Source organism: Trichoplusia ni, chromosome 2 (genome assembly GCF_003590095.1).
Source record: "Trichoplusia ni isolate ovarian cell line Hi5 chromosome 2, tn1, whole genome shotgun sequence".
NCBI lineage: Eukaryota > Metazoa > Arthropoda > Insecta > Lepidoptera > Noctuidae > Trichoplusia > Trichoplusia ni.
The window spans coordinates 9748212-9818159 of NC_039479.1; the positions used below are offsets into that span (position 1 = coordinate 9748212).

The 69948-nt window shown below is 34.7% G+C and overlaps 4 protein-coding genes across 5 annotated transcripts; 3 read left to right on the forward strand and 1 right to left on the reverse strand.

Moving 5' to 3' along the window:
• Positions 1-1289: 1289 nt before the first annotated feature.
• LOC113506774 (solute carrier family 22 member 3-like) lies at positions 1290-6930 on the reverse strand. Its single transcript, XM_026889610.1, has 7 exons — positions 6207-6930; positions 5362-5461; positions 4016-4116; positions 3229-3380; positions 2387-3001; positions 1865-2046; positions 1290-1589 (listed from the first exon to the last, which is right to left on the reverse strand). The coding sequence occupies exons 1-7, from the start codon at positions 6374-6376 to the stop codon at positions 1374-1376; spliced, it is 1536 nt and encodes a 511-aa protein (XP_026745411.1). The 5' UTR covers positions 6377-6930; the 3' UTR covers positions 1290-1373.
• A 32733-nt stretch (positions 6931-39663) lies between these two features.
• Positions 39664-45654, forward strand: LOC113506781 (organic cation transporter protein-like). 2 transcript variants are annotated; one of them, XM_026889628.1, is made up of 8 exons: positions 39664-39701; positions 40027-40222; positions 41626-41815; positions 42001-42101; positions 42399-42550; positions 43552-44172; positions 44256-44437; positions 44772-45654. In XM_026889628.1, exons 1-8 carry the CDS (start codon positions 39698-39700, stop codon positions 44949-44951), a joined length of 1626 nt encoding a protein of 541 aa, XP_026745429.1. In that variant the 5' UTR covers positions 39664-39697; the 3' UTR covers positions 44952-45654. The 2 variants fall into 2 exon arrangements, with proteins under 2 accessions (XP_026745429.1, XP_026745424.1); XM_026889623.1 differs by lacking the exon at positions 39664-39701 and having other exon boundaries at positions 39953-40222.
• A 206-nt stretch (positions 45655-45860) lies between these two features.
• Positions 45861-49003, forward strand: LOC113501619 (organic cation transporter protein-like). The gene is made up of 7 exons (XM_026882804.1): positions 45861-46169; positions 46592-46781; positions 46927-47027; positions 47430-47581; positions 47682-48320; positions 48415-48596; positions 48776-49003. The coding sequence occupies exons 1-7, from the start codon at positions 45904-45906 to the stop codon at positions 48941-48943; spliced, it is 1698 nt and encodes a 565-aa protein (XP_026738605.1). The 5' UTR covers positions 45861-45903; the 3' UTR covers positions 48944-49003.
• A 192-nt stretch (positions 49004-49195) lies between these two features.
• On the forward strand, positions 49196-55558 carry LOC113506794 (solute carrier family 22 member 1-like). Its single transcript, XM_026889634.1, has 7 exons — positions 49196-49783; positions 49985-50174; positions 50642-50742; positions 51037-51188; positions 51456-52067; positions 52149-52330; positions 52695-55558. The coding sequence occupies exons 1-7, from the start codon at positions 49503-49505 to the stop codon at positions 52860-52862; spliced, it is 1686 nt and encodes a 561-aa protein (XP_026745435.1). The 5' UTR covers positions 49196-49502; the 3' UTR covers positions 52863-55558.
• Positions 55559-69948: the final 14390 nt, after the last annotated feature.

Sequence of the window (69948 nt, forward strand, 5' to 3'; positions counted from 1 at the left end):
ATACGGCTAATAGTTGCTGAGGATCCGCTGTCAGATTGTCTGTATTTCGATAGATTTGAGATATTTTTTTTTTGAAATAATTTCACAGATTATCAATTGTGTTATGACGTAACAACCAATGCTAAATAAAAAGATCAAGGTTAAGCAACGTTGGTTACGGTCATAAATAGATGGGCTAGTCCGACACCACAAAACTTACTTTTTCTGATGTCCCGATGTTATTTATGAATATTACTAATCAGCAAACTTACGATGTTGCATGTTCATATATGACAACAGAACTGAAGTCGGATGAAAACAAATAATAACTGTGTAACAATGCAAGGAAGTTACAGATGCAAATAGTTCCTACCGGGCAGTAATACCTGCGTATTATGAGGAGTTCTCGGATACCGGACGCTTTCAGTTGCTTGCGTGGCTTCACATACCTAAAGACCTGAAGAAAAGCTGTTTCAATACGAGTAAACTATCAAATTAAATTTGGTATCAAAGATATCGGTAGTGATTATTAGTATTGTACATGAAGTCATTTATTTAGAAAGTACTGATGTGATTTGTGTGATCATAATAAACTATTTTTTACTAAAAGATTTTATGTTTCCGTTCAGGAAATTGTTAACACTTTTTCAAAATCATCTTTTTCTTCCAAATGAGCCTTTATTTAGCTCTTTTTATGGCTCTAAGGATTCTCTGTCAAAAACTGACAAGGAACTCCATAAAATCCTTCATTAGAATTCCATTACAACACATTGACTCACACATCAAAATATCCAACTTTTCACAGCTGCAAAGATTCTCGTCACACCCCAACATAACCAAAGCCAACAGCGCGCGGTCTCCTCGCCCACAGAATCGCGCTGCACATCGTTTCAGTATTAATATTGCACGTACACTCGCAGGTGGCGCGGGCGGCCAAATTGAAAATTGCTCGCATCGGCGCGGCGTTTGGCTGCACTGTCGCAATTATACACGCTCAATCTGTATCCCGGGGTAATGAACATATCAATTGTGCTGTTGTTTTGATTTAGAACTGTTGACAGCTAAGATTTGATCTGCAGTTAAGTAAGCGAAAACAAGGGGCAAAAGCCGTAGGTAATTTACTGAAAAATAATTGGGATTCGGGTTTTGATTTGCAATTCGGTCTATATGTTTCTGTTTTCTGTTTTTCTTTTTAATAATGATTTGTTTCAAAAATATTTAACAAATACAGGGTAGGTATAGTTTTCTTTTTAACTTTTGTAGGACAATGTACGTCTATTAATTGGAAAGTACCAAATTAGAAAACAAGCTATAACTCAAACAGTTTTATTTTTGTACTATTTTATCACATATGTTAACAGAAATATATTTTTACTAAACAATTACAGAGGCCCTCATTCCGTCCACTCAAAACTTCTATTTCTCACTCCACTTTTGTCTTCGGGTGCGTTAGTAATTGCTTTCGGTTTCTCCTGTCCTAATGCTTCAGCCTCTTTGACTGTATCAGGTAGGGCATCGTTCGCAGTATCAGGAACCATGAACGTGGCTAGACCAGCTATTAGCGACGTGATACCAAATATCAAAGCTGGAAGACCATTCCAGTATGCTGCCTGGAATGTGAGATGGGAAAAATGTAAAAATCACTTTTGAAGTACTCGAGGTCTATTATTCTGAGCTTAATTGTAAGCTATACGAAAAAACTGAAGATCAAACTAAAACCAAACTTCCTATGGATTCAGTTCCATACAATTGCCAAAACAAAATAGTGATATATATACTAGCACTAGCTAAGGTTGGAACATCTAAAATGATATCCTACTGTTTCTTAATTCGGGGGCAATTGATTTCAATTAAATCTAAATTAGCTTTATTTTATCTAGCTTACCAATAAAGGCATCTGCGGCGCGGCTATGGACCCGATCCTGCCTAAAGACGAGCACAGCGCGTGCATGGAGTTCCTCGTGTACGTGGGGAACAGCTCTGACGTGTACATGTACGTCATCATAAAGAACATGGACGCCATCAACTTGCCGATCATGAACATTGTTATTGATAACCATGCTAGATCTGGAAAAAAAATGATTTTTGAGAATAGGTCCTTAAACTGACACCTGATTGAGGTGACAACTGACACTGACAGCTGCTGCGAATCAGCCCCCTGATTCTGAGCTAAGTTTAATTCGTTCTATTACAACAATTTCGTTGACTTTGTAAAAGCATGACATGTCTACATGATGATGAGGCAAGACTTGCTTCAACAACTGCTAACCTAGCTTGTTCGAGAGGAGAATAAACTTAGAACTTCAAACTGATTTATAGATATTCGATATCACTGCCAGTGAAACTTTATTCTGTGAGATAGATATATAACTAAGAGATAGTTAAGATTACAAGAGAAAATACTTACGTAACGGCAAAAAAGGTTGTCCCACACAAAACACGCCACCAATCAAGAACGTTATTATCAACGGAATCTTTCTCCTGTAGTTCATCAGAATATACATCACCATGAAGTATCCAGGAAGGTCTACCACGGATACTATAGCAAAATTCAAATATCTGTTCCCTTGAAGAGTTACCGATGCTATCGTCAAGCCGTAGTTGACGAAGGTTGAAGTTATCCACCAAATAACACATACTATGAATCTTCTGAACAGAGTTATTGATGTAAAGGTACTCTTTAATACGCTTTTGAAGCCTAAGTCGTTGTCTCCATCTGTATCACGAACCAAACCATCAAGCGTCTTCTCGTCAACTTTAATCTTGTTTGTCTTCGCCATCTTTCTAATGATAGCCGCTGCTTCATTCTTCCTGCCCTTCGTTAGCAGCCACCTGGGGCTTTCATCTAAAAGGTACAAGTAGAGGAAGAAAAGTAGAGCTGGTGCATATAGCACTCTTAGGAAGTTCCTCCAGTCCTGAACCTGCCAGGCTATCAAAGCTTGTATAACGCCTCCTATAGCATATCCTATACCACAGATCACGTAAAACGGTACGCGTTTCTTTGTTGTTACAATTTCGACATCTGAAACAGAAGGACTTTTGAATTTGCTTTTCTCAAAGGTGGTAAAAAATGTTTGTGCTTAATAAATTGTTATTATGCCATTGACATCACACTGTAAACGAGTCACTCTAGGAAGGTTGATTGAGTTTCTCAAATGTATGGAATGGACATTCTTTTTGACGAATAACGGGTCTTGGTCATGTCATTTCGATACATTTTTACATTTAGTCACCCAATTTAGAACTCACTTAATATATAGACTGGTGAACAAGAATCTCCGAAGGCAGACTCCAGGAACTCCAATACCATGTACCATGCGTAGTTAGGCGCGAAACTCTTGGCAATGCCAAGTACACCTCCAGTCATGCCTGTTAGTACTATAGCCTTTTTTCTGCCTATCCTGTGGATGATAAGAACTTATAAGCCTCAGCCCTTAAAAAGTTTAAGATATAATTTTGTAGTTAGATGTAGATAAACTTCCTTCTAGCGCTAGTGCTGAGCTATTTGAAGTTTCCAATCAGTGACTAGACCAATGCGATATGACATTGTCTAGAATATCGTCTCATGGTTTTATCACTTATTTTTTTTATTTCGGTTACAATGAATGGTAGCATTGTCACATAGCGACAAACAATTACAAGATACCAAACATGTTCACATGTAATGATAAGACTGCCAAAGTCACGGACGTGTAGCGTATAGAAAGAAGTTGTTTACAATGTCTCAGACATTATTTGTAATTTAAACAATGGTGTCTTTGATATAGTTTAGTAAGTATACAAGTATTGTTGTATTTTGTGAGTACCTATCACATTGGAATTTTCCACAAGTTTCACACAACTCCATCTAGTCACACCAGGGTTGTATTGTGAGTGCATGTTCCAATTACACCTAAACACAGAGGAAACTATTGTACTTATCCCACAAACATTAGCCGCGAGCGGGAATGGAACGCATGAACTTCAGTATAGAAATTATGATACTAGCCACTAGACCACTAGAGGTAATAATGTCAAGTGTGAAATGTAAAGGTACCTGTCAGATAGAGGACCCACAAAAAGTAGGCCAAACATGTAAGCAACGCTGCGAATGGTCCCCACTAGAGTCCTCTTCCAGTCTTGACACGCTAAATCAAACTGAACACAATAGACAATTAATTTCTTGGCTTAGGTCATAAAGATGGTAATGAATACTTTAATTGGACATGAATGAAAATGTTATGAATTAATTAGTGTTTATCTTGATGTATTTGTGTTATTTAATATTAGTGAACTCAAAGTTAAGACGTGACTGCATGAAATGATCCTCTGTGTGTTGTCTGAACAGTTTTCTTTCTTAGAAGTCCTAGTACTGACGGGAGAGACACCGCTATCATAGTGTAGTGCGTGGTTAAAGCTAAAGTTGTGTGCTGTGCTGCGGTTGTGGCGATAGTGAGACGGAGAGGCCGACGCACTTTACACGTCAGCTTCCGAAAAGCGAAAGGAATAAGTCAGCCATTTCTCTCCGAGGATGCCCCGCCGCCGCGCCGTCGGTATGATGAATCATTATAGTAGTCAGTAAGAGTCTGACACTACCCCCTTTCTCCTCCGAGGAGTCCATGAGGATTTACCGGCCAAAGCAATAATAACAGGTGACATCTACCAGGTCCGATATAAGAATATCTTTAAGAAAAAATACTACCTGTCATAAACGAGACAGGTAGTTGACCTCAAGATAACTGCATACTTAAAAGCAACACAAAAGTATTACCACATCATACCAGGCACTAGACAGTAGTGGCAGTGACAGTAGAATGTCATGGCCTCGTCAATGACCTTCGCAAGCGTTTTAACTTAAAATTGTATTTTTATTTGCCGATGAATGCTTTAAGATACATATAAAAGGTTTTCCGCCAGGTAAAATTAATGCAGATGTGGAAGAAAGTGACCCACCGACCCACACTACTGGCGGGTGGAAGCCCGCGGTCGGTGTATGAAGAGTTGCAACGCATTTCAGTACACCGGCACAAACACGCGGATGACGTAGCACGGCGGTTCAGGTTTAGTCAGTAGAAGACAAGACACTACCCATTTCGTCCCCCGAGGGAGGGGATGTCCATAAAGATTTCAAGTCGACTTCCACCTTACAAAGTTGTGGAAGAGAGATGCCGCTCTACGCCATGTATTGTGCTGTCACGCTTTCACAACCACAAGAACATTACTTTAAGACGTGATGGTAAACTCTCTGGTCCATCGCTTCCGTGGTATATTTATTAATTTACTTTTGTTTTAGTGACGTCTTATTTTAAAACTGAGTTTTGAGGATTGTATGATTGTCTACTTTTAAAATTACGATAACAAAGGAGTATGATATTGTAGGAGTACAAGTAAATATATACTAACTTCTGCCATAAAACTGTCTTCTTTCTCATACACCCACTCAGTGCACCTCGTACCGTTGATAGACCCGCACTTGTTGATAGCAAACGTTTCATCTTTACACCTGAAATGACAAAATGTACGAAAACTATGTCACACTAATTACTAAAATATATTACATGATAACTGAAAAATTATGACAGAAAATAAAAAAAGTAAGCAAAGGTTATTTCTTAGGGATCTTCTTTTTCATTTTCTATAGACTATTTGTTGGGAACCCTCACCTGCTAGTCCGACCCCCACTTGACCAGTTTAATAAAATATGGCCGGAACAACGTAATTGTAATAAATATATAATTTATTGCTATTTGAAAAAAAACGTTTATGTATATGATTTAAATAGTAATTCGGTTGGTACGGAAGTAACAACTACATTATAGATAATACATAAATAATAATTTTAGTGAATACACGTGAAAATAGTAACTTGTTCTAAAGATAACAACTACGTTATTATAGAAAATAGTTAGTGCTAACCACATAATGCATAATTTGCTTGATTGCGTTAACAGTAATTAAACATTTAATTAACAATTCCATTGATGACTATAGCACGCGGTGAAAACAAAAGAAAATCCAAATTATGTAACTAATTGAGATTGGCTAATGTTAATTTATAAAAATACCTATTCACTTTTAAATTGAAACTATTACATTTATAGTTAAAAACCAGCACTATTATTGTTATTAAATTCCGATAATACCGATAATTGGGTCACCCAATATTACAATCGGTACATACATAAATAAACAAAGAAAAGAGCCATCACAATAGCTAATATAAATATATGATAAAGTTCAGTACTTACCTATATTCAACATGTTCGGCCGCAAAAATGTAATTAGCGCAAAAGGCAGCATTCGATGCATAGGCCAAGCCGATGAGCAATATTAGTTTAGAATGGTACCGCCCAAACATACCAAACTGTTTCAACACATCGTCCAAATGAGTCCTCGCCACTTTTTCCTCTGACGTCATGATGATCTTTTATTTAACAAATTTAATTATAAAAATAAAAAATAATTTTCTTATTAAATCTTTGTTTTGAAAAGTTATTATTATTTTTTCAATTTCATAATGGCTTTCTATTATTAACTGATACACGACACTATTTTATTTCGATTTCAATTTAAATGAACATTTTATTCAACACAAAAACACTTCAAACGTAAAATACACAAATAAGGCGTCCTTTTCACAGCGACGCGACGCGACTAAGTCTCAATAATGAATGTAAATCTCAATTTGTAGGGCAAGGTACGGATCGGAGAACGAACAAACGCATTGTTACACGATTGTCAATAACGACTACCATTCACAGCCCGACTGTAATCGCACATCCGCTCATACGGGAGCGGAGGCGACAAAATTGTCGTGATATTTTTGCGACGGCTGTAAGACAATTGCACTACTATTTTTAGACGAGGATAGAGGTGACTTGCTTTTACGATTATTTTATCGCCTTGTCGTGGACCGTTTTATTTTAAACTTGAATGAACGTGACTTTTTCAATGTTGATTAAAAACTATTACTATATTGTGTGGTTAAACTGTTGATACTTAAATAGAAGCAACTTTGCTTTTTACAAAAAAATGATAAGGATTGATTAGAGACTTTATCGGTTTGTCACTACAGGTGCTACGTGCATTCAAATCTTATAACTCCATGTCATAAACTTTATATTGCTCTGCACATAGCACATATAAACTAAATTAGGCTATTACATTTTAAATTATCTACAAACAGCTCTATCTGAGTGTAAATGAGTTTTTTCGAATTTTGAAAACGGGTCCGAATAAGCTATTTTTTTTAATATCTTATCATCAGAAATGAATGCTCATAATATTGTATTCAAATGTGTTTTAAAGAGTTTCCTAACCAAAGTGTAACAACGGAACCCAATTATTGAGTCAACGCTTTCTGTCTGACCGTCTGCCACCAGGTTGTATCTTAAGAATCGTGAGAGGTAGACAGTTTAAATTATCATAGATTATGTATTTTTGTTTATCATTACTAACAATAGTAAATATCTTACTATTCTTCATAAAAACCTTCGTTCGCTCGACTCACTTTTTTTTGTAAGAGCGTATTACAAAAATAACGAATTTGTTTTCCTAAAAAAGCACTTTAAACAAGTTATTTTTTCATTTAAATACAAACAAAAGATAATATGAACAATAAACCTCAGTAATAAATGATAATGGAAAGACTTAAAGAACTTTATTCCTTACTACTACTGCATTAAATTACCCGGTTGTAAAATGAAAACAAAGCGACTGAAATTATATAAAGAAAAATATTTTTGATTGTTTGTAGTACCATCACCTCTTAAAGTAATAAGGCTTTTTATACGTACTGTATATTACATACAGTATATATTAAAAAAAAAATACAAATAAAATACTGTCTGGTAAATTGAGGCGTAATGAAACCTTGCAATTATAAATGCGGACAACATCACATACATTGTTCTGAACCCAAAGTAAGTTGCTAAAGCACTTGTGTTATGGAATTCAGATACAACAAAGGTACCACATACACCCAGACCCGAGACAATGTAGAAATGTGAATTTTTACATTGACCCGACCGGGGATCGAACCCGGGACCTCAGAGCTAGCGACACCTTGAAACCGGTGCGTACGCCACTCGACCACGGAGGTCGTCTCTGTCGTAAAATGGTAGATACACATTAACTAGGTATATCGACACAGGAAACTAATAAATTATAACAATAAATAGGTAACTACCTTAAATAAAGTTTTTTTCATTTACTTAATGGTTTCACCTAAAATTTCGTTTTGTCAGTTTGGGGAAAATTCTCAAAATTCAGGGTGTTTACATAATTGCTATACCAAAGAAATATATTCTGATGATATAACATCAGAAGACCTCCATTTTCTTCAATAAACATTACATTTATTTCTTTTTTGAGCTCGTGGCTAAGCTACAACTGCACAGTTATAGATCCCGGAGGTCAGATAGGCAGTCGCTCCTTGTAAAACACTTACTTAGCTGCATCTTGTTAGACTGGTGACTGACGCCAACGGAGTTGGGGAAAGGCTAGGTTTTTCTTAAATGGCTCCCGCAGTAAGGAATTTAATCCTTGTGTCTCGGGGGGGTTTTACAAACAAACAAATCACTTACACGAAGACACCAGGACTCAGAACAAGCAAATTTGGATCATACAAATGCTTGTCCTACGCGGGGATCGAACCCGCGACACGTCGCACACAATGGGTTTGTAGTGGTGACCTCAACCACTCTTCTATCCGTGCAGTCGTTGATAATCAAGTAGGGATTATTCAGGCTCTTTCGAAACGTTAATATAGCTAGTTTCGTGATACTAAAATGTTATTGTTGTGGGGAAGAAGACAAAATCCATAAGTTACTCTTAAAACAATCGTGTACATGATTATAGTACGAATGGAATAACAGAAAAGGCCAAACAGGAGACAGGAACAGAAAATGCAATCATTGACTGAAGAAAAAACAAAATGTAAATAAGGATATCCGTACATTTTATTGACATAAACGCTGTCGAAAAATGCGCAAAAAATATATAACAAAGAAAATGAAGATTTTCTGAAAATACAAAAAACGTTTTACATACTGGCAATATGTTATCCGGAACAAATATTTTGTTTAAACATTGTTTGAAATCTACTGTACAATTGTTATTGTATGTGTTTTGCCAAAGATATCTCGAAAACGCCATGAATTGTACATTTATCTATGCTTTATACCATCTCGATGTATAATACAATTGTTTGTTTTCCAAAATAAAATAAAAATGATATTCAAATTAGGTATGATTAATAATGCAAGTAGTAAAGAAGTTATAAAATAAAATTTATTATTTTTATTACGATATTTTCACGTGTTTTCAATAAAATAACGTACTCGTATCACATGTCTGTTTAAGTACAACACTATCTAAATGTCTTAAGTTGTGTATTGAAGGATTTGAAAATCGAACGATCATTTTATTTCTTTTTTATTACCTAATTGCCTTTACAAATTGCATAGCGACAAACATGGCCAGTACATTGCTGCACTCGATAATGATACAGCTAATCGCAATTAAAACGTATAATAAATGAAGATTTCTAAAGGAAGTTCAAAAAATTAATATTATATAATTGAATTGAGTTAAAAATAATCTTACTCTTTTTCTTTCGAAGTAAATTTGTTGAGGTTGTGTTGCTTTGCTGAGGACCTCCTATGGCCACCTTCCAGTATCAGATCAGCCCCATGTCATTATAGTTTTGCATTTTTGCACAAACCAGAAAAAAGTTGTAAAGCAAATTGGTCACCTATCAAACTTACTAAAAACTTTGCCTAAAATTTTGATCTATTTGCTTAAAAACTCGAGTTAAACCACGGATGGTATTCCCATACCCTGAATGGTATAAGAATACCATCACATTTTTTTGTTATAGCGGAAATACGAGCTTTTTATGTATTTTACTTCGAGCTATCAAGGTTCTTGAAATACTTGGTGATAGACGAACAGACTGCGTTGCGTTAGTACCTAATAGTGTACTATTCACCCTTGAGCTACGGAACTATAAAAAAGGTTATTATAGAAAACAAAGTATATTAGTATACTCTTCCCAAGACGTAGCCAAGTAGTAGTTAAGATACTCTTCTCCGAGATTATTAAAATCCAGGGCTTATAGAAATTATATCAGAATTCAGTACACGAACGAACATCAACAGAATTAAAAGTAATACATTATTTTTCTCATATTCTTGATATCTCTCTGAACCTAATAAACTTAATTGACAAGAAGTAAACATATTGGGCTATCAGTCATACAAATAGTAATTCAATTAGGAAAGTACTTCTATACAATATTATTAGGCTTCAGACAGACAAAACGAATTATTATTAATTGTAATCTAACAGAATATCAACACTCGTATTAAACGGTTATGTGAAAGTAAGTTGTGAAACCACGAAAGTCAGTGCACTAGGCTGTATCTTATGAACCATGAGAGACAATTGAAATTTTCAGTAATGTGCTGTAGTCGTTATAACTATTTCTTTTAGGACAATTATTTTTCTACGGCCTAATTGTACGGAACTAAACAATATAGCCTGTTGACTCACAGACGGACAGACAGCGGAGTCCTAGGAATAGGGTTCCCTTTTTATGGGTATGAAACGACAAAAAACAACCACCAGTTGAGTGATTGTTTTAATCTGTTCTCTTAATCAAAATGCTTTTTACAGAAGATTCTTAACGCCACAAAAGCACAAAAACCTTCAAGACTGAATCATTGAGACAGAAAAAAACATGATTGCTTTCATAAAATTGTTATATTAACCCTGGACATTGTATGTCCAGGTATACAATGTCCTTGTATTGTACAATGTCATTGTACGCCCTACGGGAGTTCAAATACATCAAAACTGAAAATAATCGTTATCTCAAAATGTGTGACGAAACCCTTACGTCTGTTAAATGATACATGTTCCGTATGTTTATTATTTCAGCAGACGCCTAAAGGCATTCCCCAAGCATGACAAATTTGTATCGTGTCGAATTCCATCAACAAAACTGTGAAAATAAATTGTTTATGTTTATATTCAATTGTTTTTGGTAGTACTTATTCCATTAGGGTTGATAGTTGCGAAGAAAATCAAGAAATGTGGTACAATCAGTTACGAAAGTTGTATAACGCAAACAATAATAATGACTTACAAAGTGCAAGTGAATTCATGTTAGTACACCGGGTTACTTTTGAACTACCAGCCATTTTTTTTTCAAATTATTCTAATCGATAATTAGGTCGATCTACGCGAAAAAACTGCTGTCACCTGTTTCGACTGTTTTTTTAGTTTATCCTAAATTAAAATACCAAACGCACATGTGTAGTGTTTTAAAATCTAATCTTTGTGGCTTCTCTATATTCTGAGGTAGTATGTTACTCAGTAAACAAGGTGCCTACTAAATTTAAATCCGTGAAGGTGAAAAATTATCCATACTCTTTTAAATGGTATTCAAAGCCAAGACAAACCAATGCCTTGAACAAATCAGACATTCATATTTATACAGCATACTCCATTTTTCTCAACAACGAGACGTTTAGTTAAGTAATTAATCATAAATAGTCAAAGAGTTCATTTTTCAGTTGTGGTTTAACGGCGCCTCTCTTCCATAACAGAAATAAAATTAATTTAAAACATGTCAGTTTACCCTTAAATAATCAACACCAAGAACAAATACAGCACCTTATTTAACCCTATCTACCATTCAGCTGAAGTATTTACAGAAATTCTCTCAGATTGGTTCTAGAATTCGGTGCGAAACGGGAACGTCTGTAGGCATTCTTAATAATGCAAACGGTAGCGTAGTCGCAAACAATCTCGCTCGCTTAAAGCAAAGCATTGAAATTTCTTATCCCTTTTAAGTGCGCCTTCTCCGGTACCGAGAGAAGCGACAGGCGACACAAGTGATATTTTTACCAACGTAATTTAGGAATTTGGGAACTGGATGGGAATAAAAAAGGTTAGATGCAAGGTGTAATTTTTCTTCAGCCTCTTTGCACGGAACCCTCAAGGTCGCGAGTCAAAACCTTGAGGAAAAATCAATAAGCAATACAAAAATTGGTCATTGATCACTCCAAGTCCGCAGCAAATTTTGACCAGACAGATTTTACGGTTCCTGAGATACAGCGTTGTCAAGGACGAACGGACAGAAAGTGTAACCTTAGTAAAAGTTTTCCACTTAACCCTTTTGGATACACAACCCTAAAAAGTCACGTGTGTTCGATTAGATAAGGTATACGACACAGTGTGAACGACTACTGACGCAAAACAAAGAGACCTCATTAAAATAATAATAAAATCAGGCGATAAGTTACCGATTGTTAGGCAAAGGCAGCTTCCTATACAGAGACGGATTGAATATTAACAACCAGAAATCTTCTCTCGGTGTTATTTATTCTACCTGATACTTGACTTAGCAATTAATTGGGAATTATTGTAAATATAGATTACAAAATACGGGTAACCAATTGGACCTACAATCCTACGCACTTCAAAAATACTTTCACACACAATACAGCACTCAGTCAAAAATAAAGCACTGAGATCCAACCCACTCATAAAAACACATGAATACAAAACCGCGAACGTCCCACAAAAATGACTCCCAAAGCGTATTTTTAAACGAAATATATCTTTGATTGTGATAAAAGTAGAGATAAAATCCAGTATTCAAATCCTAAGCGTATCATGAAAGGCTTTCATGTCGAGAGCATAAACAAAGGTGATTCAAAGGGTTTTGCAGGATCAAGTAACGAGAGATTCCGGGAAAGGGTAGGAATGCTATTGGATTCTTCGAAATTATTTCTTTATGAAACGTTTCATAAAGTACTCCTGTAGCTTGGTGGATAGCGAAAATAAAGAAACTGATTTCATTCTCTTTGATGAATAGTTTTTATGTCGTGGTGTATGTGACTGAAAATTTAGTATTTTCAGTTCGTAGGGAAATCAATAATTATATGCTGTAGAAATAAAACACCTGCAATACTTAAATTTTAAATAACCAATTGGTCTGTGATGCGTATCATTGCTACCTGATATAGATACAATTGAACGAAATTGTCTCGTTGTGGAAGCAGGACGGTTATGTGTCGTCTTACTTACACAACGTTGTTGGATATGCTATAAAACTTTTTGGTAAAAGGGCTGAAACATTAGTAAAACCATATTAAATTAAAAATGATCTACCCTATAATATTAATAATTGAAATTACTTAGTATGATATACAAGTCATAGGGACATAGGGACATAGTATATAAAATACCTGAAACAGAAGACACAAATACAAATCATGAACAATTATATATTATGCTATGTATATAGGATAGTAATAATACCTCAATTCAAGTAAATGTCACAAAATCTGTTAGTGCATTCAGCAAAAACGGTTCAAAATGTAACCTACCCTAAACATTACACTCCTTTTTGTCCAGTAGTCAGATATAGCCAGTTTCCTTACACCCCGCTCTCCTCCTATCACACGCACGGCTCGCGACATAAGTGCGTAGTAATGGAACTTTGTTTGTCTGTCAACGACATTCGCCAAGTCTCGCGCACAACCATTTTGTTATAAACGGGTATAGGATGACGATTTATTTAATAGCCCGTCATAGTGTACTTGACGTTTTCTTGTTACAACATACGAACAAAAAATAGGTCGGTGGATCAGTAAGGAGTCCATTTGGAACTCGTGGTTCAGTGAAATTTCTACAAGTTTTTTTTATGACTCCCGTACTATGGAATTTAATCCTCGTGTTACGGGTGTTTCACAAACATCCAAGTCACATGCACAAAGACAAAAAATGCTTGTTGTAAGCGGGGATCAAACCCACGACACGTGGTGATCAGTGAGTTTGGCGTAGTTACCTTGATTAGTCGGCTATCAGTGCAGTGTATTTGTGGTTTTTACCTACGGCTGGTAGTGAAGGTCAAAACACAGTCACTGTGTATTTAAATTGTTCATCAACCATTAAACCATATGAACAAACTCATATTATTCCAAACTCAACATTCCATTTCCACAGTTTTTCTTAGAATCAAAAGGAAACAGAGAACTTGTTTTATAAACTTAAAACATCTATACATATAATAAAATTGTAGAAAAGTGAAAACTGTACATTGAATATTTAAAAAAAATAATAATTGCAGGGTGGTCTACGAACGATTCTGATGCCGAAAATATGATTATTAGAATTTTTGTCTGTTTGTCTGTTTGTCTGTTTGTCTGTATGTATGTCCGGAAAGATCTCGGAAAGTACTGGATAGATTTGATTCATATTTTCAGAGAATATCAACAAGAGGTCCGGTCAACATACTTTTTACTTATTATCTCGCTTTTCGTTACAGGGGGTGAGCAGGTGCCTTTTATATCTATACACAAATATCAAATTATCTCATAAACTACTGAATATATTTCGTTCAAATTTTGCATGAACCTTATCGTACACATGATACAACAAATATACAAAAACCATAACGCTACTATGCAGGGGGCATGAGCAGTAAAGTTTTAAATTTTTGGACTCACCCGTAACATCGTGTAATACAATTATGAGGTGTATTTTCACCCCATTGAGTAGTAGGCAGCACGGTCATTAATTTACACAAAAAAATATCACGCTATTTATCTTAAGACTTTTGGCAGAGCAATAATAGGATTTTTCGAAAGTAAATCATTTTCACAAAATTAGTCATTTTATTCTCTTTCAAGTCTGATATAGGCCTACCGCGACTATTTCGCAAGTAAAATAAAAGAAACATAAACTAATACGTTTTTTTTATGCAATTGTTACCGTAATCAGTACATTCTTGAAAGAAAGGAACTTAAATTCTTTTTATTTTTATTGATGTACTAAAATTACTCAAGTTCAAATGTGGAATGCCGTAATATGAACATTCGTAGTGACACTCAACCCAAAGTTGCATGTAGTTCACATTGATCTCATCTATAATTATGCATAACAAAAAAATACTGAACGACACAGTTAATTATTTATTACCTTGGCTCATCTGCAACAACTAGCAACAATTTTTTTTTCTTAAGTTTGCAACATTACATAGGCCAAAAGTATTTCGGATAAAAAAGCCCAGAAAACTTGCATAAAAACTGCATAATAGGTATGCAATGTGAAAGATCTATAAGACCAAAGCTATCAATGAATAGACATTATGTATCTATTGATAGAATAATGTCTACTGATACCTGGGATTTTTCAATATTTTAACGATTTGATCGGTCTACATCCGCCATTATAGAGACCGCACACGTGGTCCTTCCAAAATTCCTTTAACAATTTATTGTATTCTCTACATATTTAAAATTTTCTTCTTTCGTAGCCTGGTAAAAACAGGGGAAGGAACGAGACTGAATAAGTCTCTGAGATCCCTAAGCCGACGAGGATTAGGAACATATTTTTGGAAATTTCCCCAATAAGGCTGATAATAGCGTGTAGCTATCAGCACTTACATCCGTCATACAATGTCTTCAAAATTCATTTTGGCTGTCGGTATCGACAGCGTAACCTCATAACCAACCTCATGTAGTCTTATTTAAGTTCCATTTATGCAGTAGGGATGACGATAGGTATTTTACTTCAATGATCGTCAGGTATGTTAACGAATAAAATACGTAATTTTTCTTTGTAAATTGGTACAGTAAATAGAACTCATGCACATGAAGTCACTTTTATGTTCATATTTTGCTTTGTTGTAACATCACAAATTACACATATCCTATACTTTAGATTTTTGTCATTGTCAATTTAAAAAAAAGGGGTGTCTGATAGTTTTTTTTTATTATCACGCTATTTATTTATCAGCAATTTAAAGGCAAATCATGATCAAAACACCAAAGGGCCAAGATACGTTTACCAACTTTTTTATTTTGGAAATATTCCAAATGTTTGTGAGGAGGATCAGTTTTAATATTAAGAGGACAATCAAACATAACGTGTTTCAGGAAACCGTTTATCTGGGTGCAATTTTGCCAAATCTTATATCTTATGACACTATGTAAAATCTACAGTTACCGAGCCCGACTCTCACTTCACCAGCTCCGTCCACAAAAATAATTTGACATCTTCTTTATATCGTCAAAAAACACCGTGTGTGAAAATAACAACTGTCTGGCTATCACTGTTCCTGAGAAACAGCCAGGTGACAGACAGACAAACGGACACCGGGGCCTCAGTAATATGGTTCTGGTTACCTCTTTGGTTACAGTACGATGATAGTATTATGATACCTCATAATCACTGTCATAATCCGTCTAGCAATTTCAGGTGTAGGCCGGCCCAAGGACAGACGTGCTCGAAAATCATAACCCACCCAATTAGTAAATGGAAAATTTCGAAAGTAAAACATTTTTAGCAGAAGTGCTAAGACTGAGTTATACCTTCTGTTATTTTTCCTACTTGCACTCCCCCCCTCCCATTTTTAAACGGCTCGATTTGTCAAAGGGGTGAATTTCCCGGACCCAAAAATTGCGTGGCATCGATGAAATCGGTACTAAAAAGCATTGTTATAATGTTCTAACATTTTTTTTTAGGTAGATGACATAAAAATCTATCTGTAGCACTAAATATTTTATTAATATAATTAATAGGTTTTCCAAAAAAAAAAGTTAAACCACATAATCTTTCATCGCCGTGTTTGTCCACGACTCACCTTGATGTATTAAAGTCATCATTGATCAAAAATGTATCGTTATTTATATTAAAACTTAGTTCTATTTGGTTCGTGAATAGTTAGAGTATTGACTCGGAATACATTTATTCAAATATTTACACAATACAACGTATGGTTAATAAAAAACCATTTGTCCCAGAACTACCTTTCATCGCCATGTCCTAAACATATTTGAGAATATTGCATATTCTAACGTTTTGCGTCGCTCCCGTTTTGCGTTAAACGTTGCATATAAGTAACGTCGAAAGGCTAGACAAGGAACGACGTGTGTACGTGCCTGCGTTTTCGAGCTATAATTAAAAGTATTCAATTTTTTTGGTACTGGACATTTTTTCTTTCATCGCCGTGGATAGGTCTAACTTCTATTTCAATAAGTTTTTAATCTCGATTGAGCATTCAATACAATGCCATTTATATTTAGCTTATTTGTAAAGTGTTCATTACTGTGAATTATTACCAGTTTTTTAGTAAATTGAATTATACCTCTTGATTTTCATCGCCGTGCTCTCATTTCCGTGGTTTCCGTGGACAAAATTTGCTATGGCAATGAAAAAAAATACACGGGAATGAAAAAAATATCATCGCCGTGCCTTGTAAAACAGTTTCCTTTCATTGCCGTGGCCACGTGTTTCATTTCCGTGACTTATGTTTGTTTCGCCACTAGACAGGAATGTATCTATTTATAGTTATATTATTAAAATAATATCATGTGTGACTGGATTTTTACACATTATATTCTATTATTATTGCGTATAAATTAATAGTATTTATTTTTGTTTCAATGATTAACTTTATCATTTAAATATTCTTGTACACTATAATAACATTTCATTGCCATGGACGCCTGTTTCATTGCCGTGCATGCATGTTTCATCGCCGTGGCACGGAATTTTCAATCTTGTATATCTCGTTAGTTTTTTAAGCTATCTGCTAGATATTAAGCAAAACTGCATATCTGATTGAAAACTTGAGAAAACACTATTTTTTATTGTTCTAAAGTTGAAGAATAAAAAATCCACGGAAATGAAGATTTTTTTGGACCTGTTGAAATTCACCCAAAGATGTCTAAACGAACACTCGCACATAATTCAGATTTAAATTAGAATAGTTCAATTCGTTCGGAAGCTATGATGTCACAGACAGACAGGCAGGCAGATACATATGTCAAAGTTATAAACCCCTCTTTTGGGATTAAATAAGAGAAAGTCATTAAAACAGCTGCGAAATATTTGACACCAGAATAGTATCGTAAACGATGAAATGTGTTTGATTCAAACATTTAATAGTTTTTGGCCGCTCAAGATTCCTTATAATTTAGAAATAAAAAAGCAAGCTTATAATATAAAAAAAGTGTTTTATTTTCAATATTGCATTACATTTTTGCTATGATCGTTATTATTAAACTTCATAGTTTTTCACATCTTGAGAATCACGCAGACAAAGTCGCGGGCAACAGCTAGTACATCCATATTTTAAAGACAGAAAGGCGTAGAATACAGTTGTTCAATTTCTCACAAAATACAGTGAATTACGGTATCTAAGGTTTCTAACATGGCAATATGTACAGCCACTTAATTTCAGTGTGTGTTGTGTATCTTAAAGATATTAAGGGAGGGCCTCTGTGTTCGTAAAAGGTCACATGTTAATTGAGTTTTCCTGAACTGATCCCAGATCACGCAAGCATCCGATATCCAATGATTTAAGTCTGTATCAGAGTCTGTATCATGCACGAACTGCTTTGAGTTGCATCAACCAGGCGGTAGGAGATCCCTTCCTTCTCTCAAGCATCATAGCAATTATCAATTCATTATTAAATATTTGAAGGTTAGCAGACGATAGATTTTACTGCGCTGCTAAATGTTTCACACGTTTTAACCTCATCGACTATTCTCTCACCAAAACGTTTGGCCATATACTGCTGTGTCCTGAACAAAAGAAGATTTTCTATAAAAATATACACACGAATTTAGCGACACTAATAAAAGATAGGTGAAAAAGTTGACTAAAGTTCTATATCAATACAAAAACAGCTTGAACAACAGAACAAAGAGCCTCGAGAAACCAGGAACTTCATGTCCCTCGGGTTCACCTAGTCCTTCATAATCTCACAAAAACAGGTCCCAACAAGTTACGTCTAACGCGAGTAGTCAGTCACTTAATAGTTGTGATGCCGAGTAACATGTCTGACTTGACGCAAACTGTCACGACAAGTTGTCTAACTCTCATAACTAAGTCTTCGGAGATCCACCTGGGCATTAGTGAGTAGCGGCTATAGGCTATGTTTACACAAGGAAACTAAGGCTTCTTCTTAAAACAAAAACCGTGCATACCTTGATGCCTTAACCCTCACTATACGCAAAATTATGCTTTTCGGTCCCTTTCAAACAGGACTTTGTGGTATATCGATGATGGTATCATGACCGACAGAACGTCCATACAGGTACCTATTGAAAATACCTTTTTCGTTTTTTTGTCACGAAAACGTGACGATGACGGCCACGCGGACGATGTCGCGGGAACAGCAAGTTTACAAAACAAATGTTGAACACTTCCGAACCCTTGCCCAGAGCCTTGGTGTCTTTTCGCATGTGTCTTGAATGTTTGTGCAACCCCCCTTGTGACAATGATTAAATTCCTTGAGCCAGGAGTAGTGTTATTAAAAAAATGCTAGGCAATGTGGTGAAATAATTCAGTTTTCAAACGGCAGACCTAAGGCAAAGGATAGCGACCACATTTTTTAGTATAAATACGGTGCATAACATAAATGTCGGTCAAGTGTATGTCCTTTAAAACGGTCGGCAGCTGCCAAAACGTACAAACTTCGTCTCTTCTCTGAACGACTTTCGTTTTGGTACAAGCTATAAGCGAAAAGACTTTGACTGCAAGGATACCCGAGTGGTTGAGAACAGCACGTCAAATCCACCGCATGCTTGTGCAAAGTCTGGGTGTCTTTGTGCACGTGACTTGAATGTTTGTGAAGCCGCGATACATGGATTACATACTGTAGATCGGGAGCCGTTTGTTTAAAAGAAAAATATAATTTAATTCTCATTTGTCACGACCACGTAGACTATGTAGCATTTTTACTAACTTGGAAGTAACAAAATTACAGATCCACACATTAATGTTTTTGAAAGCAAGTTAGTAATTTTCAAAATCGAGCAATTTTTTGTAATGCGCCGTCTTTAAATCTTCTTATAAATTATCAAAAAACAACACCTTTTCACGAATAATAAAGCTCCATATTTCCTCGTTCCACTCGCAGCTTGTCCCCCAAATATTTAACCGCACGTGTAAACAGAATTAGCCGAGTTTATGCCGTGTGTGGGTCCTTGAGCAACAATTGAATTACGTCGAGTGCCGCCACTAATTATGTCTTCGGTCCTCATCGGGTATAGATAGCGCGGTCCCATTCATTCGAGGGTGTGTGGTTTCACGATTTTTGGATGAGTGCTTCTCCGTGTCTGTGGGAAGCCAGTAAGGGGTGATGGGAGTGGTGATATTGTTTGTAGTAGACACGGCGCTTTAGATCCATTTGTGAGTAATGTATTTTTGGATCATTGTAAATTGTGATGGAATATGATAGTAAATTTCGTTATAGCCTTACTTGGGGCAGAGGAATAAATATGGCTCAAAAATAAGAGGTAAAATAAATACCTAATTTAATATCAATTATTGCGTTCATTAAACTAACATTTCAGTTTCTCATTTGTCCATTCAGAATTGAAGAATTGCAGGTCACTTCCATATTTAATTTTACCCATTCATCAAGGCAGGTTATAAAAAACTTTAAATTTAACAGCAATTACAGTTAGCTAAACTAAAACAAACTGCTACGTTCAACAAACAATAATTTACACGAAATAACTTCAGAACTCTAACATACAAATAACATTATGCAGCAAAAGTTATTCTCCAGTTGACGATAAAAAGGGGCGAAGTAAAAAATGAATTATGGGCGTCACGTGAAAACTGCACTGCACTGGAAATTATACCCAAACGGCTAATGTGTTCTAGTTAAATCCAAAACATTTTAGTTTACACCTGGCGAACATAAGCTTACTGAAACGAATAGCAACAAATTAAATACATCGTCTGGAACTATAAACTCTTAGGACAAAGACATTTTTTGTTCATAATAGTTTAAATATTTTTGGTGGGTTTTCTTTCTATTTAAGGTAAATATTAGCATCTTCATATGTTATGTGTGACTTACGTACATCTGATTTAAATCTGGATGATATTATAAGTCTTTAACGAAGAGCAAATTTTTCTACTTAGTCCTAAATAGAAAACTGTGCTAGTCATCATAAATGCATTATACATCAATTATTTGTATCATAAGGCTGGTAAAATTACCTGAAGAAAGTAAAGATTGACGGCACTTCACTTCGTCACTTCATATTTAGTCCACACCTTCATTATTGCAGTTCCCGTAGTTAGACCTAGGCCCTCCTCATCCATTTACACCGATTTCAATATTTAGCTAAAACTCAGTTTTCACTCCATTTTCCAATCGTCATTCCATCTTTATCCTTAAAAAGACAATGAATTCAGAGACCTCCTTGAACAGAATAATATTTTTTTTAGAAGTAATATCAGTAATAATCCTCTACAAGCAACTTCGCCTTCATATCATAAAACGTTCAAAATATGTTCCATATAAATAAAGTTAAGATAAACAGGAAGTGAATAAAATGGACAAACTCCTGAACTCATGACAATAAACTGAAGGATTTTATTTCCAAGAACATATGTACTCAGTTTTCATTTCTTTTTCATACACTATATTTATTGGATGACCGTACTTAGAGAAGTGCAGTTGTAAAACAAAAGAATATAGATCCATTACAAAGTTTCTACTTGTTTCATGCCTGTTTCCTTTTGTTTCCTAACTTTAATAAAACACTGCAGTCAAAGTTAAAAATATAATTGTTTTCAGTCGCATTTTTCTTGTTAAATGGAGTAATTATACTGATGTGGCTTTTAACCCACATTTAGAGTCGTTGAAGTAAAGCTATAGACCTGTCGAAGTTCTCATTTCTCATCTATTTATTCGATTATATTCTACCTCTGCATACAACCTCAAAACCACAATTCAAAATATACACAAAGAATGAGAGGCATTTGTAAACAAAGCCAAACATCTAACAGACCACATAAACTTGAGAACAATGAACATTCTATTTTCTATAATCCAACGGAATTATTTTAATAATTCGAAGTGAAGGGGAAATATGCGGAGCCCAAAAGTTTCGCACAACTTCCCGATAAATTGTCGGAATACTTACACCGGAATATTTTAAAGGATTATAATGTTCAATTGTTTTTTTTTTGTTACCTACTCAACGAATACCTAATTATAATAATAGTATATATACCACTGCTGGACACAGGCCTGCCTGTCGTCCTTTTATGGGGAAGGTTTGAGCATTGATCACCACGCTACCTCATGGAGATTTGAGATTATTCGAATGTTTGGAAGTCTTCCTTCATCGTTTGGCAGTGGAGTCTTAAAATAATTGCAAAAGTACATATAACTTTGAGAAATCCACATTGATACTTTGCCTTTGTTGATATCAAACCTACACCTCGTGCATACAAGTCACCACGACAACTTACACCAATAATATAATTACCGAGAGGTTCTTAGGACATTGTGAATTTATGAAGTACCTAGTATTCAAAATAAAAGGTACCTACTTAATTTACACTTTACTACTCTATACTATGTTGTCTTCAATCACGTATTACCTATAAACAATATAATATTTGTTGCAGAAGTACATGCACGTGTACATTTTGTCTTCATTATCACCAACAAGTGTTATCTGGTCACATGGCCGGATACTGAAACGTCAGTTTTCATTCGCCCGCGGCGTTCGTTAAGTCTCGTGCTGATTAGGTTGTAAAGCAGTGACGTATATCTGAAAGTTGTTGCATTTGTTGTATCTTTTAAAGAAAACCTAATACATCATATATTTTTTTAAATATTGTTTTGGGTGATCCTTAATATCTATTGTTTTTAGTACCTAAGCTATCATTCGTCGTATCTATTGGTTATTTTTATGTTGCTTTAGTTATTTTTCTAGTTCGAGTTCCACTTACGACACTGAAGGTTTCGTAAAAATATTCTAAAGGAAAAACATATTTTCATCAAGAGTTAGTCCTTCATCAAAGTTTTGACTTTTTTACTATTTTACGTAACTTTGCTAAGCCACGATATTAATTTTCGGTACTTGGTGTTGTAGCGACAACACAAATACATCATAATACTGTAAAATTTTCAAGCTTTAAGCTATCATGAGATACAGCTTGACGACAGACGGACGGACGAACAAACAGCGAAGCTTCGGCAATAGGGTTCCACTTTTACATTTTGGGTACGAAACTCTGAAATAAGAAATGATTAGCAAAAGCTAACAAACCAAGCTTCCGTACAGCAGGATACAATCTGGCAACAGACACCAAAACCTGCTCATAATTACCTGGTTAATTTAGTAGCACACTTGATGTATATGTGCATATGTAATCAAGATTGTAATCGTGTTCATTTCCGGGTGAGCCCACACGCAGTAATAACAATGAGAGAACTCTATGCTACAGTTGCAATGGGCTTGGGAACCAATGCAATCCTTCTACACACATATACACACGTACACATACTACAGTACCTATACAATTATAATTGGCTTTGTCTATTTCTAGTGAGTGCTGAAACAAATGAAGAGTATCAACCTGTGCGCTATAAGATTTTCCTTTAATGTCCTTACAAAGGCTTTCAGATAAGTATACAAGAGATTATTACAGGTTTCAACGTTTAATATAAGGATCATATGTAGTGGAAAGTTATAAGTAACGTGAATTCTTAAAACTGTAATACATTGTTTATACATTCGCGGGAGTATGTCAGTGTTAATGCATGTAGAAATTACTTGTGTAAAGAACCCGCTATGCAAAGGATACCGGTATGCCTCATGGCTGCGTTTTCGGCCCTGCACTTAAAATTGTGTTTATAACACATGTTACTGAGCTAATGTCGATGAAATCAGGTTGCTAAGGTTTCAAGTATTCTCTCATAAATCTCTCATCTTCAAATTATACCTTTACAAATAATTACACGAAAGCGTACCTATTAAAAGTCAACGATTAATAAACATTAATTAGTCAGCAAATTTTTGTACAAATTATCAAGGAATTTAATAGTCTGGTAAATTCGGTTCTAGCAATATTAAAAATGTGAAATATTTTATTAAATTCTGAACATTCTGAGCCGAACTTCAAAGAAATTTTATTAAAGGAATATTTCAAAATATCTATCGAAAGGTAATCTTTGATGGAAACTTATCTATTGCAAAATTTATTTTTAGTGAGATATTTAAAATCCTACTTTAAATTAATAAATTATTTGAATGTAGACGTTAATAAATTATTATTTTATCAGTCATAAAACCACATGCAATTTTATTTAAATTCTGAAGTTTTTTTTATCTAATCCGAAGCTAAGTAGTAAGGTTTATTTTTATAAATGACGCGCTTTTTGATGAGGTATCTTTCGACATATTTTCCCACGTTTATATATAGTCACTCTTTAGTTTGTTTGTCGTTCCGGTTGGATTTTTGCAACTCAATTTTGAAGAACTTCCCGATAAGCTAGCAGGCTGAAATTTTCAGCGTAGCTTAAAACTCGATGGCAATGCAATTTACTACTATTAAACGACTTGACCGATTTTGATAAAAAAATAAATGGAGGACATTTCAAAACGTGGGATTTTAGATATAGTTACTCCATTAATGCTTACGAATGTAAACCACTGGCAGGGGTTTTATGTGCGCATAATCAGAACCCTTATACGTCATATTTTGTAATGTCTTTTCATTATTTACTGCGAACATATTATTAAACGAAATAAATAAAAATGTCGTTTTTGTAAATTAAACAGTAATCTATATCGGGGATCCATAAATAGAAGACAACGTAGTCAAATAATATCATATACGTTTAAATCTATTCAGTTCAGCATATGAAGCCCTCAAATTCTAAACAGCTAAGCCGGCCAGTGAATTTGATTAGGATGAAAGTCAGAGATCGCAACATAGCACGAAGCTCGCTGTCATACTTCGTTTCTCACTTGATAAAGTTATTAGTGAGCCTGCAACTATTACTGCAGAATCTGCAGTATCTGCGAAGCCGGTTATACGTTTGACAATAGATTGGATATACAGGACGTTTCATCGATCCGTGATTAAGTTAGCGAGTTCACTCAATCGATGTGACAGTGCTTTAATGTTCCGTGACACATCTGGATGGCAACCGAGATTAGATTTCGTCTGCAGTCTGGGCTCACATTTGAGCTTTCTCTATATAGAATTTGATGACGTAAGGTTGAGTGTGATAATAGTAATGTATTTAAGCTTCCTACCAATGTATAAATAAATTTAACTGTATAACTATTTTGGCCGTTTTGGCAGCATTTAGGTACACCGTTTTGTGCTCAAAAACATGGTTATCAAATGATTTGTATTCAGCTTAAAAGATACTAACTGGCGTTACTAATATAAACGTAGATGCCGAAGCGAGTGCCATGAGCCTATTGTCTGAATACAGCCTTATCATCACGTGACCATTACATTAAACTCTTTTTTTTTGGGTTTTGGAACGAATTGATGCTATTAAAGCCACAATGAAAGAGTTACTAGAAAAAATACGACTTCCAAATCAATCATATCATCGGATTTTGAGGACTACCTCAAAATATCACCATACGTTATGCAAAAACAAAACGCGGTCGGCAATGTTGTGCACGCGATAATGGATAAAAGTTTTAATTCAAATTTATAGTAGCAACAGCTCTGTATTATGGCTACAGGAGTAAAACAAATGGTTTATTTTATTGCTGAGCGCAGTTATTTTAACGTACGAGCGAATATCATTGCGGCGGCAAATGATATCGGGATAAACGAGTTGCTTGATGTTTTTGATGCTTCAAAGGTGAATTTATTTTACTTTAGCTAGAGATTTACATTTATTGTTTTAAAAGGTTGTTTTACAGTGTGTGGTGTTCGTTGCACCGTTTTTTCTCCACAGTACTTAGGAAACAGTGAAAGGTGGGGGAAACAGGGTAGTTTCCCAGTGAAATTTTGTCATTTTTTTTATTTGTTTTTCATCTCAATTTGTTCTTCCAAATATACTTTTGTTAGTTATTATTAATCATTATAATTGTATTGTTCTATGTAGATAATACAACTTGAATCATAAACCTACGATTGAAAAAAATGTTAATAGTCACTGCATGTAATAAATTGTTTTAGTTTTAATTTATGGTTTTCTGTTGTCTTGTCTAGACTAGTAAATGCATACAAGGTAAAATATATAACCACATAATTTATTACTTTATTATATGTAGATATGATATAATTTATATATTTAACTATGATATAATGCTTAATCGTTATCAAATTGATAAAATCTATGAGCAACAGCTTTTACAACTCAGACTGTATGACCTTGCGAATGACCTTTGATTATATTTACAACGGGTAATTTAGCATTAAGTTTAATATGACTACCTACTCCAATTTACACAATCTATCCATTTCCATAGGCAATTCTATTTATATCTTACCAAAAATACCTAAAAATCCAGCGGCTTATGTTCAGCTGTGGACCGTGACGAGCTGATGATGATGATGAACAAAAAAGCCACATTATTCTTGAGTGCCATAGGCAAAAATCTCAAGAACCCTCTGAACACGGTGAGTACGTGTCAGCTAATTTTGAAAAAATAGATAAAAGTTTACAGTTACAGGAAAATCTTTTAGTGCAGGTAGTACTTTGGTAATAGTAGCTCACGAAACCAGTTACACTAACTAAATCGTCTTTATAATTGATCAATTCTATCAATTATAATTGACATGTTCTGTACACGACAATCCGTGACCAGTCTAACCATTACATTTCTGGCCTTACATCGTACATGTACGGGCCAGACACAGCCCGGGCCTTGTAAGGTGTTACCAAAGGCTTGTACTGAGAATGTATCGGACCATTTGTGATGTCGTGTTGGCTAATTACGGAGGAATACGGGGATCTGTGGAAATACCATTAGTGAGACTAAAATAGTTGTAACTAAGTCTAGGTTGAATTGAATATGATTTGTATGTATCAGTTTTTGCAACGTGTTATACCCCCTCCTTTCCCTTTTTAAGGATGGAAAAATGTCAAAACTCTTTGACTTTCTCACACTTTGGATTGAGCGGAAGGGAGTTTCAGACTTCTACTGACTAATACCCACCCCAAGTTCTTTCCCTTCGCCCTTGGAATGGTAGCAATTCCACTGTAACCCTCTTAGTCTTATTGAAAAATACCACTAACATGTATGAAAGTTTAACATAATAATACACTTTCTTCATATTCCAGTCATTTGTGAGTATGTGATATTTGGCTTGTGGTTCCAAGATATTTGCTAAAAATACATTTTTGTCTTAATGGAACCTCTATATAAAAATACACAATATAACACAATCGTGCCTTCTAGTAAACGTTAAGTTCCATATCCAGAAGTAACATTTAAAGGGGAATGCCCATTTTTGGCCAAGAAACGCCCAACAATGAGCTTTTGTCTAAAAAAATGTCTTGTTTAATGTTAATTAGTCACGGTATTAATTTATCGAAAAAAGATGGCAAAAAATATCTGTAATAAAAAGTACCGAAAATACAAAATTGAGATTGTTGACATCCGGAATTCATAATTTTGTGGATTGATTTGAAAAAGTTGCCAATTAATAATGTCATTAAAAGATAATCGATTCTATTTCGACTGTTTTTTTAAGACGTCTTTATAATGCTCTATGCATTCGTTTATTTCTATAATTATTACGAGGTTATGGTTATTTGAAAAGTGGAATGCTATGCTGATTTACAATTAATTGTTTGGATCATAACAAAACGCTCTGCACAGCACAATTTGACTATAATTCTGGTCTTGAAAAACATTTTATATTAAAAAATAGATTATAGGAACTAAATTAAAAGACTATGTTTGAAAGACGTGCAGATAGCTCTGCACCTCTTTTGAACAGCCTCAACTGTGAATATTTTTGTTCCGTTATAAAAATGCTTTATTCTGAGAAATGCTTGATAATGAATATATGTATGTCTGTAAAATGATTGTTAAGATACTGTATTTGTGAAAATAAAATCCAATTTATATCTTAAAAACCCGGACTTTTTGTAAAACCAATTTCTTCACCTTTTGATTATTTAAGATGCATAATATCATTTCTGTATGCTATTATATGTGTGCATTCAGGGCCGAAATTACTATGGTAGGTGGGCATTCCCCTTTTTCTGTTAATATAACATAGGGTTCAAATGAAAATATCTTTATAGTTTTAAGTTTTCATGATGGATCTCTCGGTTGTTGGCGACGTGCAATAGTAATGTATTACTATAACTGAGCTTGGGAAAAACTCTCCCATCGATATACGACGAGAACAGTGTAGTGAGACGTGTTTCCTATTATTTCATGATTTTAAAGATTTCCCAACGAAAGAGTATACATAAACTAGGTTGTTACACAGGAATCGTGATGGCTAGACAATTGGAATGCTTTCATAAATTCTATAGATGGCTAGCTCTTTAGGCATTTTTGTCACAAGTCTTTTGTCGCTGACTTACTCTTGAGCTGTAGTTTTTTTAATTAATCAATAACATCCCAAGTTGTGAGTTGATTAAGTATTCATTTAAAGTATTAAGCAGATAAATGTTCAAAATGTATTTAATTCTCTTATACCTTAGTGTCAAATGGCTAAGTAACGTTTTGCTCTTAACCCTGTGTAAGCAAAATTTTAATTTGTCATACATAATGTTTTTCTTTTCAATTATCGTGTTTTAATAAATGAGGCTATATAAGTACACAAATACACGGCGATTACACAAAATAAATAAAAACAATTTAATACAGGCCACATTTTTCAAATTCGGAATACACTGACCACAGAATAAATATACATCAGAATAACTTTGTGGGTGTAATTATCTTCGGTTGTTTTTATTTTACATATGCAAACATTAAAATTTGAATTTCAATATTGGGTATGCGGCACCCCGCACCTGCTCGCTCCAACATGATAGATTTTACTTTGAAATATTATGCAAAATTATGAAAACTGAATCTGTACAGGGTGTGTATTTTTAACACGAACGAGCTTGAGGTGTCTGTTTATATTTATATTACTGTTATTTTTATGAAGCGTATTTTGTAATTTAGGAAAGGTGTTGTGTTCTTGTTGTTAGAATATTTTTAGGGCTCACGGATGTTTATAATTATAGCCGATATCATTGTCTAATTGGCACAGGGTACCAGAGAATTGATCACCACTCTACATTCGAGTTCGCCATTACAGATTCCAAGATTTCGTCACTATTTTACCAGTAAATGCTTTTTTTAATTTTTTGACATATATTGGAAAAGTCAGATCGCCACTTAACTTCGTTGGGATCGAACCTTCACCTCGTAAATACAACCCCATACATCGAACCGCAGCACCACCAACATATATATTTTAAAACAGTTCAATCAAATTAGAATAGCAGCCCTGTTTCTCAACTAACAGCGCTTTATTAAGCCAATGTTGGGTGTAACATCTAAATTGCGTCATGTTATAACTTGTTGCGCAAATAGGGGCGACTTCGGCGAATACATTAGCGTACCGCGTAAAGCGTTATATCGTTATACCCAACTGTTTGTGAATACGATCAAACAAGTCATTTACGCGATTCAATACTGTAGACAAAATATTTACTCGGTTAGTACTGAAGCTTCGGCTAATTTACCCAAATTACGATGTTGACGCTACTGTGCTTAGATAAATAGAATGGGAAATGTCGTGGCGTATTTTGGATTCCAAATAACGAGCTGGATTTGGTATTTTGAATTTAGAGTTTGCTATTATTATTATTTTGTGATGATAGTTTTTAGCCAGCCAGTAACGAAGCAGTACTTGGACGCCGCCTGATAAATAAAAAGTATTATTTAAATAAAACGAGTTTCTTTTTATATGATTCTATTCAGCCTGATTTAATAGAACGCTTTTCAGATCAAAAAGTTATACACAAGATACATCAATAAAAACAATAAAAGACTTTCTCGACTAACCAAAAATCCTTAAATTTTAAAGATTGTAAGACAAAACATTTCTAGCGTATTGACAGCAAAACAGATTGTGGAACAATACGGAACAAACAAGCGAAACTTAAAGAAAGCACTTGAACACTTCAAACGCAATATGAAATGTTATCACAGTTGAAACAGTTGGAGTTGTTGGAACTAGGTGTTCCCTGGAACAGTGTCCGTTATTCCCACGTTACCCGGATTACACTGAGATTGTTCCAGTGTTTGTCCAGTTTATACTTGCACGAACTTGGAATATTTTTGTCAGTATTGTGGAGTACAGGGGGGATTTTCTTTGTGTTAGGATTGTTTAAGTTGATCTTGAATTTTGAAGCAAAATTTTATTTTATTCTTTCGCTTGTGAATAAATACTGAATGTTTTATGTGACATATGAACTACAAACAATCTATAAGAAATTAGATACTCCCACGTAAACCATGCATGGTTATGCACGAATAAAACATAACCAGTGACATTAATCCAACTCAACACAAATCATTTTATGTACTAGACGCAGACAACACAAAAACCGATTGAAATATAAAAAAAAAATCGTCAGAAAACATTTAAAGATGGAACCGACCAATAGATGGACTTCGATATTCAATTCTCTCCATCCCACACAAAACAAAAGACAACGTTTTATTTAAAACACTAAAAACGCAAATATGAAGCGATGATCAAATAAAAAAAACATATATTTACCTGTTTTATTGGCGCGACCCTACAGGGTACGTACCTGGGGCCGTTACGTTTTTACGACGACCACCGTAAACTCGAACAAGGCTCTGTATCACTTTATATCGTTCTTTTGTATATTTAACGCTCTTATTCTCAACAATAAGGACGCATAACAGTTTTATAGAGGAGAGCGGGTATAGGAAACGTATTTCCTCATTTTATTATCGATAGCCAGTTTAGATGGGAATTAGTCGTAAATTTTAGGTTACGAATGTTTTCTGTTAGGGTTTTATTTGATCTAGTTTTATTGATATTCTTATGTTTGGAATGTCATTGAAACTTTGAAAGATGAGGAAAACTTTGTACAGAAATGTATTTAAGTAATGAATAGACACAATATCGTCATGAATTTCTACTAATGCTATCTGACTCTACGTGACTTTACGTTGTTAGTTCCCTTCTTCATCTGACGAAACTAAAGAGGAATTAAAATCTCTGAACTACATAAAAGTTAACAGCTTAGGAATATTCAAGTAATTGAAACAAAATTCTGTTTCTGCAGAGTATGTGTCCACTCGGCCTGCGCCGTACATGTTTGGGGCAAGTTTTTGCGGTCAAACCTCGGCTAATACGCACCATTCCAGTGTATCGTGTCCAGCTAATTTACTCCAACTTGTTTCCCTAATTTATTTTCTATACACAGAACAGATAAATTTCTTCATTAACTACGGTTTAATATTTATACTCCTCTTAAGTATTGCTGATCTTATTTTGCACATACAGCCGACTTCCCTGCTCTTCAATATATCAATATTTTTTAATATAGAAATTAAATTATTTTTAATTGATTGATTTCAGTTCCCAAGTTTTACCCTTACCAATTATCAAGACATTAGATGTATTATTGTAATAAATATGACATAAAACTGTAACAGAAGGCTTTGATAAATCTTTATACACTTAAACTAGATTTATTTCCAGATTTTCATAGACGTAAAGTTTTATTACGCATCCCTTTACAGACATAACTTCAACATGACTAAAACATGACCTGAAGCTCCCAGGACCAGGTCCCACTATCACAGAAAAATGTAGCTATTGAGTGAGCGAGATAGCATGCTAAGCGACGTAGAGCGCCATCTCGCTCTTACAACTGCTACGCCTTACTTCAACACATGGTAGTAGGTATATACTTAAGTGTCACTTGTCCCCTAAAAGTGACCCTTTACAGCCAAATTGATACAAGGTCTGGGAATAACTATAAAAGTAATGTACCATTCGGTGGATTACGATGATGTTAATATTAAGTGTTTTAACTTCAGGTGAACTTGGACACGCGGTATGTTTCAGTTGAGTACTAAATTCAAGTGGTAGGTTGAAATGAGTTCGTCTAATATTAAAGAGGCAAAGTATGCAGTTGGTTTGAACTAAATATGTCATTGTGGCCTCATTGTATTACCAAGCATAATTGGTCAAGACATGACGTCCATTTTTCAATTAAAACTTTCGCAGTCTTTTAAAGATTTGATTCCTTGCTCCGCGACGGATTGAACAAAATCGTTTGAAGATAATACAAGTGTTTGCTGCGTTTCTCGGGTTCCATACCCGGAGGGTAAAACCGGTAAAACCTACTGAGGCACCGCTTTCCTTCGGTCTCTTCGTTTGACAGTCTGTCCGCCCATACGTCACCAGGGTGTATCTCATGAACCGTGTCACAAGAGATTTTACTTTTTCATCTTTTTCCTATTTGTACTAAACCCTCAAGTAAATCTGATCATATTTAAATCGTAATACTTGTATCATTTAAGGATATCACAAATATTTCGACGAATTGACAACATGTTCCTCCTTTTAAGTAAACAAAACGAAAATTATAAGGCCACTCTACATGCAGAACAGGATACCGAAATACCAAACAAAAGAAAACACAATATCTGTTGATTCCCGTATCCTTGGCGTCACCTTATAAACAGTTATACACATCGGAAGCCACGCCGTGACAACGAGAGGCGATAATCATAATATTTTATTTTATACAAGGTAGATATACTGGCCACTAAAACTAGGAACTGTTATATATTTAAAAATTCTAGGTATCGCAAAGAAAAGAGCTCCTTAAATGTTTTTTTAAATATCCCACATTTTTAGTCTGACTCTCTGAAAGGGGCGTTTTCTTGGTTCCACAACCACAAGTATCTTGTTATCTCTGTCATCCTTTTAGACAAAGCCCCGGGCATCAAGTCAGCCTAAATATAAATAATCATTTTAATTAAAATCTAATTTATTTAAAAAAAAAAATTAATTTTTTTTTTTTTAATTTTTAATTAAAATAATTTGTTTTTCGTGTAGAAGACGTATGTATAATTAAGTCTACCGTTTACCGATCATCTCTCTGTCATTCTATTGATGATTTTAGACAAAGTCCTGGGCATTGAGTTGGCTTAAATACTTAATTCTGTATAACCGTTAAGTCCACAGTTTACCCAGTCTCCCTGCAAAGGTATTGAGAATAAGGTTACAGTAACAACTAAAAACTGAATCTCGTGACATAAAAGTCAACGATCATCTGACACTAGTGCCCCGCATACATATGACGCGCGGGATTTAAAATGGCGCCGAAACGATATTACTGATAAAATGTTTATGTCTGTTTATTTCAGGAAGTGTAAAAGATAACGTGTAATAGAAGTAGTAGGTATAATATAGAAGTGAAAATGGAATACTCAGCCAACTTCTTTTATTCTTACGTTTGATAGAGCTTTTATCCACATGAATCAACCCCATTGTCATAACTTAAGGAACTTAAATAATTAATCAACAATTATCTAAGAAATGTGTTTCGGAGTTTAGCTAAGTTGCATTAAGGCTGTGTTCTTTACACAGGTTGATTTCTTCAACTTTGACATTTACTACAATTGATTAACAGTTTTGGTATATTAACGGTAAACCGAAGATCTTGGCACTCATTCCATGATCTTCAGATGAAAATAGATTGAGAAAAAGTTACGCTAAAGAATATTGACCATGGTAAAAAACCTTCTTGGAGAGCCACAAGTCGTTATTTAGAATTTTATTCGATTACTACTGCATAATGTACAAATTCTTAAAACACAGTTAAAATATTGCAGTCATAAGTACCATACTTTTTAAATCCATAATTGTTAGATCATCGTGGTCTACCTAATAACATCACTAAAAAGCGCTACAATTTCGTTATTCACAAAACTAGTTGATAGTGACGTTTGGCGTTGCTCAGTATGGCCTAGGAGCCAATCAAGCCGAATGTTTTCAGAGGCAGTATAGAGGCTTGGGTGGACCCTTATTTCCTGTACAGTTATTGTGGCCCCTACCACGGGTGTGAAAACTGCAAGCGAGTGGGCGTTGTATGCACGGGTCAAATTTTTTAATAGAGTTCTGACGATCGACACATTCTATGTAGGATATTTAAGAAGATAAAGAGTATTTTAAAACACTTTCAAGTCTGCTGCATCACATCAACTCTGTTTCCTAAAGCAAAATTGTAAACTTCTGCAAATATGTAGATTATTACAATACACCAATTTACAATAACTACTAAAATATTTTAAATTAAGCATAAACGACGAGGTCAGATTTAAAGCATAATTAAGTACTTTTCACGGTTTTACATATGCTAAATACATTAACTGTCTTCACATCATAATCAGTTTCGTAAGTTACACCAACAGAAATAAACTCCTTTAGAAAAAATACACTATTGTCATAACCCCGTGCGTAACATATAAGTTCACAAGTCTCACGTTATACAAATGGTAGGGGCTTGAACCAGAAGCAGCACGGGTAACCCACGTCATTCCGACATTGTGCCTTTACAGCGATCCTCTCATCTCTGGCGCTCCTATAAAGCGGTTTTCTATTGAGAATTGAATTGATCTGTTCTTTTATCTTACGTGTATCTGCCTCGGTGGTCGTGGAGGAAATTGACGGAATTTCCCTTACTTGTATAATGAGATCTTGTTGCTACTTGAAAGAATTGTTACAAGTTTTGGTTTTGTTTTTAAAAGAGATGGTTTTTAAAACGTGTGGTTTTTTTTGGCAACTACCATTTTTGTCGATTCCTCACGAATTTTTATTTAATGAAAGACTATTAATAATGAAGTTATTAATTTAGTTTTATGGGTGAAGAAAGACATAAATTTCTCCGAAAGTGGTAGTACGCACTTCAGAATCCCGTCTAAACTAGCTTTCACCAAAAAAGCCATGACAACTGGTGCACGACGCACCCTGGTCTTGCATTACAATGAAGTTTAATCGCCATAGCAATTAGAACGGGCAATGAGCCATCCAATTAAGGCCTCATTAGTCCACTGAGCGAATACGATCCGATCTCCAGAACCGAAATCAGTATTACGAATCAGGGATTAAAGGGAACATTAAATCTCTTTTGAATTAATATATTTTAGCATGACTTTAATTTATTTTATTCATTTTTAACCTAAATTGCAGCACTGCTGGGGAAATCTTTCCTTTTATAGACTCTACTTTTAATTACAGTCACAGAAATTTCGTTCTGAATTTTAATAGCAAAAACTACAATAGTCACAAGTTGCTATTAAAAATGCTGCAGGCGTTCTAAATAAAAAGTTGCAAATAAAGTTATGTTGCATTACTGACGTAAAATTCAAGCGAAGTGGTTAAATAAAACCTTTATTTCGATTTTTGTATTGAGTTTTGCACGTTAATAATTAAACAACAAACAAACTTAATTGAAGTCGAATTATTCATTGCATGTGTAATGTGTTACACACATGATAATAAATAATGTGGATTTAAAGGTAAATTATTGTTTGATCGCTTTTAATTAAGTAACAATTTAATGTGCTGGTCGGTAGTTTAATTATAGTCCAAATTAAAATCATTTACTATTGTTTTAATAGACTCCATCAGGGCCACCACTGTTAGGTTAAACTTTTACACTATCGCGGCATCGGTTCAGTTACCAAGTCGGTTTTTCCTTGCAATATAAACAATAAACAATGGACTTACTAATCACTTGAAAAAAACTACTACAAAATGCAATTCCAAAATCCACTCAAACAATCCAATCTCGTAGGTACTTGAAATTCCAAATTTTGATTGAACCGATCTGATCTCCACAAAACAGACTCAATTATAACAAAGTGAAGTCGGCAAGTGCAATGTAAACAGTCGGTCAGGATGACGGCGTTATTTGTGTTAGGCGTCAAGAACTATTCACCCGCAGAAACTTTTCTCATAATAAACTCAGACCCAACTGAATAATAGGAATTTCTAATTGCATAATAAGCTTAAAATTGTTTGGATCTATACGTTCTTTTACGTGACTAGGTTTTTGTACCTAATAGGAAATAGTATTATTTTACTAGCTTGATGAAATTAACTGATTTATTTCATGATTGTGTGTGTGTGTGTTAATTATAACCTATGTTAGATTAATAGTAACCTAAATAGAACAGAAAACCATTTTATCTAACCTTTTCACTAATCGTGGTGGTATAAGTGTCAATTAAATAAAATCGATCAAGTGCGAGTCTTAGTCATGACACTGGGGGCACTCAATAAATAGATTGAAGAAAAAAAAATGACATGTTATTTGAGTTTTGAAAATTTCATCAATCTATGTAGCTTTTATGGTTCTGAGATACAGTTTTACATTCTGATCCGTTTAACAAAGGATTTGCTTTGCAGTCGCTATATAATACTAGCCTATAATCCTATATCATGTATAGGTATGCTATGCTATAATAACTTGGCACATTCGGGAATCTTAAATATTAGGTATAATGTAATGACTCACAAAATACAATACCATAAAAACATTCATTAACCACATGTATATGCACGTGCATGAAAAGTAGGTAATAATTAAAACTACGGCACATTAAAAATATACTAACACAATCGTTGAGTACAATACAAGATTGTGATAACACTCTACTCTCGCGTATTTATCGGGATTGCCCGACTAGTTTAGGACCCAACCGGAGTCCGGGTCGCGAGTCGAAGATAGTCGGGTTATCCCGCTAAATACGCATGTGTAAATTAACAATTATGAATCTACCTCACGAAAGTTATTATTATACATAATACAATGCCTGAATTTTCTACTAATAAACTGTAATTTAATAATTACGTAAGTTCCACACGAGCATGCATAATTTTTAATACTAATTCGTCATTTTATATGCGTTTAACGGTACACGCGCCATTTTTATCTCATATCGATTTAATGCGGTTTATAACAATTGTATTTTGCTATCACTATACCTTTATGTAGGACTATTGTAGTTGTTAAAGCGAGACAGTGCTATACACGATGTGTAGTGCTTTCTCGCTCACACACTTGTGTAGTTTTGTATCCTGATGTTAAGTTTAATTAGAACTTTTCCGTTATGACATCACGGAGTTGCGTCATTTATTTGTATGACGTAAGATGGAAAGTCAATGCAGGTCTTATCTGCTTTTCAGATTTAACAAATTAAAATACTATATTATAATATCATTCATTGGTTTATTTTACAGAAATAGAAGAAATAATTGTGGTTTCAGTTTAACTCGAGCAGTTTCAGTTCTTGCATGAAGGTTAGTAGAATCGCATTACATAAATATGTATTCTGAAATAATTGAAGCGCTATTGAGAAATAAATATATACTTTTGTTATTTGATAACAATAATAATTTACACAAAATAAATATTTGCAATCACAAATTACAAAAATAAAGCTACTTTAGGCATTTTCACAAAGGGATTCCATCAAATTGTGGTGACATTTTGTGGTCGCGTTAGGATTGCAATGTGGTTACACGTAGTCGATATTAACTACCGTCCCTCACATTGTTACAATCATTAGGCTGTGCAATGCAAAATGTGGTTCCTGAAATTATTATTATGGATGTAACTTTAAGTGGGTACCTATTAAGATGACGTCGGAATAAAATCTTTGTTGTACGTTTGGGGGTCTACTACCAACACACAAAGTGCGCGACACTTTGCCTTCAATGAGTTTGGCGTGGTTACCTTAACCACTTGACTATCCGTGCAGTCATGACTTATACATATGGTGTGCAATAAAGAATATTCTATTCTATTATTTTTTAAATTGAGTGTATAGCATCTCGCTCCCATATCAACGATATAACTGAAAGAGATTCTAGTAGACCCCGAAGTGTAGAAATGGCAACAAAGGAGGATCGAGTTTCATTTATCACGTTAATGACAGCAAGCACGTCAATAACAGGAATATTGATGGCACTTATAGCTCGGACAGTTACTGGAGACATTTCCTTTCATTTATGCAGCATTCATACTTTTCCTGGTTTACACTTTTTCTTTCGATGAGATTCTAAGCTATTAATCATTAGGAAGAAGGATGAAGATATAGAATAGAGGTGTCACGAAAATGCAACTAAAAGAGCTATATTATATACGTACAAATTATAATGATCTATATGAGGTCAAAAACCACCTCTGGTGTAAGACTGTTGCAATACGAGTTGGTTGTGAAAGTAAGACGCCTCTATGCCGTGTCGTGCACCGTCCCTTCCTCTCAACTGCAACAGAATTAGAGAAGTCGAGGTACATCTTCAGGTCATTTCGTGATAGTCTGCGAAAGCGATTCCGTTCCAACTTACACCCCGACTATAGGGAACAATTAATTAAAATAGGTTTTAGCCGGTTGAAGTCGATCTCATCCCTAAGCCTTGACTAGGGCGAAGGAAGCCCATAAAGATTTACGTTAGCTCAAGAAAAGAAAAAGGCATTTAGTTCTTGAAATGTCAAACACAATTATTTATTTATTTAACACACCTTACATATATCGTTTACAAGTTACATCAAAGCTAATTCAACATGAAGACACAAAACAAATCATTAAATTACTACATTAAAACACTTAAATCACAAATTACACAATAAGTCCATCTTATGTATGAAGTTCTTATAAGGGAACAAAATGTTCAACAAAAAATGTTCTAAAAAGGCCTGTTTCATGAAGTTCGTACTCCGGTTCACTGGCTGTGTTTGTATGTGAATTACTGATGTCTTCAACAAGTACACTTTACTGATAAATTCTTTTGAATTGAAAGGAAATAAGTCTGTCAACTTTCCGCTGGCGAACTCGGAACTCTTTGCTGGAATAGCTTTAAGTTTTTGTTGAGATTTAAAATATATCTTTGATTTGCTTGTTTTCATTGACTAGAGAAATTTGAATTGCTATATCAATTGTTACAGTAGATTTAGAAGATTACTTAAAGGAGAATAATATTTTAAATTACATACTTTACTTTATATTTTATGCGTTTCCAAGTCACGCCATTTGTCATTTCAAGAGTAGTCTTTGTTAAGCTATCAATCATCACCATAATTAACAAAAACCCAGATTTATACTCAATCCCGTAAAATCGATTATGCTCGGAGTGGGAACTATATTATGTAAGTGTGCCAAATGAAAACTTTTCACTGCTGTAAAATAAAGATTATACAGAACCGTGATTGAAAAAATGATTTTAACTTAAACCGATTAAACGATTTGCGTTATAACATAAAAAATTGTTGGAAAAAAAATACAAAATTATTGCGTATTTTAAGAATAAAATAAACACATTTACGATACGATAATTATGACTGTTATGTATTTCGAATATTTAATTTAATAATTGAATGACATTAAGCTCTCTTTTCAAAGGTGCGGAATCACAAGTATTTTTAAACGCGGGATAGTCGCATAAAACCTTAAACTATGTTCATTTAAAGTAATTCTATCCAGTTTAAACTAGTTTTTTTTTTATTGAAGAGAGTTTTATTATATCGTATCTAAACGTTAACCATTCGTTCTAACTATTTGCCCTGATTACAATATGCTTTCGCGGCAAATTAACATCAAAACAAATATTTATTTATGCACTTAAAAATCGGTACTAAACCAAAATACACCTTATGTCTTTAGAATAAGGATGTGTGTGGTTACTGATTAGCAAAGTCGGGTGCAAGAATAACTTTGTAACCATAGTCTTACTCTGCAATGCACGTAATTGTCATCATTGTATCATTGACCGCCTAATAGCATGTTTGATATTTAAAATTAGCTTATTTATAACTTTATTTTAATTAATAGTCTCTGTCATAAAAAATAATATACGGGATAATAATGTATTTAAATAAAAGTTGAAATTCGTATTTAATTAATGAGTAAGTATTCTTGTAAATTACAGTAATTTTATGTGAAGGGAATAATATAATTGCCTTAATTTGCGAATAAATCATGAGTTCTAATTTAAAAATTGTGATCCTTTATACGAAGCAGAATATTAATTTCGCGATTAATGTTTAGTAGTCATCAAAAGGCGTTCTCATAATTAACTTTTGATTAGCTATGTTCCTCTATATTTTTATTATTTAAAATAAACAAATAGATATACTAATAGTGTAATTTAAGTAAATTATTTAAATCAAAATTTCAAATTAAATTATTTTTAATATTAAATTGTAATCATGCACCTAATTCATTTCACAGAAATGACCGTTCACAAAGAAGAACTTGTGGAGAAGAAGGAAGATGGAGAAGACATCGTGCTGGAGAAGATATTCTCCAAGTTCCGTCCCCTAGGGCCGTACTACCTTCGGTTCATGCCCCTGCTGATATTCGCGTGTATGTCAAACGCTATGTACTGTATGAATTATGTGTTTGCCGTGGTCATGGTTGAATACCGGTAAGTATTTTATTCTATTTTACATTATTTCTATCATCATCATCCCTAGCCTTTTAAAAACTATATTATGTAGGCTCCTAGTTTAATCGGATGCAGGGATGTGCCAGTGTTTAATAAGAAGCGGCTGCCTATCTGACCTCCTCAACCCAGTTACCTGGGCAACACGATACCCCATAGATAGACTGGTTGTCCGACTTTCTAGCTTCTGATGAACGTAATGACTATCAAATATGTGAAAATAGTAGCAGGGAGCTGGTTATGTCATAGATAGTCACCCATTCACACGGACTCACCGTATCGAGTGCAGCTTAACCTGTGAAGGATCAACTTGTGCAAAGCTTTTTATTTACATATTTGCCAAGTTCTAAAGTAGTGACAATTTTGTAAAGACACTTATACTTAATAACCAATTATTATTCTTTCTAAAACAACACATTCTTACTGCAGTTTCATATCACAACATGGTGTGCCAGTTCCTAGGCATAGCTTTACTTAATAATTTGAAATTAGTAGCAGAAATAGTTTGCGTAAATTGAATTAAAACTCCCATGTGAAAGCAACCGTCGTTCATCAGATTTTAGCTATGTTTTATTTTGATGGCCAACTCAACTATCTGTTAAGTACAATGATAAAATTTGTAGAAGGCTCTACAAATTTTGGGAACCAAGAAAAGGCATAAACTAAATTTACGAAAAATGAAATAAATAAATATCTACTACGGAAAAATTATAAATAAAAAAAAGAACTAAGCAAGACGAATTAAATTAGCCGGTGTTTTAATCTTTATCTTGACGTAATAAAGTATGAAATTGCAGTTCAGTATATCGAACTAAATTAATCAGGTCATTGTCACAGTCCAAGAGTCATTTTAATATCGCTATCAGCAAAATAACTAGCTCAGTCGTATAGTTATGTCAGTTCAAAACTGCAATCTAAGATAACAATGCAATAAGACAGTAAAACTAAACATGTCTTTGTATTTGGTGCACTAATAAGAATTCATTTCCTCGTAAATATGTATACGTATGTATATCGTGGTGGATGTCAGGATAATCATCATAATCATCACTTTTGATATTGCCCATTGACTCCTGTAAACACTAGCTAAGGATCACTGGCAAATAGCACAAATTGGCAAATTCCAGCATTGCACTGACTATTCATAACACATTCAATTAGTCCACACAATCCAGTAATTCTTTTGCCCATGTTACTTAAATATACTACGATAGCTGGCCACTTCACAATCATCGCTCCATCGACATTTTCAAGAACCAAACTGATTCTATTCTAAATAATCCAAAAATGACATTTACTAACGTTCTCACAAATTTTGGACTTTATATTATAAAACAATTCGTTTACCAAGCACCAATTGCCATCTACAATATTCTTAATTTCAGATGTAAATACCCAGCATGTGCAAACAGCACCTCGTGGTCACAGTTAGCACAGAACCTGACACAAGACACGTGCCATGTGTACTCACTCACCGAAAATAACGGCACGTGCTCGATCGATAGTCGCAATGTGTCTAACTATCAGGACTGCAAGGAATGGACCTATGAAGATCCTCTAAGCTTCGTGGCTGATGTAAGTATGTTGTCTGAAATGTCATTAACCAACATCTTTTCTTTCTGTCAATAATTGTATTCAGAAGGACTTATGACTACGTTTAAAATAAGACTGCTGTGCTATAACTTTTATACTCCTCCGCAACCCCCGTTTTTTGCTTTTTCTTCTACCATTAGTGGGTAAAATCATAATTATCATTTCAGTTTGATCTTGGATGTCAAGATTGGAAGCGAGCTCTGGTTGGGACCGTCCACAGCATCGGATACATGTTGGGCCTACTTATACTGGGTCCGATTTCTGATAAGTAAGTATTTTTTGTAATGAATAGTGTAATGGTCCTTGTGATACACATGAGGCAACCCAAAACCCGAACTACCATCAAAAATAATTTGTCAATTAAATATTCTTATCTTTAGATTTAATAAACCAGAAAGCACGCATTCACTTATTATAATCACATTAAACTGCACCATGATTTTGGTCCTGTGCCTCTCACAAAGGAGAAAAATTAATGTTAGGTACTAATACCAGATCATGGTAAAAACAAGTAGGTTCTGGATCCCAAATTATCTGCTACATGTACATTTTTAACCGATTCCAGGATAGGCAGAAAGAAGCTGATAATATTCACTGGAGTGACAGGAGCTGTGATGGGACTCGCGAGGAGCGTCACGGTCTCCTACTGGACATACATAGCGTTTGAGCTGGTGGAGGCTCTGCTGGGAGATATATACTCACCGAACTATATGTTAGGTAAGAAGTTGATGTCATTGTCATGCTATGACTGTTTGATATTGCGAGTGTCCTACAGACAAATAGACAGAAAGGAAATTGTGAGATACTAATATGACTGTTGGACTGCCAAATCAAGTAAAAGGCTTCATCCAGGCGCATATGATAAAGTAATTATCACCTTTTTTTTGTTAAGGCGGGGGAATCCTCATGGACACCCACTCCCTCGGGGGAGGAAATGGGTAGTGTCAGACTTTTACTGACTAAACCTGAACTGCCGTACTACGTCATCCGCGTTTTTGTGTCGGTGTATGACAATGCGTAATTATCACTTGCCTAAAACCGTGTAAGGAACCCAATAAATCTAAAAAAAACAAGGTGATGTTGAATCTTTGCCTACGGGATGTTGAAAACCTAATACCAGTATATGTATGAACCATACAAAATAAGTATTTATCGAGAATGTATTACAGTCTGTTAGCTTCAAAAGTCATTTCAAGTCTAGCTTTTTACTGTCCAACATAGGCTTACACACAAAACGAACAATAAAGGGCGTCAGCACGTTCCCCGAATAAATACAAAAAAAAAACAAAAATCAAGCATTTGACTTACAGTTAACCCAATTTAGAGTAATTTTATTAAAGTTTATTTTACTTTTATGGTAACCTAATTGAACTTAAACCGTTCATAACATCCAGAGCGTAAAACTAAAATAAAACTTAACCTAAGTTACTACCGCACTGGCGAAGTGCCAAAACAGTTTCTTTGTATCTTGAAGTAATTTTGACTGTTAGGGCCAATAAATACAGTTGTGTCGTATTGCAGTTTGTATGACGTCATTGTATCATTACTTAATCATTTAAACAGTTGATATTTATTGCAACTGCTTCAATATAAGGTAAATCTCGTATAGTAAATATGTTTACAAAAAGAACTCCAAAACATTTTAATATTGCCCTAGTACAAAACGTTCGTCCTGTATTACATTTTATAAGCACAATAACATTTTTATCTAATTTCAGGTGTGGAAATGGTAGCCAAAGAGAACCGAGCTTTATTCGCTCCACTGATGATCGGCACCATGTCAGTTGGAGGCATGGTCATGGCTCTTATCGCCTACCTCATCCCCTACTGGAGGCATTTCCTCAGGGTCATATACGGTCCAGCATTACTCTTCCTCTTTTACGCCTTCTTCCTCGACGAGAGTGTCCGATGGCTCCTCATCAAGGGGAGAAAGAAAGAAGCCAAGAACATCCTTCGAAAAGCAGCAAAACTTAGCAATGTTTACTTGGAAGAATCGACCCTGGACAAACTAGCCTGTGAAAACTGTGAGAAGACTAACACCAATGTTAATTTAATAACATTATTGACAATGACTTTCAAATCGAAGAAACTCCTACTCAGATTCCTTGCCTGTGCTTGTGCTTGGGTAACAGCAACATTCAACAAATATGGATTATTAATAAACTCGGTCAGTTTGGAAGGGAACAAGTACATAAATTATGCGTTGACGTCATTCGCTGATTTGCCAGCCAGTGTGCTCCTGGTGTTTCTTTTGATAAAATTCAAAAGGAAAAAACCGTTGATATTTTCCTTTTTGATGACTGGATCGTTTTGTATTATCCAGTCTGTCATACCAAAGGGTAAGAACACATAAGTACCATCGTCTTTATTACTTTCTCCCTAAATTTACTTTTGTGTTAATATGTAAATTGTCTTTTTACAGGCTACCCCGTACTATCGACTTCGTTATTCTTTGTGGGCAAGTTCACGTCAGCTTTAGCGAGCGGGACGGTGTACCTCTACACCACTGAGCTCTTCCCTACGTATACTAGAAACACCATGCATGCATTATGCTCTTCGATTGGAAGGATTGGATCCATTCTCGCTCCGCAGACTACTTTGTTGGTATGTAGGCAAACTTTTTTTTTTGAGAAAGCTGTAGTCGTCATTGCCTATCTGACTACCCTGTGAAGAAATGTCGAAACAAACTCTGTGGTCGCAGTCTCTTTTAAAGTCCGGACAATCTGTATTTACTATGAAATCATCCTAATTCAGTTTGCAATTTAAATTCAGAATTGTTTGATATTATATTGGACCGTTCATCCATAATCAATATCTGCTGCAATATGCTTGACTTTGGCGATCTTAAGTAAAAAGTTTGAAATCCACTATCCATCCATCTGCAATTGGTTATCAATTCATAGAAAACACACTCCTTGACTGTCATTTTAACTTTCAGTTACGATACTGGTCGGGATTTCCATCGCTCATCGTGGGCGGCTTATCATTGCTAACAGCCCTCGTGGTCACCGTCATGCCAGATACAGCAGAAGACGTGCTTCCAGATACAGTGCAGCAAGCAGAAGCACTCGGCAACCAAACCACGAAAGACAAGAGTGCTACAAACCCGTTACTATGAAGATTATTATAATTATTGTTATTACTAAGACTAGATTGTTGATCTCTTGTGAGTTGAGTTGCTAACTCATTTCTAGTGTAAAAAATAATTAAGCTTGGAAGATATTTCCATTCTTAGTATTACTTTATTTTATAAGATACATTAAGTAATTTTAAATAAACACACTTTTGTTCGATTTTAATTTACCTTTACTGTCGATATCGTTTGTCAATGCTGCCAACTTAAAGCAAAATTGTTTTTAACTGAAAGCTGAAGTTACTTGCAGATTAATCTTAGAAATAGGGACTGAATAATAAAAGAAAGATCAATAAATATTCGATTTTTAAACGGTAACTTACTAATTTAATAACGGAGGCTATTATATCGACATGGATTTAGACGCAAAGACATATAAGTTAAATGCCTATTTTTATCCAAGGTTAGAGTTTGAAAATAATCTTTTCTTAACTTTGAATGGCAATTTAAATACAAATGAAGGTTTCGATGAACCAACAGCATTCGTTCCACTTTATTCAGCCTTATTCACATAACAAGTGCTAGAGGTTGTCTCGAACTTATTTATTTTATCGATTGTTTTTATCGATACTAAGTAGGTACTACGGCCAGTCAGTAACCCGAAAATATCGAAGTATTTATTAAAATATGAAGTATCACAAAACGTATAACTTATCTATTTAATGATATAGTTTTCCTCTGCTATTCAAAATATCGTACAGTTATGAAACATTCCACGAATATGACTATTATCATGTAAAACATCTCAAACGAACAAAATAGTTTTCAAAGAATTCGGGTCATCGACCACAGCCAATGTAAGTATATTTGGCTTATCGATATTGTATGGTATCGACAAAAACGGACAACATTACTCTACACACAAGATGTATTTAAACAATCTGTACTGTACACAACAACAAAGCCATAATACAACGTCTTTAAAATATTAAACAAGATGAAAATAAATACTGATGTTAATAATGTAAAAGGCAACGAAATAAATGATTTGTCAAATGAGAGAGCGAGTAAAGAAGCAGCTGATAAAAGTGGAAATGAAAAAACTGCAGTAGAAGAAACAGTTGATTTAGACAATGTTTTAGGCGAATTCAAAATACACGGACGTTATCATGTAAAGTTCATGGTGCTTATTGCACTATTGGTGTTTACTAGTGGGTGGCATAGCACCAATTATGTTTTTGTAGCTGAAAGCGTAGGCTATACGTAAGTTATTTATTTTGATTAACTTCTCTACTGCTACTAACTCCTTACCTCCACCCGCTAGGTTCTCGCTTCTTGTCATCTTCTGTACCTTGGCTTTTTTTTCTCGTCTGGTCGTTACAACCTAGCGCCAGAGTGAAAACAAGCCCGAAGGTTCGCCACCGGCGTGGTCGAGCACACCCTTGAATAAATTTCAGGTGTGCTGGTTTTGTCAGGATATTTAAAAAAAATATGGTATGAAGTGATAATAACTTTGTAATTATCTTTTGGCTGCAACCATTCAATAAACCTTGTACATTTATGATAGTGCTCAGAATGTGTTAATAAGTTTTTGGGGCAATTTCAGACTACCATCGAGGAATTCACTTTGATTGAAGGGAATATTATTATATGTGTATATATTTATCTTTTTAATATACTTTCAGATGCAAATATCCTAACTGTGATGTATCGGAGCTATCCAAATTGCGATTGAACAGCAGTTTGGACCTAAAATGCCATAAATATGAGTTAATAGATGATAATGGTACTTGTAGTGAGGATAACTTTGATGAATCTATATCTACGCACTGCGATGAATGGGTCTACGATGATCCTGATAGTTTTGTTGCTGAGGTAAGTCAATTTAAAAATATTTAACTCTGTAAAATTGTAAATAAAATTATTAATATAGATTTAAAAATATCATACCAAAATAACTGGATGTTAATAAATGAATTAATTGAGATATTAAAACTCATTGACGACTTTACCCTTGCAGCTCGACCTAGGATGCAAAGACTGGAAGAGGACTCTCATTGGTACGATGCACAGCATTGGGTACATGTTCGGGTTGTTTCTAGTCGGCCCTTTATCAGACAAGTATGTGACGTTTTTTTTTGACAAAGTTTAATTGAACCGCAGGTTTTAACAACTTAATCGATTCCTAGGGGCTTGAGTAGTAGAGGTATTGTTTCGCCTCATAATATAGGCCGGTGGACCCCCTGTTGGACTGTTATGTATTTGACAATAATCTACATTAATAATTTGTATCATGTCGACTCAATTACTTCTATTTCTAAAACGACTCCTCGATCCTTAGAAACCTGAACATCCTAGTCAAATATAACAGTCAAGACACACTCAGTCTAAGCAAGGATTTGTGGATTACACAAGAGCTTGTGCAACGCGAATCCTCGACACGTCACGAACAATTCGCTTGGCGTGATCTTAGCCTCTGGGCTATCCGTGCAGCCAAATTTATTACTTACTTTCTTGTTTTAGGTTTGGTAGAAAAAAAGTCATAATCACAACAGCAACGGCTTGTGCAGTTGTAGGCATATCAAAGAGTATAACGTACTCATATTGGCTGTACGCATTTGTGGAGATGTTAGAACCAACTTTAGGAGACTGTTATTCTGCCACATTTACCATGGGTGAGTAACAAGCAACTTAACGGGTGTATGCAAGAATGGTAGCAAGTCAGTTGTATAAGGCCGTAAGTGACATTTATATGGATTAAACCAAATTGAATAGAAAATAACGTCAACATTTCTTTTTTAGGCATGGAAATGGTCACTACAGAAGTCCGGCCAATAATTGTATTGTTAATAGGTTCATTCGGAGTACTAGGAAATATAACAATGGCCATAATAGCGTGGCTATCTCCTAACTGGAGAATCTTCTTGGTTTACATTTATGTTCCACAATTTATCTTCATTTTTTACATATTCTGGATGGATGAGAGCCCAAGATGGCTTCTGAGTAAAGGCAAGAAAACTGAAGCTGAAAATATTCTTCGAAAAGCAGCAAAGATAAATAGGATCACAATTGAAGAGACCAAATTGTCTAATTTGAAATGTGAAGAAAGTTCAACGAATACTAGCTTATTGCCGTTACTGAAAATGACGTTCACTTCTAAGAAACTGTTTCTAAGACTGCTCTGTTGCATTTGTATGTGGTTCACAGGACTATTTAACGCGTACGCGCTTACCATTAATTCTGTGTCATTGAAAGGGAATAAATTCCTTAACTACAGCATCACAACTGGGGCTGGCTTACCTGCCAGTGTGCTACTATATTTCCTGCTGACCAAATGTAATAGAAAGAAACCATTGATATTTTCTTTTTTATTTACTACGATTTTTTGTACTGGACATTCGTTTCTTCCATCAGGTATGTTACGCAATTATTTTTTTTAAACTTTCGACCTTTTGAACGAACATTTTGCGATCTGGAAGATGCAGTAATCTGTTTATTTTTTTCTTAGGTTACACTTGGTTGTCCGTACTATTGTACGGTGGAGGAAATTTTGCAGTGTTTATCAGCATACGTATCATATACATTTACACATCGGAGCTGTTCCCTACGTATACTCGGAATACAATGCACGCGTTGTGTTCCGCTTTGGGACGTACGGGCGCTATTTTAGCTCCGCAGACACCTTTACTAGTAAGTTTATTATATTCAAACCTGTCCTCGGTTTCCCTCATCCCTCTCATAGCTTTATTTCCCCTTTCTATCATCTCGTCTTTGAAAACTTTTGCTGTTACACCTGCCCTTTCCAAAATCTTTATATTATGATCAAAAGGATTGAATCTATGAATCTGATTTTGCCTTTTAATTTACAGATGTCCTACTGGCCAGGACTACCATCACTGCTAATAGGAGTCTTGTCGCTACTGACAGCAGTTGTAGTCACATTGTTGCCGGACACATCGCATGACGTACTGCCTGACAACGTACGGCAAGCAGAGACAATAGGCAAAAAGGAGAAGGATTTCTGTGCCAAATTGTAATACGCGTAAGGAACCCCTTAAATAAAAAAGGCTGGCAAAGTACTTATATTTCAAATTAAAATTTCTACAAAAATACTTTGTTTTATTTTTCTTGTCAAAAAGAATATTTTTTTGTTGTTACAAATCCATTGTTTCTACCTTAAGTAGTAAACACAAGAATTATAATATGAATACTTCATTATAAACGGAATTAAGGACATGACGATACGAATTAAGAAATTATTTTTTTATCTTCTCAATGTTGCGGTCGTTAACACAAAGCATTGTATGGTAAAATATTTCTTCAATTATATACTTAGCGTTGTCTACTAATAATAGTGCTAAAAGTAGGCACAAACAAACTTCGTTCCAATAGACTACAGACAAATACCTTACGAACACTACTCGCAGTTCTACACTATTATAATATCTTGTGTTCTTGAATTTAAAAAAAAGTTGTGCTTGGTAACAACTTCGCACCTGAGTTAATAACACTTGTGATGTATTTATCACTTTGCAATTAAAGTCAGATTATAATTATAAGAAATCGTTAAATTCATTAACTAAAGATCATCACACAATGAAATCTGATGAAGATCCACAAAAACTAGAAGTGAACGATATAAATGGAGTTACAAAAGATGATAAAATGGCATTAAACAAAAGTAATAAAGACGCAAATAACAGTGATGATAAAACTAAATCTGAGGAAGAAGCAGTAGATTTAGAATCAATTTTAGGTGAATTTAAAATATACGGGTGGTATCATATAAAGTGTGTGACACTAATCGGATTCTTGGTTTTTACAAATGGCTGGCACGGTACGAATTATGTTTTTGTTGCTGAGAACGTTGATTACACGTAAGTCTTTGCAATTTTTTTTTTTTTTTCCCAGCTGAACTGATACGCTTTTTAATTTTAATTTAATTTAGAGGACATTCAAGCCTAATTTAAAGAGATTTAAAGAAATTTTCTTCAGGGTTTGAGCGAGTCCAAGTCCAAATATTCTTAAGAATCTTTTTCTTCAGTGTATACTTTCTATAATATCCATATGTTTTTCAGTTGTAAATATCCAACCTGTAACTCCTTGGAACTGAACAATTTGCTATTAAATACCACATTGGATTTAAAGTGTCGAAAATATGAAATTCGAGACAGAAACGCCAGTTGTATTGAAGATAATTTTGATATTTCTCACTCGGTGCACTGCGACGAGTGGGTTTACAAAAATAATGATAGCTTCGTTGCTGAGGTTAGTTGAAACAAATCATATTTAAAAAACCGTTGATGACATGGTAACAAATGTTTCGTATATTCTGAAAGCAAGACACTTCGAGGAGGAGCTCGTGGCTAAGCTAAAACTGCACAAGTAGATCGACAAAAGGTTGAGCCACGCTAGATTCGGTTGGTCTGAGGATGGGTGACTATCAATGTCATTACGAGTTCTTCCCCGTTTTGGAAGGCCCTGATAACATTGTTACTGTGTCATTGTGCAAATAATGCCATTCTCGGCTGTAATTTATACATCTTTGACATTCGTATAGTTAGAAGTTAGAAAGTCTGACTACCAGTAGTACCAGTTGCTCTGGTACCTGGATTAAGGAGGGCCAGATAGGTCGCTCCTTGTGAAACACTGGTACATAGCTGTATCAAGCCATATATACGACTATGTTATTTTATAGGCGAATTCAAATTAATCCTTTTTTTGTTTATTTTCAGCTGAACCTTGGTTGTGAGGACTGGAAGCGGACTCTGATAGGCACAATGCACAGTACTGGCTACATGTTAGGGCTGTTTCTAGTCGGGCCTTCTTCAGACAAGTATGCAAAAGTTTCACTATAGATTGAATATATATGTTTTTTCTTTTATTTTATTCAAAAATCATAAACAACTAAGATAGAATAAATACTAAAACCTAGTTTGGGTTGAGGCCCTGACCTTTGTTTTGTTGAACCCATTATCATTTCAAAGCAATTACGATATTATTGAAATTTACTGTAATTAAGTCTACATTAAATTTGAGTTTAAAATCTCAGTTAGTGCATACTATTTTACTTAAAATTATTTTTGCGTTATCAGTAGTCATCAAATAATTAATTAATATTTTTATTTAGATTTGGCAGGAAGTCCGTCGTAGTTTTCACAACACTAGCATGTGCAGTCATTGGAATGATAAAGAGTGCAACATACTCATATTGGGTATACGCCTTTGTGGAGATGATAGAACCAATATTGGGAGACTGTTATTCTGCTACATTTACCTTAGGTAATCATTAAATTGAAATTTTAAACGTAAAATGCTCTTTTGATTGCACGGATAGCCGATTGGTTGAGGTCACCAAGCCAAAACCACTGTGTGCGACGTGTCGCGGGATCGATCCTTACATAGAACAAGCATTTCTGTGATCCACGAAAGCTTTTCGTAAGTTCAGGAGTCTTTGTGCATGTGATTTGAGTCTTTGTAAAACCTAAATATCTAAGTGCTGAGGTCGACTGAAAAAATAAATAATAATACAAAAATTGTATTTTCTAGCTATGGAGATGGTCACTAAGGAATACCGCCCGCTGATGCTATTCGCAATAGGTATATTTGGGACACTAGGTGATGTTTCGATGGCAACTATAGCGTGGCTCTCACCTAACTGGAGAATGTTCTTGATATACACCTACATACCGCAGTTCATATTCATTCTCTACATATTTTGGATGGATGAGAGCCCCAGGTGGCTTCTGAGCAAAGGCAAGAAAACAGAAGCCGAAAATATTCTTCGACAAGCGGCGAAGATGAACAGAATTGTCATTGATGAGAACAAATTGTCGAAACTGCGATGCGAAGAAAACTCAGGAAACTCCAGTTTATTGTGCTTACTGAAAATAACGTTCAACTCCAAGAAATTGTTTCTAAGACTGCTCTGTTGTATTTGTATGTGGTTCACAGGACTATTCAATTCCTACTCGCTAAGCATAAACTCTGTGTCATTACAAGGGAACAAATACGTCAACTATGCCATGACAAATGCAACTGGTATACCTGGCAGCTTTCTGGTTTACTTTTTACTTAGTAAATGCCATCGAAAAAAACCTTTGATGTTTTCTTTTCTGCTAACTACAGTATTTTGTATTGCACATTCGTTTCTTCCATCAGGTACGTTGCTGGTAACTGGAACTAGTCCTTTATTCTATGGTACTACTTAGGCTCATTCATGGGTTTTGATTTTGTCCTCAGGTTACACTTCGTTGTCCATATTTCTATACGTTGGAGGAAAGTTTTCGGCGTTTATAAGTATACGTATCATATACATTTATACATCGGAACTATTCCCTACGTATACTCGGAATACAATGCACGCGTTATGTTCCGCTTTGGGACGTACGGGCGCTATTTTGGCTCCGCAGACACCGCTACTGGTAAGAGTTCCTGTATGAACATCATTATTTGTTTTAACTGTATCATCTCTCTTGTCCATGAAGACTGCTATCATGAATGTTCAAATAGTATCTTGCTTAAAATCCATTTCCTTATTTTTTGCTAATCGCTTTTTAAGTAAAGGCTTTAAGTTAGTTCATTTACTATTCGAATTACTTTTTCTATGTAACATTTATCACTTATTTTGTTAATGCTGGTTAACCAGTAATTAGCGACATAAGCATTACTGCACAGAAGCTGTTTGTAAATCTTAAAAAATAAATAAATAAAGCGAAAGAGATCCCAGTTTTTATCGTCAACGTTTAAATTATCTTTTTTTTTTACTCTACCACTTCTTTATTACAGATGTATTATTGGCCAGGTCTACCGTCGCTGGTAATTGGAATCTTGTCGCTACTCACAGCAGCTGTGATCACACTATTGCCAGACACTTCAAATGACGTATTACCTGACAACATACAACAAGCAGAGACGATCGGGGAGAAGGAAAGTGATTTGTGTTCGAAATTATAGAAGCACTTGTTATTTTATATTACTATTTTAAAATTATCACATGTATTTATGTTATCATGTATCAACAACAGCTTAAAAATGAAATAAAATACAACCATAATTTTAGCAATTAAAGTTATTTTCGGAGTTTTGCAAAAAGTCACTGGCAAAAGGTCAAAAGATCATAATGAAAATCAAACACAACCTATTCAAAAGCAGAAAGCCATTCCTTTTAACGCAACTCACAAAATTGTATTCGGTAAGTGAAATAAGTTGGTAAAGGAACTGTAATACGGAGAATATTCTCATCACGTTTGATTCTCGGTTGAGACGGCGACTATATTGAATCGGCTTTTGGTGTCAGCATACTACGATGCACACCATTATTGTAACTGGAGAAATCTAACTTGTTTTTTTTATGATAAAAGTTGAGTCAAAATCTATTTTAAAGGAGATTATATCTTATTGCGATCGTCTAAAAACGCATCGTTACTAGATTTTTAAAAAGTTGTAACGGACTTAATATTGACATCTTGTATTTCAATCATACAAGCCATATTCCATTCATAGCCATGGATACTTTGAATGGAATTAGTTAAATCAAGTCAACCACACAGAATTTAATATACTTTATTGCACACCACATTAATACAGAATTTGACAAAAATAAATAGCTCGGTCGCGGTCCTTTCATAGACCAATACCTGTCAAAGCTTACAACTCCTAATCAAGATTACCATAACCACACCAAGAATATTCCGTACAAGAGGAAATAAAGAAAATGCATCATACGTGATTCTAATACGGATTCTAAGCTGCAGTGAACCTCGCGTTGCCTCAGCCCGAGCGCTGTAGTCCCGTCACGATCCGGTGAAGGCGGCCGATTGAAACTAAGCAACATTGGAGCGGTGAGTTACGATTCTTCATGTGTGATTGGATGTTCGAAGAAGATAATATAAATTTAAAATTATTTTTGGAGATGATAGGTAAGTTGCTCTACTTGCATAGATTTTTGATGGAGAATGAAACTAAGTAGAGCTACTTTCCCAATCTCAGGATCATGCAAATAAAAATGTTGTACAATTGAACTCTAGTGATGTAATAAGATAGTATAAATAATATACGAAATAGCCAAATACATACTATGGCAATTCTAAAAATAACATAGCCAGCTCAAAACGCTTGACTTAAAAGTGCAATGTAAAACAATGGCTACACTAAAGCAGAAATAATGTGTCTCGACGAGAGAATCGAACCTAAAAGATATAAATTGTAATAGAAATGGCACTTAAGCCACTTTAGGGGGAAAAAACTTTAGGATTTTAGTGAAAAATACAAATAACATTTATTTTAAGGGCTGCGGGGTATTTGGTAGAGTGTAGGTACATATCATTAATCTTTCAGTTAAAATAGTCTACTAACAGATCCGTTCTTCAAAAGGATAAAATCTACACATGACTTAAATGATGCTACAATGAGAATACAGGATGTATCTGCTCCACAATAACTAAGCCATAATTGCCGACAAAAACAATAAACTTTAACATAAGGCTCAAAATTCTTTTACTTAAACCACCTGAAATTTCATTTAACACCACCTATCATCGTCCAAAAGATTACACTAGATTTAAAAACAGTCTCATCCCATTCAGTCCGTCTTATCCCGAAGCCACTAGCGCCACTTTTCCACGCTAATAAATTCTTATCTTAACGAGATTAACTACTGCAACTTTACGGTTTCTTTAACCGAGTATCAAATAATCTAGGAAAGGAGTTTTATCTGTAAGGATTTGATCTCGTTTCAGTGCGGCTCATTAGAGCTGCTGTCTACCACGCGCGTCGGATGTCTACCAGGGCCAAAAGAAGGTTTGAGTTACTAAAAGTCTGACACATCATTCCGCTCAAAACAATGCAGGAGAAGTATTTTGATTATTTCCTGCTGATGCAAAAGGCAAGAGACAAAAGTGAATGGTATACAAGGTAAGGCCTAATCCCAGTAGTAGGATATTCAAGGACGACAATTTATTTACCTTTGCATGTTTTTCTTTTTTAAATAACATTCATCCGTTCAAATTTAACGGATCAAAGTTATTCCTATCTATGTCTCACCTAAAAGCACATTTTTCTTTCGTATTTGTTCGGTCTTTAGGGTATAGGTAACCAGCTATAGGTAGCCGGTGCTTGTTCAGGACATACTAATGACTCAGAAAACATCACCTCAACCCAATAAATCAGCATTCAGATATCCAACCTGTATTAAATGTTATAACGTTCGTAAATAGCCCACAATCGCGCCATAACGGTTCAACGGATTTAGATTATATTTAGCACATTTAGCATACAACCCATACCTGGATCAAATGACAATTATATTTGTTGACGCAGACATTTTCACTATCACCCCAAAGTTGCGCAATTTGTATTTATTTGTAGTGTTTTCTTTAACAGGAGTAAACTCTCGTTTAGCTATTAAAAAAGTGTACGCTTCATGAAATACAAAGCAAACACAAAATATATACTTACAACTTAAGTATAAAAGTAAAATTCTTAATTAACTCCGGAGTAAATAAACAGACAGTCGTGATCCATTAAAGCCAAGCTCTCAAACCTTTGATCCCCACATAAACCTTTATGCGAATAAAATGAAGTGAAAATGAACTGCAATTAGCTAAATTGCCGAAAGCCCTAACGTGCGATCCCGAAAAAATCCACCTCGGAGCCCCCCCCCCCCCTCAGACCCTCGCCCACAATGGACCACTTTGGGCGACAATTTGTGGGAACATCCTGTTAGGGCTATCACCTTGATGAAATTAAACAATTACTGTCGCCGAAAATATAAAAATTAAAATTTAAAGAAAAACAAATATTTTAACAAAATCTTATCATAAGGATGGTTCTTGTGTAGTAGATTAAAGTTTATTTGTATCTCTTCATGTTAATTTAGTATGTAACTATTAATTGAAACTAATGAGAGAAGATTCGTATCAATAAGAATTTTAACTTAGTTCACAAGAAACTAGTAAAGACAAAACAAGATAGAAATAATTAAAAATACTTTAAAACAAACAATTGGCAACCCTATCCGCGTCGAAAATGGAGTCGTCCAGTGAAACACTGGGTACGGTTTGAAATTATTCATGCAAATTTCCACCAATGATAGGGAACGATGCATTTTAGTTCAAAATCTCGATTGGCGACCAAAAATTAAATTCGCAGCCGACGGTTTGTACAATGGAATCCCATTTATATGACGATTAATACTGATTGATATATGTTAATACGCTCACTTGCTCTCATATCCAGTGGCAACTCGATTATTATAGTATTTATCGTTCGTATGTGATATTTGAAGTGAAATTCATATCAATATTTCGGTGTTATATTTGTGGAAAAATTTAAGAGAAAACTTCCTCATCCACATCTTAATTCTAAGGAAGAAATATTCAACACCCTGAGATTGAAAATAATTACTGATACTAACATATTAAGAAACTGGAAATTGCTCTTAATATAACACATTCGATTCCCGCAAAATAAAGCACGCATCCAAAAAATCGCCAGAATTCAATACAAACATTTACAATGTTACTCGACCGCACACTTGTAACACCATTCAATTAACTATAAACGGTAAGTTGCACTTAAAATATTAATATTTCATAGTGAATGTTTAAAATTCATTATGTATGTTGGCCGCGCATGTTTTTAATTAAACTCTGCCGTGTAGCACCTGGGCACAAACGAGGTCCGCTGGATTTTTCTACGTTTTTACATTATTTGTTATTTGAAATGTGTTGATTAAATGTAACCTTTATCTTTCAGAATCCAAATCAGACTTTAAGAGAAAACGTAGTTCTGTCTGTATGCGTAGATAAAAGTATAAGTTGAATATAAATAAAATTACTTACATTGGGAAGAGGTCTATGTGCCTATTAATGTCCCACACATTAATAGGCTTGTATGCACAAACTAGCACATACTTAAAAAATAAACAACAGTGTTCAAAGATTTAGGTTGGAGTTTCTTGCCGGTTTTTGACCATATTAATAAGATTCTGGAACCATGCACTAGAGTCAATACGAGTACTGTAACGTTTTAAAAGAGCGTGGAAAACGGCCCATTTAAAATAAAACTTTTGATTTGCTTTATTGGGTTTGGCAAAAAAGATAGAACTCTATTCTGTTCGGTTTAAGCTTTTAATAGAGTAGAATTGAGCACTGTTTTTGGGGGCCTCCTAATACCGTTGTTGGAGCAATTATAAAATCTTTTCCTAAATTGAATAGCTTCCGTACTTCCTCTAGTTTCCTTTTGTTTGTAACATTATGTTCATTCCGTTCAATAACTTACTAAACCTATTCCCAACAAAACGCTTCATAAAATCTATCCTTTGACATTGTTGAACCAAATATTCCATATTCCATGCATGCCAAAAGATTAAAGCGCCGCAAAAAAAAGGGTTGCAATGTCATAGGCTTATAAAATATTGGTATTTGTTCATATGTAACGGGGATACGTCACCGCCGGCCGTATTTGATGGGGCATTCACATTGTGTTTACGATAAAACAAAAAAAAACTTTTTCCACTAACGGACACACGTATTGAGCTGCGGGCGACTAAACGGCAGGGAAATATTTATTTTTTACCTTTTTTTAAAACCTACTGTTCCGCTGATATGAAATGGTAATATACTTTTATGGTTTGTGGCAACACTAACAAAGCATAAACAATAGAGGGAGGTTTTAATGTCGACGGTATTTTTTAGGGCTTCCATTTACATTTTATTAATCAATGCAAATGCATCAATGCTATAGATACACAAAACTACCATATTTTAGTGATGCTTAAAATTCATTCAATTTTTATCAGGTTTTACATCTGCATTTCAGTCAATTAAACCTTAGTGTAGGTAAAACATTCGTTATTATCTGAACGCAATTTTCACAAGACCCTACAATTTAAGACGGTCCTACAGGAGTACCTTAATAACCCAAAACCGTTTCTGCCTAACTCACCTCAATAACGAACATGACAACTTTACATACACACAAATAGCAATACAGAAAACCACAAGATTACTACTTGCCATAAGTGGTAACACAGGCCGTGCAGCGTATTTTCAGAAAATTTCAACACAAAATAGGACGATGGTAAATTCTTTTAATCCAGCGAAGAAAAAATAGGAAACAAGTTTCAAAAACATATATTATACCGCAAAAGCTACCTGCCTTCCGTTCGCTTTGTTAAATAAAAATATAAAATCTCCCATGCCGGGGTTTTTGTTCGTACGAACACAATATTCTTTTGATGCTTTTCACGTGACATTGCGCGAATGAATAAAAATATCCGCGTTATGGTATTACTTTAATTAAAATGGTTTTCGTTGCGACTGAATATGTGTTTGATGTTATAGTTACATATGAAGGCTTGAGAGATTACTTGTAGCTTTTGAACCGGTATTTGGACTGGGAGCTGAGTCCTACGCTGTTAGGGTATCATACACATCTACGAAAGGTGCTTAGGAACTACTTACTGCTCACAAGAACTTTTTCTCAATCTTTGAACATGGGGCAAAGTCCATATAAAATCATTGGGAAAAGTCCATATTAAAAACCGTCCATAACAGTGTGAGTCGGACTAGTGACACTGAGGGTTCCGTCCAAATAGGCTAGAAAAAAACAAATAGGTTACTGAAAATAAAAATACATTTTCGAGTACCCAACCTCAAATCGTTGTATCACCCCAACATTTAAATAAATAAATAGATAATAAATGCGGACAACATCACATACATTGTTCTGAACCCAAAGTAAGTTGCTAAAGCACTTGTGTTATGGAATTCAGATACAACGAAGGTACCACAAACACCCAGACCCGAGACAATGCAGGAATGTGAATTTTTACATTGGCCCGACCGGGGATCGAACCCGGGACCTCAGAGATAGCGACACCTTGAAACCGGTGCGTACGCCACTCGACTACGGAGGTCGTCATTTAATTTAGTATCTTGTTGTTATGTATACCAGCAAAAGAAATACATCATGTCTATTTAGTTAAGCTATTATGGTTCATAAGATTCAGCCTCGTAACGGACAAACACACACAGAATACACAATTTCATAACAGCGCCTCTGTACGAATAACTCTTACACATTAATTTCTTACGAGAATTGATTTTACTTTCATGTTGCTTTGATATTAAAACGTTAATTTAATCACAGCACTTTGATACCAGAGCCTTTTCATTATGTACCGATAAGGTTGTATATTAAACTCGTACCGTATATGATGATACAGGGAATAAAATATGTGAAATTTATTAAAAGCGTGTAATTAGCTTCGTTGAGTCCTTAAACAACGCTACCGTAATATAGTATAGGGTGTTACGTAGTTCTTTGTCAATGTAACTCTGTAAAGGATATAAGAGTGAAATATTTCTTAATAGGAATAGTAGAAAAACACATGTTCTCATAGGTGGCAGTCAAAGACATTTGCTAGTCAAAGAATGTCTCTGTCAGAAAAAAAGAATCAACTTAGCAACTTAGTAATAGTTCTTTATGGAAATAATGTGTTTTTGAATTATGGATGTTTTCAAAAACGCAATATGCACAATCTTGAATAAAAGGAACGCTCGAAACTGTAGCCAAACAACGGGTTTTTAACATATCAATGATTTGAACGCAATTTAAATTTAGTAAAAGAGCAAAAATCTACAGCTAAAAAAGAAAAAGAATATTATCTGATATACAACCTCCTCTCAAAAACCCTATAGAAAAAACACAGAATCATCATTTACAAAAGCATTACAACCCATTTCTAATAACACTTATCTATGATCTACAACCCTAAAGAAAGTAGATGCATGATACAAACATTACACACACATTCAGAGCTTGAAGCTTCAATGTAAAAAGCCAAGCGGCTGTATGCCAATCGCGCCGTTGATTCGGGCATGCTGCCAACCGTTTTGAACCCACTCACCCACTCAGTATTCTGATGCAAAAATACCAATGAGTACACCATTAATCAGGCTTGATTCCTTAGGGAGCCAACTACCCGAAACATGTAGGTTTCCGATGTTTTTCTATTAGATTTTTAGAGTTCTGTACCTAAATGCTAAAAACGGAGCACCAATACTGACGCTCCGCTGTTTTTCCGTCTGTCACTGTGTAGACAAGATCTTTGACATATTTACAGATGATGTATTTTTGTTACCGCTAAATCAAGTAATAATAATTAAATAAAACGTAGATTAACAAAGGTTGATATAGTCAGAAATTTGATGACCTATTTTTATTGCAAATATTTTTTCTTTAGCCTATTTGCATAAAATCTATTTCGGCTTTAAAGATATTTAATAACTGACAATATATGGAGTGATAAAAAGGCTACAAATAAATTTTTCACAAGGTTTCAAAGACCATTGAAGGTATTAAAATTAAGGGGATGTTTATTTCGGTTAATATGAGGTTATGGCATTATTTCCAGTTACCTAAAAGTTGAATTAGTCTTTTCGGCACTTGTCTGTTAAAGCCGTAGCAATAAACCATTTTTCCAGTTTGTCACTTTTAGCAGTTGCAGTAAACGTCACTGAGTACTAATGCTAGCATATTAATAACTATGAGAATACGTTAATTCAGTCTAAGTATAATATAATTACAAATCACGATAGTTTAAATCGTAGCTAACCTAGTTCAAAGCCAAGCAAAGACCAGGAAGCTCCCAGCCTTATAAATATGCATATCATTTCACATATTTTAAGTAATCTGCAAAGAAAAAGCTAGAAAAAATCTCAGGCAATTTTGAGAGCGTACATTTTTAACGAACACCCTACAATTTTTATGCAGTCTTCGTTTGTTAGGAAAAGGCTTCATGTAACAAAATTTAGGCAAGCTACTAGCCATGTTTGTAATTTTATCATAAAATTAATCAGACAATTTAGTTTTGGCTCTGTTTCAAATGGCCTTCTTAAATTTGTTTTAGCGTAAACTTTGTGACGTTAGGCCCAAAGATAATCTTATCGCGATTCTAAAGTTGTATTTATTTATGTAGGTGTATATTTGAGGTTTCATACACAAAGGGGTAAAAAGGGAACCCTGTTGCTGAGACACCGCTGTCTATCCAGAAGGTTTAAATTTTCACAAATGATGTCTTACTATTGCCAATCTAAATTAAAGATTGAAGCTAAGCTTTTTTTAGCCCTAAACCGCAAAATTACCTTGGCACCTTACTGATTAGTTTTCCTTTAACTTATTTTTAAGGCACCCTCGGAGTCTTTGGCCCTTCTATATTCAATTAATTTGTAAATTTTTCAATTGATTGACGTTACAAGACAAAAGAATAATTATAACTTAGCAGGAACGCATCCGTAATCTATTAACGATAAGTACTTAAACTAACATCAATCATACGACAAGCACAAGATAATCCACGACACTTATTCATGTTAGATAAAATATAAAACGAAAACTACACTAACCATGATAGACGGTTTCCCCGAAGACTCTACAAACGTGCAAGTTTCACGTACTTTACTGAATATCTTCCCAAACTGTCTTCAAACAATCAAAACACCACGTCATCTGATTCAATAGCGTCTTACTTCACCTCAAACTGTAGCCCAAACTCAAATATTTGAACAAACATTCGCTATTGGACAATGCTAAGTAAGCGCCAAGAATCTACGCCATGTTACTGCGGGGCCACTGAAACTGCTTTCCACTATAACTATGTAATAATTGTTACAGCGATTTGGTTATAATGATGAGATATGTTGAGCGAGAACCTCGATCGATTTCGAAATAAAAATAGTCGATAGAATATTTTTAAACAACAAAAACATGCAAAACATTTAAAATTAAAAGTACTTAGCCAAACTTTATGAAATTGGGACCAAATTACGATGTAACGTTAAATGAAAAAGCATAAAAAAATCGATTCATCCAGTCTTACGGTCAGAGGTTACAAAAAAATACAGATTAATTGAGATACTCCTCCTATTTGAAGTCGTTTGAAAATACCAAGCAGTAGAAAAAAATACATTTCATTATAAGAAAGTTTGTATTACAAAGGACGGATCCGTCCGTCTTGCGCATTTGGACTAAAGACAATACTTGACTAGAAGGTATATGCATCAATACCGCAAATATGCATTACCACACCGTCACAGGATAACAGCAGAACCCTATATCGGTACTACAACATACCATTCTCCGTCACTCGGAATAAGTCTACTTGGTACCTGCACCTTCCAAAAAACATTCGACAAACGTATCATATCCGCCATTTTAAAATCCAAACCGTGAAGTTCAAACATAGACGCTGGCTTCGTTCTAAATCACACGGAAGCCCGTTTGAGCTGCTGCCAACCTTACTAAACTAAATCGGATTTAAGCCTTTTGAACGCTAACGAATTTTAAATATGGGTAGTTAGTCCCCTGATTTGTTAAAGAGGATTTCAATAGATCATATTGATTTACGGCTGAACTTTTGGGTGACTTCGACTTTTATAAAATCATGTCGATTTTGGTACGTTTTTAAATGGATTGAACTTCTCATTGTTAAGTAATGTAATGATTGTTTCTTCTTGGATTATGAATAGTATGTACTCGTAAAATCCTGTTATATGCCCAAAAGTGTTTCAGTTAGGTACAGTAAAACTAGTATTACACAACTACACTAACGATAATATTTGTGGCACACTTTATGTCTCACAAACAGTTCCAAAGTCCTTCGATAAACAACTGGAAACTAAGTTCAAACTCCGATAGGATCCGTTTTTACTTGGCATTTATCAACAACTTGAGGAATACGTTAATATGGTAATTCCGTATTTCCCGTTCAATATCAAATCAGCAACATCTGTGCCAAAGAAAACATCGGAGACCCGAAAATATAAAATTTAATAAAAGATAAAGACAATAAAATATTGTGGTCTAAAAAACAAATATCAGAAGTACAACATGGGTATCGTTTGGAATAATCGAATTTGTGTCGAAAAAGTTTAAGGCCCAAGTTTGGGTTCCAAAAAAAATATGTATGTATGGACTCAGATACGAGGAACAGACAACGCCTTGGACAATGGCACGCATTTCAGTAGGACTATTTGGACAGTTCTTTTGCCTTTATCTTAACGCCATAAGGTTGGTTTTTCCAATTCGTTGTTTCAATCGACATGTGGAAAACTGTACGATGAAATCAAAGATCGGCTTTGGGACATAAAAAAGTTAGTGTATGTTAAAGTTATGGTTTGAGATTTTTTTAAGATTCCAAGGTGTTATAGTTTTCTTTTGTTTTGGAATAATTCTCTGATATGCTTTGGTAAGTTTTATTATGAAACTTTTGTTGAGTGAATATAAAATGTATTTGTTTGAGTAGGGAGCAAAGGGAGGCATTACAATAAAGCTCTTTCTTTAATGTGTTTTTACGCAGGGTACTGTACGTTATGAATGTTAAATGAAAACGAATGTGAAAGGGTTGAAGTCCATTCATAGGTTTTAAAGGTAAATAATCAAGTGTGTACAAGGGCATTGTGACTTTTTGTGATTTAATACCTAGAGTACCAACAATTCATAGAGAAGCATGAATGTGATGCTGTTTTTGTCAATTTACTATTGATCGACTCAGTCCACCGATTGAAAAAACTATGGCAGATTATGGTGTTTAAAAAAAATTGAGTGTGGAATATCGGTTCAATGGGTTAGCTGGCGGAGGGCTTGCACTATTTAAAATAATAATATGGTTTTTGAGCATATGATCAGACTTGGTGGCTATATACCCCATAAAGTAATATTGTTGCAGTTGTGAAAACGCCATAAACGGCGTCTGCTTTTGCTTTAGAAGGTGATGCAATCTGACTGCTTAATAGGTAAGTTGCCTTAAGACTAAGCAGGAGAAGAACTTTCATCTGAACAAGGTATTTAACTGGTCCTTAACGAAGTTTGATTAAAATGCAATTGATAAAGTCTCGCCAGTTTTATTCATTTATGGTTCTCTAAGGATTGTTCCGTATATTTTTCTTCATACCTCACCAACGAATGTCTTATTTACGGCGCCACAGGGTGATATTGATATGTCACGGTAAATTTTAGAAATACAAGTGTGTGAATTTTATTTGTAAATTTTCATCCATTTTAAGATCCATTCAGCATCCGAAGCGGTTCGATAAGCGATAGTGCTCGGAGGAATGTTACTCCTCTATAAAGTCCTTTTTCGTACAAGGCACCAAGATAGATCTGACCTCTTCCTCGAACATTTTTTCTTGAAAAAATTACAAATAATTGTAAGTGATTTATTTAAAGGAATACATTTCAGAGTTTAAATTAAACTGCGAACAAAACGCCATTGATGAAGAGGATTCCGAGTCTAGGCTTCATTTTGCCAATCCAGTACAATCTGAGGATTTACCGATCTAATGTCTGATTACTGGTATTGATTTCAGCTCACGGAAACCAGTGATTGAAGTCAGTTAGGTTTCGTTACGAATGAATTGAAATATATATTATGGATTAAGGAGTTATTATTTTCTAAGCCAATAATAGTGTCTGCTTGTTAAATATTTATCTAAAAGCTATGAATTTGTTTTTCTAGTACCTACATACTACAGTAAAATTCGAATTCTTATGGAATATATTTTGACATAATGTATGACATAAAAAAGGTTCGGACCAGATGCGGAAGGCGGAGGACCGGGTGTTGTGATGCAACTTGGGGGCGATCTATGTCCAACAATGGACTGCGATATTGATAAATAGTTAAGAAGATCCTAAATAATGGTAAAGGCGATGACAAAGATGATGTCAAAATATTTTTTATTTATTTGATATGAGTAAAAAGATAGCTTATTATCTCTGAATTAAACATCTTCGCTTTTTATTACCGTCGCTCCCGTGCAAGAGAGAGATGCTTCTCTACACTGTATGCCGCAGCATTTCTCTTCCACAGATCACTTATTGTACTTTTAACAAATACTATAATTCCTTCTGCACCTTTCTCTCTAATTACCCTTTAGTTCTAATATCTCAACTTCCCATTAACCATAAAAACACCATCAAGTGCTATCCTCCTAATGAGGTCTCGATATCGTCACCCGACCTTGGACATATGGGGTCCAAAACAATTGCCAACAGTAATTTAACTTTGGCAGTGTTTGCTAAATGCAAAGCGCTGATAAGCCTATCGGGGAAGCAAATGCTAAAGAGGGGCAAGAGGTATGCAGATATTTCGGTTTAATATAGAGAGAGAGAGATATGGTGCCAAGTACATAGGTAAGATTATGTGTATTCGACGCATTGAAAATTATATTAATGCGAATTAAACTTTCGCTTAAATGTATTAAACTGACAATTCACTTTCATTGTTAAAACTGAGTCCCTAAGTAACTGCATGGATAGCTGAGTTGTTGATGTCATCACGAGAAAACGTTTGCGATATGTCGCCGGTTTGATCCCCGCTTTGGACAAGAGTTTGTGAGGTCCACGAATGCGTATCTTAAGTCTGAGTGTCTTAGTGCATGAAGGTGATTTGAAGGTTGTGAAACGCGCTGCACAACATAGATTAGGTACATCCCTCAGGGCGGGAGTCTTTATAAAAGGAAATAAATAAATTTCGAGGTTGTTGTTTACGTCTTAAATTTAATGCGAAAATCGGTCAAATGTATGGAAATTACAAATCTTTTCAATAGGCCACATGACATCACTCACTTTACATATTTTGAACTTCTTTGGCTTGTAAAGTCACTAGTCCTTAAGTTCTTTAAGTCACTTTTCCTACGTCTTTGTTGCTGATATTATATTTAATCCATCGTTCAACCTTATTGTTATACAAAAACAGCGCCATTAATCTAAAGAAACGTTTCATTAGTAAGTTAAGTCTAAAGTGAATTTTAATGCATCTTTTCTGTTCGCAGCGAGCTCCGGAGTTGTTGTGAGAAAAAGTTTGGCTTCTTTTTGTTGCTCACTTTGGCTCGCAATCAGTGCTTCGATGGATATATGTATGTACTAATAAATATATATATTGAGTTTTATGGTTGCTTCAAAGAAAGAAAAGATTCTGGTGTTCTTTTATTTGAAATTAATCAGTGTGTTTCAGTATGGTTGGAAATATTACATTATCTTGAGTTGACTTTTCACTATGATAAAACCATAAAAGAGAAGGAAATCTGATTAAGTACCTAGTTTATGAACAACAATAAAATGGCAATCCTTCCATCTTGACCAGTTATTAAATGAAATATTGTTAAATGGAACACTAGAAGTAGAAATCGATGCTTACTTTTTTTTGATGATGCTTCTCTTTTATATTGTAATCAGCAAAATCATTTGTTACGTTCCAACAAAGAGTTATGCTTTAAGTTGCAGATCTAAAATTATTTTATTTTAATATTAAATCAGAAATACATTGAATGAACTACTTATAATTTTATCTGATTTTCGGATCTAATTTAGGTACTGGTAGCCTAGTTTAAATACATATTTTTCGACACGCTCAAGCTGAGAATAGTGAATGTGTTGTGTGTTACAAAAAAATACATTTGCTTGTGACTCTCTTCTCCTACACCTTGAATTCTTTACGCATAAAATGTTGTAAGTGCCTACCTGTAATTTACTTTTATTATCAAAATGTTATTTATCCGTATATTTTAATTATTTAACCAATAATATCTTCGTAAAGCGGCCATGTGAACCTCCATGAAAACCGCAGAACGCGGGAAAGGCGACGCAATTATATTGTGAGCCCGTGTCCGCCGGCGCCAGCCAGTTGACAGCCGACATGACATGATAACAGACACTGCAAGCTGTAATGATGTCCACAATAAAATATTCAAAATGTAATAACACATTTTATTGTAATAACATTTAAAATATATTACACACAGTTGAAAATATCCGCCATGGTAAGATTGACTTCAAATTACTTACGTCGCAGACCATTTGACATCTGAGGCTGAATGATAAAATATCTTTGCCTATTCGTTGCCAGCTGTTTATCGCCATTTTATTATTTTATTTCGGCTATTAAAAGCAATGTCTAATAGCTCTTGTATTATAATGGTTCGTAGAATATTGTGGTTATAAACAAAAAAAAAGAAGTTGAAAAGTCAACTCAAGATAATGTAATATTTCCAACCATACGTTGGAAATATTACATTATCTTGAGTTGACTTTTCACTATGATAAAACCATAAAAGAGAAGGAAATCTGATTAAGTACCTAGTTTATGAACAACAATAAAATGGCAATCCTTCCATCTTGACCAGTTATTAAATGAAATATTGTTAAATGGAACACTAGAAGTAGAAATCGATGCTTACTTTTTTTTGATGATGCTTCTCTTTTATATTGTAATCAGCAAAATCATTTGTTACGTTCCAACAAAGAGTTATGCTTTAAGTTGCAGATCTAAAATTATTTTATTTTAATATTAAATCAGAAATACATTGAATGAACTACTTATAATTTTATCTGATTTTCGGATGTAATTTAGATACAGGTAGTCTAGTTTAAACACATATTTTTCGACACGCTCAAGCTGAGAATAGTGAATGTGTTGTGTGTTACAAAAAAATACATTTGCTTGTGACTCTCTTCTCCTACACCTTGAATTATTTACGCATAAAATGTTGTAAGTGCCTACCTGTAATTTACTTTTATTATCAAAATGTTATTTATCCGTATATTTTAATTATTTAACAAATAATATCTTCGTAAAGCGGCCATGTGGACCTCCATGAAAACCGCAGAACGCGGGAAAGGCGACGCAATTATATTGTGAGCCCGTGTCCGCCGGCGCCAGCCAGTTGACAGCCGACATGACATGATAACAGACACTGCAAGCTGTAATGATGTCCACAATAAAATATTCAAAATGTAATAACACATTTTATTGTAATAACATTTAAAATATATTACACACAGAGGAAAATATCCGCCATGGTAAGATTGACTTCATATTACGTTGCAGAACATTTGACATCTGAGGCTGAATGATAAAATATCTTTGCCTATTCGTTGCCAGCTGTTTATCGCCATTTTATTATTTTATTTCGGCTATTAAAAGCAATGTCTAATAGCTCTTGTATTATAATGGTTCGTAGAATATTGTGGTTATAAACCAAAGCAAGTAACTTCAAGTTTCATCGAAATTCCGGATACAAACTTTGCGAAAGGCCCTCGGGAACAAATAGGAGTGAAATTTAGACTTTTCTGGATTAAACTTCCAAAGTAACACTGACAATAAGTGTTCGCTGAGTTAATAAACTACTTATGATTTCCTCATAGTAACATAGTTTAAGGAAGCTCGGCCCGCGGGAGTATTCCTTCGATTCGGTTAAAATAAGAAGTTGGGCGAAACCACGGTAACAGAGTTGTTTTAGTTGTTAAGTTGCCGTAAAGGTTTTTCGCGTCCCTAGAGCGAGCATCGGAATTTGTGTAGAGAAAGCTATAGATACGATAAAAGCGATGCTTTTTTACATCATTGGGACTCGTGTGCAAAATTTTGAAGGGTTTAGGGTATTTACCGATATTAGAACAACGTACTATATGATCTACTATAAGATCTTTTCTTTCAACAAATATACCGGTGACGTTTAACTGTGTACTTCATAAGGCGCAAATGTGCGATGTAAAGAAATTAAATACCTAATAAATTTTAGTAAAGACAGGATAGACCCAATAGGAGTCAATGTCAGTGTTGCCATGACGAAGAGCCAGGAGTTAGGGAATAATAAGAATATCCACTGTTTCAGTAAATTATATTTTGAATCATTGGGCAACCAGCGAAGAATAATATCGACTATTGAGAAGCCACGTATCGCATAACACTATGTACGGCATATACCTAACTGCACACTAAGTTAGTTGTTCCTTTTACGATACATGTAAGTAATGGTGAAGTTGGAAGAAAATGTTGGATACATTCACACTTTTATCACTTACGAGGTAGACAGGGCACAGGAAAACACACATTCGTTTTCTGAGACACATCCATATTTCTAGCTAAGCTTTAGATTCAGGTGTAGTAGTATAGTGTAGTCTTTCGATATTAAAATATAGTTTTTTAGATTTTTTAAACCTTTTTCAAGTGTCCAGAAGTCTCGGAGATGGCCCGAAATGTCTGGTCTTCTCTGCCATATGTAAATCTTTGCCCATGATCTAGGCGTATGAAATGATTAGAAAAACTACAATAAAACAACAATAACTTTTAAACAGTCTAGAACAATACTGAAAAGGCTAAAAAAATCATTTACTTACTGAAACGAGTCCAAACCAATGAAACCAACCTCAAAAATGTTAAAAAAAGAAACACTTTCTTCATGCAAAAAATAAAGAACAAAAGAAATATTCTTCGTGAGTTTTGATAAACAGCAATTAAAATAGTAAATTGTTTTTGTAGTAAACAGAAAATCCTTTTTTTTTTTCAGAAAAGGGGTCCTGTCATGCGAAAATGTTCAATTAATCTTTTTGTATGCGACTGTACGTTGCCAAATTGCTCGGGGGCAAAACCTTTAAAGCCTTTCCTTTAAGCAAAGCTATATAATATGCTGTCAAATACAGGTTAATTATGAACTGAAATAAATGTTCAAGGCATGAGAGTCGAATCTTACCTTAAGACAGCTTCTGCACTAAGGAGTTTAACAGGTAGGTAGTAACTTACCTACACAGTTTGTAAGCAAGTTCCTTGCTAGCATTATTGACTGTAAAATAAGCATCTATTATTCCAAACATTTTTAAAAGGTTTTATTGCTTTCAGGCCACTGGCACGTTCACATTATTTAAGATAATCAACTAAAGTTCTGTGATATTTATCAAATACTTAACTGAACAAAGAACATAAACTTAAAACATTGTAAATATATCGCACCTAAAAGTATATTTTATTTTTTCACAAACTATTCTGTCTATGTTTGTTTCTGACAGATCCACATTTACGAAAAAATTCAATCACTCGATTGAAATTTGAATGTCGAATCGAATTTACTGAAAAACCTATTGAGTGAGTGATGTGCCCGTACTTTACAAAACCCGCCCGTGCTTACACAATTAAATTTCAATAACGCATTGTAATCGATTCAAACCACGACCGTACAGTCAATTTGCATGAATGAAATCG

What these genes read in the sequence shown, in the direction of transcription:
- LOC113506774 (XM_026889610.1), bottom strand. Translation starts at nt 6,376, where the DNA reads ATGACGTCAGAGGAAAAAGTGGCGAGGACTCATTTGGACGATGTGTTG. An exon ending in AAGACAGTTTTATGGCAGAA is followed by an intron (nt 4,117 to 5,361) that starts GTTAGTATATAT and finishes TATTGTGTTCAG; the next exon opens with TTTGATTTAGCGTGTCAAGA. An exon ending in ACAACCTTTTTTGCCGTTAC is followed by an intron (nt 2,047 to 2,386) that starts GTAAGTATTTTC and finishes TTTTTTTTCCAG; the next exon opens with ATCTAGCATGGTTATCAATA.
- LOC113501619 (XM_026882804.1), top strand. Translation starts at nt 45,904, where the DNA reads ATGAAAATAAATACTGATGTTAATAATGTAAAAGGCAACGAAATAAAT. An exon ending in TTCTGCCACATTTACCATGG is followed by an intron (nt 47,582 to 47,681) that starts GTGAGTAACAAG and finishes CAAATTGAATAG; the next exon opens with AAAATAACGTCAACATTTCT. An exon ending in ACATTCGTTTCTTCCATCAG is followed by an intron (nt 48,321 to 48,414) that starts GTATGTTACGCA and finishes TTTTTTTCTTAG; the next exon opens with GTTACACTTGGTTGTCCGTA.
- LOC113506794 (XM_026889634.1), top strand. Translation starts at nt 49,503, where the DNA reads ATGAAATCTGATGAAGATCCACAAAAACTAGAAGTGAACGATATAAAT. An exon ending in GCTGAGAACGTTGATTACAC is followed by an intron (nt 49,784 to 49,984) that starts GTAAGTCTTTGC and finishes TATGTTTTTCAG; the next exon opens with TTGTAAATATCCAACCTGTA. An exon ending in ATGATAGCTTCGTTGCTGAG is followed by an intron (nt 50,175 to 50,641) that starts GTTAGTTGAAAC and finishes GTTTATTTTCAG; the next exon opens with CTGAACCTTGGTTGTGAGGA.
- LOC113506781 (XM_026889623.1), top strand. Translation starts at nt 40,005, where the DNA reads ATGCACCTAATTCATTTCACAGAAATGACCGTTCACAAAGAAGAACTT. An exon ending in CTGGGTCCGATTTCTGATAA is followed by an intron (nt 42,102 to 42,398) that starts GTAAGTATTTTT and finishes AACCGATTCCAG; the next exon opens with GATAGGCAGAAAGAAGCTGA. An exon ending in CTCCGCAGACTACTTTGTTG is followed by an intron (nt 44,438 to 44,771) that starts GTATGTAGGCAA and finishes TTTAACTTTCAG; the next exon opens with TTACGATACTGGTCGGGATT.